Below are 72,089 nucleotides of genomic sequence, written 5' to 3' on the forward strand. Positions count from 1 at the left end.
GACTGACTAGATTTGGGTATATGAATGCTTCCATTGTTGAAAGCCATCGTGGAATTTTCCAATAAATTTTACATTTTATTGTTTCCCAAGTTAATAATGCATTTCTAATGTAGTGGTTTTGGAAGTATTTATGTAGTTTATTTTTTCCATACCATAGAAGAGCATGCCAACCAAGTTGCAGGTCATGTCCCTTCAGATACAGCAATCTTTTATTTTTAAGAGTTATCCATTCTTTTATCCATGTTAACACTGATGCTTGATAATATAAAACCCAATCTACCAAGCTAAAACCTCCATTTCTCTTGGCTTCTTGGAACATTTTCAATTTAATTCTAGCTTTCTTTCATTGCCCAAATAAACTTTTGAATTAGAGAGTTTAAATCTTCAAAGAATTTTTTTCTCCAGTTTTATAAATATCGTTTGAAATAAAAATAATATTTTTGGTAATATATTCATTTTCATCATAGCAATTCTTCCTAACATCAACAGTTGAAGATTCTTCCATTTTTACAAATCAAGCTTTATTTAACAATTTAATGTAATTATCTTCTTTTATTGTTGAACATCTTGCTGTCAAATATATTCCCAAATATTTGATCTTTTTTACTATTTGCAATTCTATTTTTTCTGATAATTCCATTTTTTTTGTTTAACTGTAAAAATTTTAACTATCACTTTAGTTTTTTCTCTATCTTTAATCCTGAAATCTCTTCAGATTGTTCTATCTTTTCCAACAGTTTAGAAATCGTCTCTAAAATTTCCTCTAGAATGAATACCAAATCATCTGCAAATGCTTGTAGTTTATAGGTTTCATCTTTTATTTTCAATCCTTTAATTTCTGGATCTTGCCTATTGTTTCTATTTAAAACTTCCAAAGCTAAGATAAATGGCAATGGGGATAATGGACATCCTTGTCTTGTGCCTTTTCATATATCAAAATTCTCTGTGTTTCTGATATATTGTCTGAATCATATTTATAAAGTTTTGACCAGAGTCCATCATTTTTACTTGCTGAATCATAAATTGCCAAGAAACATTATCAAATGCCTTTTGGGCATCTAAAAATACTAATGCCAGTTGTTTCCCTGTATGAAGTTTAAGGGACGTGGTGGCTCAGTGGGTTAGGACGCTGAGCTTGTCGATCAGAAGGTCGGCAGTTTGGCGGGTCGAATCCCGAGTGCCGCATAACAGAGTGAGCACCTGTTACTCGTCCCAGCTTCTGCCAACCTAGCAGTTCGAAAGGACGTAAAAATGCAAGTAGAAAAATAGGGACCACTATGGTGGGAAGGTAACAGCATTCCGTGCGCCTTTGGCGTCCAGTCATGCCGGCCACATGACCATGCAGATGTCCTCGGACAAGCGCTGGCTCTTCAGCTTTGAAACGGAGATGAGCACCGGCCCCTAGAGTCGGAAACGACTAGCACACATGTGCGGGGGAACCTTTACCTTTACCTTATGAAGTTCATAATATTCAAGTATTACTCTCAAATTATTTTTTATTTGTCTCTTTGGCAAAAATCCATTTTGATCTGGGTGTATAAATTCAGTCAAAAATCTTTTCGGCCTCTCAGCTATTATTAAAGTGAAGATTTTATAGTCCACATTCAGTAGTAATATCAGTCTATAGTTTTTGATCTGGGTCAGATCTGAGTCCTCTTTTAGTATCAAAGTAACTTTAGCTTCTGTCCATGTTCTTGGTAGTTTTGCCTCAAATAAAAGTTCATTACATACATTTTTCAATGGTGAGCTTAATATATCTTGTAAACATTTATAAAACTCTGCCGGAAGTCCATCTGGTCCTGGTGTTTTTGTTTTTTTTTTCAATTTTTTGTCTTTTATTGCCTCTGTCAATTCCATCATTTTTTTTTTCATTTAACATAGTCATAAACTTTTCTGGAATTTTTGGTAAATTATTTTTTTCCACATATTGAATCATTTTCTCCCATGGCGTTTCTTCCTTGTCATATAGTTTTTCATAGTATTCTTTAATTATCTCTTATATTTCTTCATTTTTAAATTATAAACAGCCTTTTCCATCTACTAAATTATTTCTCAATTTTTTCTCCTTCTCTTTTTTAACTTTATATAATTTTATCTTTTAACTTTATATAACTTTATCTTCCTGGTTTGTTTGCATTTTCAAAAAAGTTTTGCTTTACCCTTTTAATTTGTTGTGCAAATTTTTCTGATTCTATTAAATTTAATTTGTTTTATTATTTCCATTTGTCTTTTCAATATTTTCTTTTGTGGGTTTATTTGTAGTTCAAGTTCTATTTTTTTTAATTCTTCTCTTAACAACTGACATTGTCTCTTTTCTTTATTTTTTTCCGCCATGTATGTTATCGCTATGCCTCGAAAATATGCTTTGGCTGTATCCCATACATTTTGTAATGTTGTATCTTCTTTTTTATTTTCTTTGAAGAAAAAATCCATTTCTTTTGTTGCTAAGTCTATAAATTCTTTCTCTTTTAATATAGATTGATTCAAAGTCCATCTTAATTTTTTCTGCATTCCTTTTCACACCATTTTTAAGGGGCTATGATCTGCCCAAGAACCTAATTCTATTTCAATTTCCTGCATATTAACCCTTAATTCAGGCATCATTCCAAATCAAGTATCTGTTTTTGATTTAAAAATATTTCTACCATTAATATTCTTCCTTCTTCATCTGCATAAATCTCAAATAGAATACTGCCTTCTTCATTTCCAAAGCAGCAACCGCTCCTTCTAGGTTTTTGATTTGGTTGTTCTAATCTTTCATCCTCGGTCATTAGTGCTTCAATTTTTTCACCAGTATCTTCTGATTGATCTTCCACCTTCTGAATTCTTTGTTCATTTTTAAGGATCATTTGTTGGTGAACCTCAAATTGTGTCTTTATGTCAAGCATTTGTTCGTTTAGCTTATCAAGGTTGCTTTTTGTTTCTTGATGATTCTTCTGCATCATTTCTTAATTGTAAGGTCGCATGCATCTCTTTTTGAAGGTTGTTTGCCTTCTGTCATTGTAACATTGCTTCAATAGATCCCTGACTTGCTGGACTAGATGTTCCAGAAAAGGGTGCAGAAGCAGGGGTTTTTTTTGTTGTTGTTTTTTGTAATTTTAGTGAGGTTTGGTGCATTCATTTTTCAATCAGGCAAATTTTGTAAATCCACAGGGAGAAGAGAAAAAAAAAGCCAACTGCTTTAGGCTATAATCCAATTTTAAAAAGAGCCAGCTGCTATAGGCTAAATTACAACTTTAAAAAAGAGCCAACTATTTTAGGCTATAATGCAAGTTTAAAATGGAGCCAACTGCTTTACACTATAATCCAAATTTAAAAAGGAGCCAACTGCTTTAGGCTAATCCAAGTTCTTTTTGTTTTTTTTTAAAAAAGCCAACTACTTTAAGCTGTAATCCAGCAAAATAAAAAAAAACACCAACTGTATAAGTCTAATCCAAATATTTCTGTCAGTTCAAAAATATTAGAGAAAAAAACTGTCTCTAAATAGTTTCTATAATAGTTATGTCTGAAGTTGAAAATTGTAGTTAAAAAGTCTTTGTTTTTTCTTTTGTAGAAACACAGGATGTTCTTTGTTTAGCACAGGTGTTGTTTCAAGGTCATCACTCTTCTGACTTTTTCTGTATTATTGTAGTATCTTCCTTCACCACTGGATGTCCTCATTAGTTATAGTGTCTCTATCCAGTAGTAAAAACTTTATTTAAAATGCTCTTTCACAACAAAGTAAAAAAAATCTTCCCAAATCAAAAAAATTAGCCAACAACAGATTATCATTTTTTTCTTTTCAATAAGTCTGAAATCTTTTCTGCATATTTTTTATATTCCTTAATTTCATTTCCCCATTCCAGATTTCTCATCGCTTTTAACTCTTCTTCCCAAGCCTTCCTGCAGTTTTTTACTTTTAAAAGTTATCCAATCAGGGAACTATATTTTAAAAGTCCATAGGGAAGAGAAATAAAGAAGAATCTCACCCAGATCAAACACGTTGACAGTCAGCTGTTCAGCGGCACTTCCACAGCACTTCGCTTCTTCCCCGACTGTCTATGCCTTGGGCTGTCTGCGTACTTGCTGCCAGCCTTTCTCTTGCCTGTTTGAAGAGTTTATTCAGTCCATTTGGGCCAACCGCCATTGACTCCAAACTCCCAAGGTTTCACTTCCTCCTCATTGCCTCTCTGGGGTGACTTTCTGACCTCTTTGGGTCTCCATACGAAGCAAAATCAGACTAGGAAACCGGAGCTCTGGTTTCTTTCATCCGTGTCACCATGACTCCCGGGGTAAACTCTCACTTTGGGGTCATATTAAAAAGGACAGAATATTATACCGTATTTTCCGGCGTATAAGACGACTGGGCGTATAAGACGACCCCCTACATTTCCTGTTAAATTATAGGGTTTGGGCTATACTTACCGTATAAGACTACCCCTCTTCCAACGCACACCAAATAAAAATTAAAAAACATCAGATTTGATTTTAATATGGTAATTTTAATTCAAATGCTTATGACATGCAGGTGCTTAGTAGGAAAACTGTCACTTATAAACATAAGGCTGTTTGTCAGCAAACATGTAAACATAAAACAGTGCAAGTGGATTAAAGTATAATAATAATAATAATAATAATAATAATAATAATAATAATAATAATAATAATAATAATAATAATAATAAGAAGAAGAAGAAGAAGAAGAAGAAGAAGAAGAAGAAGAAGAAGAAGAAGAAGAAGAAGAAGAAGAAGAAGAAGAAGAAGTTGGAGGAGACCTTGGAGGTCATCTAGTCCAACCCCCTGCTAAGGCAGGAAACCCTATACCATTTCAGACAAATGGCTTTCCAGTCTCTTCTTAAAAACTTCCAGTGTTGGAGCATTCACCACTTCTGGAGGCAGGTTGTTCCACTGGTTAATTGTTCTAACTGTCAGGAAGTTTCTCCTTAGTTCTAGGTTGCTTCTCTCCTTGATTAGTTTCCATCCATTACTTCTTGTCCTACTTTCAGGTGCTTTGGAGAATAGCTTGACTCCCTCTTCTTTGTGGCAGCCCCTGATTCCAGCAACCATTCCCTATTTTCCTAATTCACTTTTTCACTTTTCCTAATTCACTCTAAAGCTTTCCCTGCGCAGAGCCTTAAGTAACACAAGCTGCCTGCAATTAGTGCAGGTTCGCATCCCACCAGGCTCAAGGTTGACTCAGCTTTCCATCCTTCCAAGGTAGGTAAAATGAGGACCCAGATTGTTGGGGGCAATAAGCTGACTTTGTAATAATGCTGCTGGGGGTGTGTGAAAGCCCTAATAAACAGGCATATACACAGAATGAAGGCTATTGCTAAGCACATTGATTTGTGCTTTAAATTGTAAGCCACCCTGAGTCTTCAGAGAAGGGCAGGATATAAATGGGATTTTTAAAAAAAAGACCAAATGGGAGATCCGCTCCAGGTTTTCCAGCCAGCCCGCCCAGTTCCTGAGTCAAATGTGTCCTTAGAGCTAAGCCGCTGCTCTGGCTGCTGCCTTCCCCACCTGCCTTTCAAGTTGGGATATACTACAGCTGCTCTTCAACTTTAGAAAGAAAGACGCCCAGACCCCAGCCTGTAAAAAATCACAGACTGCAGCTTCTTCTCCAATTGGTCCCGCTTTCCCTGCACAGACTAAATGGGAGATCCGCTCCAGGTTTTCTAGCCAGCCCTGTCCCTAAATTTTCAGCACCCGGTGTATAAGACGACCCCTGACTTTTGAGAAAATTTTCATGGGTTAAAAAGTAGTCTTATACACCGGAAACTACGGTATTTCCCCAAAGGAATAATGAAAAATCTTAGGCAAAGTCAGCCCCAAGATTCCCTCCCCCAAGCAGAAACCAAGCAGGCCAGCTTTTAGAAATGCAGATTTAATCATTCTTTCAGAAATAGTGGCCCCAGGAAGCTTAGAGCTGATGAGATTAGAAAGACTCAGATCTCTAGAACCAACAACCTGTCACCCAAAAAATCCAACACAGGACATACCCATCAGCCACAGCCCCAGGGAAGCAGGCTATGACCTTTAGAACATAATAGGATTAACCCACCACCATCAGAATACCAAAAAGGACACACTCAAAAGTTCAGATCAAAATTCATGCCACAGGATCAGGAAACAACTTCAAACACAAAAGCCCAAGAAAGTATAAAAACCCACCAATCCCAGCAACATGTAGTCAGCTTTCCCAGAGCCACATTTCTATCTAGCTCTGCTCTTCAATAAACTACAACCTTCTTTTTAAAGCAGTCTCCATTTTGTCTATTCCTAGCTTGGACAGTATGTAAAATGGATCAATCACATGATTGACACAATTTTATTATCTTTTATATAATAATAATAATAATAATAATAATAATAATAATAATAATAATAATAATAATAATAATAATAATAATAATAATAATAATAATAATAATAATAATAATAATAATAATAAGATGATGATGATGATGATGATGATGATGATGATGATGATGATGATGATGATTATGTTGGAAGGGACCTTGGAGGTCATCTAGTCCAACCCCCTGCTCAGGCAGGAAATCCTATATCATTTTGGACAAATGGCTGGCCAGTCTCTTCTTAAAAACTTCCAGTGTTGGAGCATTCACCACTTCTGGAGGCAGGTTGTTCCACTGCTTAATTGTTCTAACTGTGAGGAAGTTTCTCCTTAGTTCTAAGTTGTTTCTCTCTTTGGTTACTTTCCATCCATTGCTTCTTGTCCTGCCTTCAGGCACTTTGGAAAATAGCCTGACTCCCTCCTCTTTGTGGCAACCCCTGAGATATTGGAACACTGCTATCATGTCCACCCTCATCCTTCTCTTCATTAAACTAGACATACCCAATTCCAGCAACCCTTCCTTATATCATTTTAGCCTCCAGTCCCCCAATCATCTTTGTTGCTCTTCTCTGTACTCTTTCTAGAGTCACAACATATTTTTTTTACATCGTGGTGACACTGGATGCAGTATTCCAAGTGTGGCCTTACCAAGGCATTGTAAAGTGGTATTAATACTTCATGTGATCTTGATTCTATCCCTCTGTTAATGCAGCCCAGCACTGTGTTGGCTTTTTTGGCAGCTGCAGCACACTGCTGGCTCTTATTTAAGTGATTGTCCACTAGGACTCTGAGATCCCTCTCACAGTTACTACTATTGAGCAAGGCACCCCCTATACTATACCTGTAGGCATCATTATGTGAATGCAATGGCTGATAAGCATAAGCTTAATGAACCTATGGTTCATTATGAACATGATTTTGTCGAAAACCAGAAGTGTCAGTTCTCAGTAAAAAAATCTCAGCTTCCACAGAATTGGGAAGGATGTGCTCACAACATTGAATTCCGAATAAGACAGAATAACAGAGGTGAAAGAGACCTTGGAGGTCTTCTAGTCCAACCCCCTGCTCAGGCAGGAAACCTATATACCATTTCAGACAAATGGTTGTCCAGTCTTGTCTTAAAAATGTCCAGTGTTGGAGCATTCACAACTTCTGGAGGCAGGTTGTTTCACTGATTAATTATTCTAACTGTCAGGAAATTTCTCCTTAGTTCTAGGTTGCTTCTCTCCTTGATTAGTTTCCATCCATTGCTTCTTGTCCTGCCTTCAGGCGCTTTGAAAAACAGCTTGACACCCTCTTTTATGGCAACCCCTGAGATATTGGAATACTGCTACATGTCACCCCTTGTCTTTCTTTTCATTAAACTAAACACACCCAATTCCAGCAACCGTTCCTTTATGTTTTAGCCTCCAGTTCCCTAATCATCTTTGTTGCTCTTCTTTGCACTCTTTTTCTAGAGTCTCAACATCTTTTTTACATCATGGCGAATTCAGGTCTTAATCACTCTGCAAGTCTTACATAAATACATATGGCCTGAAATACGTTTGTATTGATATTTTAATCTATCAACCTTGTTATGCTACATGATATTTAGAAATGTAAAAGGGTATAAGGAGGGGGTTCCTTTGACCACTAGAAAGAAGGCTGTCAAGCTATAGTATAGAAACTGAAGTTAGGTGTTCCTAATCTGAACTCAGGCTAATTGAGTTTAGTCTATCAGACTAGCAATTTTCTCCCAAAATACAATCTCTCCTAAGTTGCTGGATGTAAGCAGAACAGATCATATCTATGGACAAAAATTGTTCTTTGGTCATCTCCATCAACCATTCTACTTACACTATTGGGGTGACCTGGCAGGTCTTGAATTTTTCATAGGACTGAACTTCAACTAAAGAACACCATTAACCTATTCAGTATTCCAATTGGGCTCCCTTCCTTTCACAGATTGCTTTTTCAAATTGACTCCCCCTCTCTACCTTGTTATAAAAAGTCACCTCTTATTTCAATGCTAATCTTCCTTCTCTTCAAAAATGAAAAATGATGGTCTGAATCCCACCCACCTCCATCAGACATGCTTGTGCCATTAGATACAGCACTGTACTACCTCTGTGTCCAGGCTATTTCAAACAAGCAATGTTCAATATTAAGAAATCTCACAAAGTATAAAAATGTGAGTACTCTCTAGACATAAAAGGCTGATTATTTCCCTCTTATATCCATACTTTTAAAAATTTTCAAATCAAATCAACATTTATTGTGAAAGTACAACATGTGTACAATGAGATTTGTTCTGAAGACTGACAAATGAAGATTGTTGGGGGCAATATGCTGACTCTGTTAACTGCTTAGAGCACTGTGAAGTGATATATAAGTCTAAGTGCTACTGGTATTTTCTCTTACAGGACCCTTGTTGCCCTGTTAACATCATCTCATACATAATAAAAGTGGGTATCATGATTAGTTGACATGCCAGTATTCATCTATCTACAGACTGACCAACAATACAATATTCATGTGCACTCCCCAACAGGACTCACAGCTTTCCAAAATTAAATAAAAATAATTATATTTTGTTAGTGGCAAACATCTTGTTAGCTTGCCAATTTTAATGAAGTTTTGAGATTTTCTGAGTTTTCATGAGATTTTGTGCAAGAACCCAAACACTGTCAAGGGGACATCTCATAAAATTTAAGCCTTCTTGCACGAGATCTTGGAAACTCACAAATACTTAACATAAAGTTATGGAGAATGGTGACATTATCAGATGTTGAAATCCGAAATCTAAAAATGTTTAGGATCTCTAGTTTACCCTGTAAGTCTGCCCACTTAGTAAAAATATAGGATACACTGGAAAGTAACAAAGACTGCAATCCCATGCATATTTGCATGTAAAATCCATTGAGGCTAAGAAAGCATCCTTCTCTATAGGCACAGAGAGAATTCCACTGTAAGTGAGATATTTAAAATGAGATAGCAGGTGTTCAGCACACTCCAGGATTTGTCATTTTGCTAATGATAAAATCTGAAGTTAGAGTTTTCATTTATCTTTAAAATCTTTTTTCCCCTTAGCAATTAGATGTACAAAGCAGTAATTTCAGCACACTTTTTGCTCCAAACATCTCCCCTGTCTCCAACAATAGATGCTACATTTCCTCATACCAAAAGCATAACCAGTGCAACATCAAAGAAAAATGCTGGAAACTGGAGCAGGCTAATATTAGATTCAGGCTTTCCAGTCTCCTGAAAGATACTGAGGACTGACTGATAAGTAGGGAGGAGAGAGCAGGACGTCCTTAATTCTCTTTCCCTCTTTCAGGGACAACATACAGTATTGTGCATATGTTATTTGCATGTCCACATATGAGCCTTTCCTCAATGGAAAACATTTGTTACCATAGCAACAGCCACGCACCTGCTGGCTGAGACTACTGCATCACCCCTAGGAGATGCACAAATGCAGCGTCATCCCAGTAAGTCATGGGAATGTCACTTTTCATTGGCCACATGAGAAGGGCAGAGTACCTTTTATTCCCACCAGCTGTCCCTCCTTTTTCTTCCTCCCTCCTGGTACACATTAAGACACAGTTTTTGTTGGAAGGATATTTTTCCTTCCCTTCTCCACCATGCAGAAATATGGGAAAGAAAATGCGTGCAACTTTAAATGTTCATTTTGATGCCTTGCCAATAAGATCGGCATCCTCTCTGCAGTCAGGTCCAGCAAATTATGTCAGAACATTTGGTGCTATGGTTTCTTCTCTCCAAGGACCTGATTAGTATGAAAATTATGGTAATTAGGGATGTGAAAGGCCCATTAGGATATTGGATTTGTGCTCTGCTAAAGTGGAAATGTTCTTTCTGATATAGATCAGTGGCACACTTCCAGGAAACCAGTAGTACATTTCATTCAAGGATGCAACAATAGGAAATAATTCCGGTTCTCAATATATTATGTACTAAAGTTTAGCATCTATGTTTCCTTTCATAAGCCCAGCTAGATGTCAGCAGGTAGATGACCTTGGCTCATTTAAAAAAGCTGAACACAGTGCAACCTGGCTGATATTCTGATGAAAGGCAATGAGGAAATTCCAGAGCTGTATGCTTTACTGGGAAACTAAGAAAAAAGAAACCACATCCTTTAAGAAAGGAATAGTGGACCATTAAGTACTGTGGCCAAGAAAACTGCGTAGATATGGCTCTGGAATCACCTGAACTTTGACTCAAACCTTTTTTAGTATTTTTTTCCCCATACACCGTCTGAAGTAGATTTAATTTTACTTTTCTGTCTCCATTTTTTTTGCATCACCTACTGATGCTAATAACCATTGTTTTTTTGTGTCTTTATCATTATCTCCCTTTATACGGCACCTTTCATCTGAAAGAAGTGAAAGATAGCCTACAACATGTAACAGCTGACAATGACAGCTAACAAATATGCTGGAAGGAGATTGCATAATTTTTTTTTATTTTAATTCCATTTATATCCCGCCCTTCTCCGAAAACTCAGGGCGGCTTACAAGCTTAGCAGTAGCCTTCATTCTATGTATATGCCTGCTTATTAGGGCTTTCACATACACCCCAAGCGGCATTATTACAAAGTCAGCTTAATTGCCCCCAACAATCTGGGTCCTCATTTTACCTACCTCGGAAGGATGGAAGGCTGAATCAACCTTGAGCCTGGTGGGATGCGAACCTGCACTAATTGCAGGCAGCTGGTGTTACTTAAGGAGGCATTAGCCCACTGCTCCACCAAGGCTCTTTTAATGCAAGGGAAGAGAGGTACCTGCAATACAGGTAGTCCTCGGCTTAGGAACATAACTGAGCCCAAAAGTTTTGTTGCTAAGCAAGACATTTAAGTGATCTTTGCCCAGTTGATCTTCCTTGCCACAGTTGTTAGGTAAATCACTGCAGTTAAGTTAGCAAAAATGGTTAAGAGCCATGGATGGTGCAGTGGTTAGAATGCAGTATTGCAGGTGCCAACTGCCAGCAGTTCAATTCTCACCTGCTCAGGATTGACTAAGCTTTCCATCCTTCCAAGTTTGGTAAAATGAGGACCCAGATTATTGGGGGCAATATGCTGACTCTGTAAACCGCTTAGAAAGGGCTATAAAGTACTGTGAAGTGTTGTATAAGTCTAAATGCTATTGCTAAGTGAATCTTACCGCATCTTACCAAATTACTACCACATTGACTTTGCTTGTCAGAGGGTCACAAAAGGTGATACAGTGACCCGAGAACACAGTAAAATGTCAATTGCCAAGTATCCAAATTTTGATCACATAACCAGTGCTTTTTCTGTAAAAGGAAAAGGTGCTGGAACTCACATATGTCATACAACCCACCTTGCCTACCCTACAAGGTTCCATCCAAAAAAGGTGCCAGAACTCCATTCTGAGCGTTATATGACAAAAAAAGCCCTGCACATAACCATGGGGATGCTGCAAGATTATAACTATTGAAAATGGTCATAAGTCACTTTTTTCAGTCCCAAACAGTCACTAAACTCCAAACAGTCACTAAACAAATGGTTGTTAAGTCTACCTGTATTGTGAAAATTCCTCAATGCCTACCAGCTGGTCCTTGGTTATTTGCACTTTGCAGTGGGAATCTCCTTCCTGTATGGCCTCCTGGTATAGTTCATAATTTTCCTGCAGTAAATTTCCCAAGTTATTCATAACATATCCTTTTCTATTCCAGGACCTTTACCAGTAGTATATTACAAACCACCTGTAAAAAGAGCAGCTGGCTGCTTTCCAGGAGAAAAAGGGAACAATCCTATATTTATGGAACAAAAAGGTTTACAATTGATCACAGAGATATAAAGACTGCCTTAGTCCTACCATAATGAATAGATAAAGCCCACTGCATAACTTTAGCTAGAATGCAGAAGCTGGATATGCAAAAGGAAAAGAATCTGCATCATTATCCAGGATGATATCTATATTTAATAATGATATATCTAATATACTAAATATATTAAATCAGCACAGTCTAATAGTTAGAATCATAAATTCAGTAAAAGAATCCAATCAATAGCCCCTTCCAAACTTATAGAAGAAACTATTTAGGCCATCAAGTCCGACTATCTCCTCATTATGGAAACAAGCCTTGGTGCCAGATGGGAGGGAGTAAGGAAGGAATTATCCTGACTGAAGTAAAAGAAAATATATGCTGAGTTCACATAATGATTTATTTGTTTTGGACAGTGAGTGTATGCATACAAGAGATGTAGTTAGTAAAAGAGTAAAGGAGCTGTGGTGGCACAGTGGTTAGAATGCAATGTTGCAGGCTAACTCTGCCCACAGCCAGGAGTTTGAGCCTGACCAGCTCAAGGTTGACTCAGCCTTCCATCCTTCCGAGTTTGGTAAAATGAAGACCCAGATTATTGGGGGCAATATGCTGAAATTTGTAAATTGCTCAGAAAAGGCTGTAAAGTGCTATGAAGTGGCATATGCATGATATTGCTATTGCAGCTAAACCATGTTTTATGATTCAGCATCAGTGGTGGGATTCAGCCAGTTTGCACCAGTTCGGCAGAATCGGTAGCTAATTTTTTGTTGCCCAGGCCCACAATGGACTTCTGGAAGCGGCATCCACACAGAGAACCAGTTGTTCACATATTTGAATCCCACCACTGTTCAGCTAATTTGGTTTATTTAGAAAATCACAGTTAAATAGACTTGGCTTACTGTGTCATATGAACCCAATTAATATTAAGTAAACTTTGGTTTCTGACTTAGGCACACTTTCCTGGGTGCAAAGCACAATGAACTTGCCAAAGCTGACTTCTGAGCAGATATCTATTCTTAATCAGAAATGCAGTGAGCCCTTGAGTTTGTCCTGTAGCTTATTTCATTAGTCTCTCAATAAAGAATTGAGACAACTTGTCACGACGTCCTCTGCCAGGAAACACAAGCACTCCAAAAGGAACGGGTGACCAGGTTTATTTCTTGCACAAATCAAACCGCGGTAAAGTCAGCGTTGAGGCACCTAGCCTCAACGCTCTTTTATCATGTTACCACACCCTAACCCCACCCCTTCAAAGTAAACCGGCATCCGCCCGCCTCCCCATAAATGCCCCACCCATCACCTTGCATAGCCACCACCCATCGTGTGCACTGCTGCGGCCCGCCAAGCCCCCTCTCAGGTAAGCCCCGGCCTTCCGCTCCCTCACGCGCCCCAGTCTGTGCCGGCATTGCGGCTGTCAGCTCCCCCCCAAGTCCATCCAAGCGCCCAGTGAGAGAGGGTGGCAAAACGGGCACAGCCACACACCCCCTACGGTTTGCTGGGGCGGGTCTGACTGTCCGTTCAGCCCCTCGTCGCCTCCGGTCCGTTCCAGCCCGGGCGCCGCCCGCAGCTCAGAGTCCTGCCGCCGAGGAGTTGAAAGGTCCTGGGCAGACGCCAGCGCCAGTCCGGTGGGCGCCCGGCGCCGTCCTTGCTGACGAGGTGAGCGCGCGTCCGCCGGCCGTGGGGAAGCGGGCGCGCCAATCAGCTGGGCACCGGCCAGCTGTGCGGTGGGGCTGCGGCGCGTTCCGCAGGGTCCGGGTGAAGCCACGCCCACCAACCGAGCGACCGGGGCCCGATGGAGACATTGTCTGGGAGCGGGCGCGCCAATCAGCTGGGCGCCGGCCAGCTGTACGGCGGGGCTGCGGCGCGCTCTGCGGAGTCCGGACAAAGCCACGCCTACCATCCGAGCGTCCGGGGCTCGACGGAGCGGCAGGCCGGCGGGGCTTGACACAACTTTTTTTGCAGCATTTTTATTTTGCTCTTCAACTTGGCACATATAAAATATGAGTTTCTGACATCAAAAGGAAATGAGCTCAATCCCCAGACATGGGAAGCGATAGACACCTCCTTTTTATGTTGGTTGAGCCCTGAAATGTTCCTGCTGATGCTATAAAAATGCCAACAGTCTCCATTATCTGATTTTTTTCTTTGTAAACAGATGTTCCAAATATCTTAGTAAAGAAAAGTATTTAGTAAAGAAACTTCCACGGATTTCTACAAGTTGTTACCAGCTCATTGCATTCAATCAGCATTGTTCATTTGTCTTTCTCCAACATTTTAATTCTGACAGGCCATTCCATCTGTCTAAATGTTTCCTCTAATTCAAAAGAGGTGATCTCTGCAGTTAGCAGATCAAAGAATGCAATCTGATGCCCTTGGGCCACCCATAGGCCCCACCCAGGCCCCTGCAAAATTGCTACCAGACTATCATTTAAATATGGCAACATGGATAACGAGTTTAATAAATAGAAAATAATTACATTAAAAATAGAATAGAATAGAATAGAATAGAATAGAATAGAATAGAATAGAATAGAATAGAATAGAATAATAGAATAGAATAGAATAGAATAGAATAGAATAGAATAGAATAGAATAGAATAGAATAGAATAGAATAGAATAGAATAGAATAGAATAGAATAGAATAGAATAGAATAGAATAGAATAGGTGATTGTCCAGTCTCTTCTTGAAAATCTCCAGCCCACGATTTATGGGGGTAATCTGTTCCACTGGTTGATTGTCCTCACCGTCAGGAAGTTTCTCCTTAATTCCAGGTTGCTACTCTCTTTGATCAGTTTCCAACCATTATTTCTCATCCTTCCCCTTGATGCTCTGGTGAACAACCTGACCCCCTCTTCCTTGTGGCAGCCCCTCAGATACTGGAATACTGGTATCATGTCTCCCCTATTTCTTCTTTTCTTTAGACTAGCCAAACCCAAGTTCCGCAGCTGTTCTTCATGTTTTGTAAATTTAAATATAACTAAAAAGAAATCAAATTTAGTTTAGTTTTTTTTTCCACCTGGCCACTCTCACTACTTTTTAGAATGCAGACCTCAGCATACCATTCAAAGTGCCAAGAATGGACCCTGGCTTAGATAAGGTGTTTGTAAAGCACGGAATTGAGGGAGAGTGGGGTGATGAGTACTTCTGTTTGGTTACACTTTGTAGTAAAGACCAGGAAAATATCTTTTCATAGTTAATCCATAGATCAGATCCTGGAGGTTCAGAAAAGAATCCAGCTACAAATACCTCTTATTTTTCCAGGAGATGACTTCATAGGGTTAACTTCGGAATGGGACAATTTGGTGTGGCCAACTCAGCCTGGTCAGCTCATGGCGGGACAACTTGCCATGACCAACTCACTGCGGGACAACTCACTGCAGGATAATTCAACAATTCAGTTTAAGTAACAAAGATGATTAGGGGACTGGAGGCTAAAACATATAAGGAACAGTTGCTGGAATTGGGTATGTGTAGTTTAATGAAGAGAAGGATGAGGGGTGACATGATAGCAGCGTTCCAATATCTCAGGGGTTGCCACAAAGAAGAGAGAGTCGAGCTATTCTCCAAAGCACCTGAAGGCAAGACAAGAAGCAATGGATGGAAACTAACCAAAAAGAGAAGCAACCTAGAACTAAGGAGAAATTTCCTGACAATCAGAACAATTAATCAGTGGAACAACCTGCCTGCTGAAGCTGTGAATGCTCCAACACTGGAAGTTTTTAAGAAGAGACTGGACAGCCATTTGTTTGAAATGGTATAAGGTTTCCTGCCTGAGCAGGAAACTAGTTGACCTCCAAGGTCCCTTCCAATATCATCATCATCATCATCATCATCATCATTTAAAATAATTAAAAAATAATTTTTGTCATTCACATTTTGTTTTGTCCCTCCTTTTTCAGCCTTTCTTTAATGATTCTTTAATGATTTTATATTAGTGTAACTTTTGTCTTGCAGCGAGTTGTCCTGTGACCCTGGCCATGGCGAGTTGGCCATAACAAGTTGGCTGTGGTGAGTTGGCTCTGCCAAGTTGTCTTAGATCTGGTTAACTTAGTGGCTAAAAACCTAACATTTATATGGCAGATCTCATTATAATCTCAAGATAGAAGGTCACTGTTAGTGTCATAACCCAAATGGATCAGCAGCCTGGCAGATGTTATTGGTCCCTGTGAAAATTCCACAGGAGATTTTTGCTGATTCAGTAGTTCATAGCCAGCCAATGATGTTTACTAGATTAGCTGTGTGTCTAAGTTAAGACCGGGCCCATATATGAACTATGAGGGTCGGTATTTCTGGAACTTCTGTGTTCAGTGGAAGTTTATCTTACACAGGAGATATCCGAGTGGGTTGCCATCTTTGCATCCCACTTTATCTTTCTCACAGCTGTTGCACAGATTGTCGCTTAAAAGAGACGGCTGCTAAAACAACGTTTACAAGCAGCAATTTGTGTTCTTAACAGATTTAAATGTGGAATGATGTGATTGCTTGTTTCCTCATAATGTCACAAGAAGCATCTTATTTCTAATCAGCAGACAAGTTTTTGTACTTAAGAAAATCTTTTATTTAGATTGCAGCCAAAAAGTGACAAATGAGTGGCTGAATCCATGGCTTTTACTTGCCTAAATACAGATTTGAAAGCTTTTGGAAGGGAACAAAAAGAGGAAGAATGCAGGATCCAACATGGATCGGTCAGTGGGACCAGAGGTTTAGTCTTCTCAGCTTTTGGACTTGTACTGGACCCCATCTTCAGGGAAATTCTCTCTAGCAGAATGTGTGCTAAATAGTGAAGGCTGCTTGAACAAGTATTTCACTTATGGCTAACTGTCTCTGAATTTCCATTCTGAGTTGGAGAATGAAACAGTGTTACTCAGTGAATGAGTAATCCCATTTAACAGACTCTGTGAGACCTATGATCCAACATAAGTCAACCCTCCTCCCTATTCTCTTTTTAATATGTTTGCCAATAACTATACAACTTCTAACCTAAATATTCTAGCCCTTCAGTGATGGTTAAACCTCCAATTTCTGTTGACTGCAATAAACTAAAAGAAAAGGAAAGAAAACATATCAGAAGGATATAATTTCTAGTCTCAGGGCTACTGCCAGTCAGACATCACCAAACTTCTTATCCAACTATTATTCTGACAGTTGTGACAAAAGAGAAAGTATTGTAAATCTAACTTGAAAGAATGCTATTATAGTTAATTTTATTTGAATGTATATATAGATGAAATCAAATCCATTTTAAGACTGCAATCCACAGCATGTGATTTGATGGCCATAAATCTCACAACAGGAGATGTTGTACACTTTTGACATGGATCTGGAGTATGAGATGAGAACTCTGGGACTTATAGCCCACAAAAATATGAACACTGCTCTTAGATGGCTCTGAAGGGGTAAAATCTCTATATTCTCTCTCTCTTTTTTTTTTCCAGATCGAAACATGTGCAAATGCCAACAAAGCATGGATCTGAGCTAAGGGCAGGAGACTTGTAAACTAAACTCCATGTTTTTTTTTAAAGTCCAGATTAAATACTCTCAGGCTGGTCATGCAGAAAAGATTGAAAATATACAAAACTGAGACTTATTTGGCAATGAAAGTTGCAGCTGCTTGGCAACTTGCAACTGATAGTCTTTTGTGGTGATTTCTTGACAATGTTCTACACGCTTGGCTTTATTTGTGCAATTCCTCTTGATCCCAGAGATGCACACATTCCCAGAGGCATGCTTATGATTTAACTATAAATCCATAACTGGTCCTAACACAGCCTTGGGTATTCATGATCGTTTCACCAGTATTATATATGTCTAAATGGAAATGTAACTATATAACTAAGAAGCAATCAAAACCTACACAAGTTTGTTCTCCTCTGCTTTCTATTTCAAGGAAGAGGAAATATTACTTTCTAAATATGTTTGTGCTATGAGTGTGTCTGGGGTGTTGTTGTTGTTTTACTGATTTAAATGACAACTACATTATGTACAGTAAGATATTTTCCTTCAGTAGTATTTGAACATAAAAATAGTTACCTTACTATTATCCCAGACTCACTTACTCTGTAGTCCTCAAGCACCCTGTTGTTGAAGCTGGCTACATATAAGAAAACATAAGGTGGTTTTTTTAACCAGCAAAAACAACAGCAAAAACAAAACCTTTCATAATCAGACATGGATGCTTTTAGAATTTCCTCCCCAACTCATTCTGAATTTTTAATGATTTGGATAGTGTGAGTAGTGGAAACAGATGCTATCAGCTCTGCATTTTGGCGAAAGATGAAGCAACATATTCACACTGTTTGCAAACTGAAAACACAATTGTTCACCATTCCAGAACACACTTATGGAGGAGATATGTTATCTGGTATTTAATATTACTCAGGGCTATCATTAATATCTAAATATAACCTTGATTTCTGGGGCTGGAATCCAATAAACCTTTGTGGAATGAAAATGCATTGGAAATTGAAAGAGAATAGCATTTCCTGCTCTATAATCCAGGAGACAACAGTCATCAGAGAGATGCAGAGAAACAACCATATTTTAAATTATCATTGAAAAGGTTTAAATTTGAACAGCCTGGATGTGGGTTAGACAGACCCCGATGGATTTGAGCAGTGTCCCTCCGGAATAACATGGCCCTTCTGGAACTGAGTGTCACAGAAGCTATAGCAAATAAAAATAAATGAGATAATAAATGAAGAAGGAAATAAGTGAAACATTGCATATTGGAAAGTATGTCTTGGGTAAAACAAATTATAGTTATTAATTTAATTTTCATTTACATAAGGGCTTTTTGTGATGCTCGCAAAGATACAGTTTTGTCTTCTAAGTTATGGTAGGTCTCAGAGGCACCAGGTATGAGCCTCAAGTCACCTAAACTAGATACGTTAAAGTGCCAGTTTCAGCTCATTTGTTCTGGTGGTTTCAGTGGGACTTCATCACCACTTGCTTTAATGGGACCATTAGTTTTAATAGCCACTTGAATTTCTTCCCAAGATGGGGCATGCAATATTTCTTCTTTTACCACATTTTCTTCTTAAATGCCCCATTCCCATCGCATTCAACTCACTTTCTTTTGACATATCAAGCTATCGTTTCTATGTAACAAATTAGGTAGAAGCAAGAACTGATACACAGCCATTTTCTTTTCTTTTGGAGTCTTGCAATAGACTACAACATTTTACTTGCATTGGAACAGCTTAACATTTTTTTTCCTTTACAGTTAGTCCCGACTTACAACAGTTCATTTAGTAACCATTCAAAGTCCAAATGGGAAAAAAAGTGACTTATAACCATTTTTCACACTTACGGCCTTTCTAGCATCCCCATGATCAAAATTCAGATACTTGGCAAATGGCTCATACTTAGGACTGTTGCTGTGTCCAAAGGTCAGGTGAACACCTTTTACACAAGCAAAGTCAGTGGGGAAGCCAGATTCACTGAAGAACCCGTGTTACTAACTTATCAGCTTCAGTGATTCACTTAACAATGGGGGCAAGAAAGGTTGTAAAATGGGGCAGAGCTCATTTAACAAATGCCTCACTTAACAACAGAAATTTTTGGCTCAATTGTGGTCGTACGTTGAGGACTACTGTGCCTGTACTTTCCCATCTTTAATAAACTTTCTTCCACTAAGTATAACTTGCAGTTGTTCCCCTCATTTTCCATACTGAACAACTATCTTCTTCTTTGATACATTTTCCAATCTGTAATCCTTGCTGTATCCAATGTATTCAAATTCTTAGCCGACAATACCACATCATCTGCATACGAAAGTAGGAGTACATTCATTTTCCAACCGACACAGCTCTAACATTGTCATAAACATTCCTTATGCTTTTCTCCATAAATACTGTAAACAAACCAAGAGGACAATGCACTACTTTGTCTTACTCTCTATTCAGTGTTGAACTCCTTGTGAAGTCTTCCATTTATTCTCATGTATCTTTTATTTCTATCCCATATCACCCTTATTGCATTAAGCAATCAACCATCAACTCCATATTCATGCAAAACATTCCATCCTTCCCTGTAATTCATTGCATTATCTGATGTCTCTAAATCAATACAATAAACATTCTTTCTCACATTCATGCCATTCTCAGTCAGTTGCTGAAAAAGAAAAGGATAGTCTAACTTCCCATGGCCCAACATAAAGCTGTGTTGCACTTTCTAAAGTTTGCTCATGGTCCCCACTGTAACCCTTCAATCAGATTTTCGCTGAACAGCTTTCCAGGGATACTTAGCAAATCACTTGCCCTGTAGTTTTTAGTTTACTCCATCAACCTTTTCCTTTGCATGGGGAAACTGTATTCTTCCAGTCACCAGGCACAAATGCACCCCTAACACACATCAAATGACTTGCTCAGACCTGTAAGAAAACAATATTTATATTTAATATTTTTATATACCTGCATATTTCTATATTATATATCTGCATATTATATACCTGCATATTTTTTCTCCTACATGTATATTACCTGCATATTCTCACAGTGCGTGTGTATGCATATGTACATGTATATGTATATGAGTATGTGTATGTGTCTATGTATATGTATATATATATTATATTTATAACCTGTTGTTGGACGCTTACATATATAGAATTAGTATTGGTTCCACTTTTCAATGTGCCACTGTCATTCAGTTATTTCTAACTCATTGTGATCCATGAATATTATTGCACTAGGGCTGTTTGTCAGTGACTGTTTCTTTGCATTCTTGAAAACTTATTTTATTTTTATTTATTTTATTTTAATTCCATTTATATCCCGCCCTTCTCTGAAGACTCAGGGCGGCTTACAAGCTTAGCAATAGCCTTCATTCTATGTATATGCCTGCTTATTAGGGCTTTCACACATACCCCAAGCGGCATTATTACAAAGTCAGCTTAATTGTCCCCAACAATCTGGGTCCTCATTTTACCTACCTCAGAAGGATGGAAGGCTGAGTCAACCTTGAGCCTGGTGGGATGCGAACCTGCACTAATTGCAGGCAGCTGGTGTTACTTAAGGAGGCATTAGCCCACTGCTCCACCAAGGCTCTTTTCTTTCACCGCCAGTGATAATATCTTGTCTACTAGGCCTTTCTGTTTATTTTTTTCCAAGCATCAAGGTCTTCTCCAATGATTCTTGTATTTGCAATTACAGTGCTCAAAAGATTTAAGCTTGAGACTCATTATTAATGCTTTCAGTAAGCCCTTTTATTTTATTTTACCTAGTTCTGAATTATTTGTTTTTCTTGCAATCCAAGGTTTTCACAACAATTCCAGCTCTGCCACTCAAAAGACATCCATTTTTCTTTATTAGATCTTTCTGTTGATCCAGCTTTCGCAACTATAACTTAATACCGGATATACTATAGCCTTGACATTATGCATCTTTGTTGTCAGTGCGATGTCTCTCTGCTTCAAAAGTCAGTCCTAGTTTTTTTCTTAAGTAGAAAATATGTGTTTATTTCAGGGCTATAGTCACTATCCTTGTGCATTTTGAGTCTAAGAAGATAACATCTGCTACTACTTCAGCACAGTCAAAAGCTTTTGGATAATAAAGAATATAGCAAAAAACATATCCTTTTCTTTTTCCATTGCCCATGTGATGTCATTTGTCCTTGTTCCTTTAAATCTAACTTGTACAGTTGGCAATTCTTGTTCTTTATAGTTCAAGTTCAGACTACAAAATCTTTAGCAATACCTTACCAATATGTAAGATAAGAACAACTGTATGATACTTTAAGCATTCTTTAGCATGAACCATTTTTTTTTGGTAGTGAAAAATAAATTGGTTTTCCATATCTCCTTCTAGCACTTTAACTACATCACCTTATAACAGTTTAAACAGTTTGGCTGCTGTTTGATTAACTCCTGCAGAGTTATTGTTAGCAATATTATCTAGGGTCCATTTAATTTCACTTTCCAGAATGTCTGTCACTAATTCAGTGAACAAGTCTTCAACTTGTTCATCGATTGTTTTTGTACAGGGCTTCCATATATGTGCATCATCACTTCCTTGTATCCGTTTTCTCTCATAGATCTTTTTCATTTGTAGCCTTTTATCCAACCCATTTGTTGAATTACATTTCTATAATTTTCTCAGATCAAACAGTTGTTCCTATTTGACTATTGCCTTCAATTTCCTTGCATTCCTTATTTAAGGAATGTACTCTCCTCTGAAACCCATTGTGACTTAAGCGTATTTTCTGTTGGGTCTGACATGTTTCGCTTTCTACCTTTCTTGAGCTATTTTTAACGTATCAGCAAATTACCATTTCAGTTTCCCTTGTTTATTGACTTCCAGATTGTTTTTGTTTGTTTCATTTTTAATGATGTCACAAACTTCAGTCCAGAGTTCTTCAGCCCCTGAATTAATCAAACGGAATCCATTAATTTTATTACTTACCTTCACAGAATAATCATATAGAATATTGCTGAGCTTGTATCTTGTTGGTCTGATGATTTTTATTTTATTTTATTTGGTTTATGTTTATGTTGACATTTTGCAAGGCAGAGTTTAGGATCTGAGCCATAGTTAGTATCAGGTCTTGTTTTTCGATATCTGAATAAAGCTTCTCCAGCTTTGCTTGCAGAGTATATGGTAAATTTTATTTTGATATTTTCCATCTGTGATGTTCAGGCATTGTTTTTAACTTTATTAGAGGTGAGCATTTGCAATATACAATATACATTTAATGGCAATAATGCCATTAAAATTTCATGGCGCACCTCTATTGCCTTCCGTCCTATTATGTTTCATACAACAAAACTACTTTTTGCCAGTTCTTCCTGATGCAAATTTCTTTCCAACTTTGGCATTCCAGTTTTCCTTAATTAGTAAGATGTCTTTTGTTGTTGTTGTTGTATTGACAATAGTTTCATCATGAAACTATTTAACTTTTACTTCTTTCCTATCTGTAGCTTTGTCACTTCAATTACAGATGGCTTGACTCTGACCCCAATCATTTGAATAGAATAGAGCTAAAGAGATCTTGGAGGCCTTCTAGTCCAGCCCCCTGCTCAAGCAGGAGAACCTATACCATCTCAGACAAGTGACTGTCTAGCCTCTTTTTAAAAATCTCCAGTGATGGAGCACCCACGATTTCTGGGGCAAGCTATTCCACTGGTTAATTGTCCTCACTGTCAGGAAGTTTCTCCTTAATTCCAGGTTGCTTCTCTCTTTAATCAGTTTCCAACTATTGTATCTTCTCCTGCCCTCTGGTGTTTTGGTGAATAACGTGATCCCCTCTTCTTAGTGGCAGCCCCTCAAATACTGGAATACTGCTATCACGATATTACTTCTTTTCTGTAGACTAGCCAAACCCAAGTCTTGCAGCTGTTCTTCATATGTTTTAGTCTCCAGGCCTTTGATCATCTTAGTTGCTCTTCTCTAATTTTTTTCCAAACTCTCAACGTCTTTTTTGTGATATGGTGACCAAAATTGGCTGCAGTATTCCAGGTGTAGTCTTACTAGGGTTTTATAAAGCAGTACTAATCCCTCATGTGATCTTGATTCTATGCCTCTGTTTATGCAACCTAGGATTGTATTAGCTTTTTTGGTTGTTGTTGCACACCTGTTTAAATGATTGTCCACTAGGACTCCAAGGTCCCTCTCACAGTTACTGTTTTTAAGCCAGGTCTTGCCCAATCTGTACTTGTACCTTTGATTTTTCTTGCCTAAATGTAAAACATTGCTTTTCTCCACATTGGAACTCATTTTGTTGGCTAGGGCCCATTGTTCAAGTTTGTCAAGATCTTTTTGGATCCTGAGTTTCTCTTCTGGGGTGTGGGCTACTCCTGCCAGTTTGGTGTCATCTGCAAATTTGATGAGTTCCCCTTCAATTCCCTCATTGATGAAGATATTGAAGAGTACAGGGCCTAAGACAGAAACTTGTAACCCACTGCTTACTTCTCTCCATGTGGATGTAGTGCCATTGAGGACTACTCATTGAGTATGGTTTGCCAGCCAGCTACAGATCCATCTGGTGGTGATGTTGTCTATTCCACCTTTTTCTAGCTTACCAAGTACTAGGTTGTAGTCTACTTTATCAAATACCTTACTGAAGTCTAAGTATACTACGTCCACAGTATTTCTCTGGCCTATTAGTTTAGACACTTTGTCAAAGAATGAAATAAGATTGGTTTGACACGATCTGTGCTGGCCACTAGTTATAACTTTGTTTGCTTCTAGTTGTTCTCAGATCTGTTTTTTTGATTATCTTTTCTAGGATCTTGCCAGCTATTGATGTTAAACTGATTGGTCTGTAGTTTCCTGGGTCCATTTTTGTCCTTTCTTGAAGATGGGAACCACAATTCCAATTCTCAGGTACTTCCCCGGCGCTCCAGATTTTTGAAAGATGTGGTGCAATGGTTCTGAGATAACATCTGCCAGCTCCTTCAGAACTCTGGGATGTAATCTGTCAGGCCCTGGTGATTTATATTCGTCAAGGATGGATAAGTGTTCTCTTACTATTTTCTTGCTTATTTTTATTTTTGTTGCTAATTTGTCTTTTGCAGTGGTTTTTTGGGTATATTGGGCTACAGTCTCTTTGTGTGAAGACTGATGCAAAGTATGAGTTAAGCAGCTCTGCTTTCTCCCTGTTGCTTGTTATTTCCTTGCCATCTTCTCTCTTTAGGGGAGATTGCATCAAAGCACTGATTCTGACACACTTTTTTCTTAATAATAATCAATATTCCACCTCTTCAAAAATTTTTTATTATTTATGTAATTGTCTATTATATCCATTTATATAGCCACCTATCACATATTTCTTATCTGCAGTAGAAAACTTGATGCTCTTCTGATATGAGGTAACTCATCGCAGTCGATTTCAGTTTGCTGATTTCCAAAATAACACTATTGAATCTTTACATTTCCATTTTGACAACATCAGGCTTGCCCGACTTTATGGTTCTGACACTCCATGTGCCAATTGTATATCTCTCTTTGCAGCATTAAACTTTCCTTTTGTCTTGAGCATAGCTGGACATCCTTTTGGCCTTAATCCATTCACATTATAAACACAATTGTCAACCTGGGCTTTTCACCTTCCAGTATTATATTGATACTGTGGTGGTTGTGAATGTCCATTTAATTTTCCAGGAAATAGTAGAGTAGCCCTCGTTCCTCCAGTGAATTCTGCTTAACCTGCCCTTTTGCCCATGAGCTGCTTATCCCAAGGGAAGATTCTTTGAATGCACTTTCCTAGCATCATCGGAATATGCAACCCGCTTCAACACTCCAAAATAATATTCCATGAAAGGAACCATTCACATACAGAACATTAAAGATATTTTTTCCAGTATTCTCTCACTTCCAAATTTCATTCTAAGCCATTTCATTGTTTTTATTTCAAATTCATTTCACTCTGCTGGAGGTTGTTTAGCTCTTTCCATCCACTTCCAAAACATTTTCTTTCCCATCAAATTGCTTTGCATATCCTCTGCCCCTTTTATTCTTGACAACTCCTTTCTCTTTTATATTGCAACGGTCCTTTTCTCTGTAAACCTAACGTACAATACTTTTTCCAGTTTTCATTTTTCCCCATAACAACCAATCTCCTATATATAGAGTGTATTGTTTCTCCATTATTCCTTCTGTAATGTGTAATTTCATCAAAGATTCTTTTTAATATTTCTCATTGTTACTGTGACTTGCAGGGAGTGTAGATACAATCATATTATCTATGTGTGCTTGTGTGGGTACGAGTGCATATTATAACATATGTGATATCTCATATATGAAAAAGGCATCTATGTGGATAAATGTGACATAATAAAAGGGGGAATGTATTCAATCAACCAGTTTCATTTTGATAACCTTTTTGCCAATACCCCTGTTACATGAAGAATAGGGCTAATTGAAAAGTTACCTTGGATATTCAGTTAGGTCAATGAAAGTATTTTCTGCATTATAATGGCTCCAATTAGGCAATGGCATATGAACTTGACCAATTTCCCCCCCTCCCCCCACTGAATCAATTTGCTGACTCAGGTTTGACGATTCATTCAGATATTTGAATCAAGCTGAATTGCAGATCTGAGTAAAATTGACTGTTTGAATTGAATGTAAATTCAATACTTATCTGAATCAAATTGTAGGTGATATTTATACCAATAACAACAATAACGATTAGTCCAAATCCATCTACTGCCGGATGACAGGTGTTTTTTTAAGTTTATAGGCTTATTGATATATTGATAAAATGTAGATTGGGAGATAGATGATTTTCAATTTCCCATACTATGGCTGAGAAAAAGTGATGGGCCCAAAGTCAGTCAGTTGGCTTCCATGCCTATGAGAAGACTAAAGCCTGGAACTTATTGATCTTAGTCCAGCAAGTTAACCACTACGCTATACTATCCTTCCATAAACACATATGATTTATTGTGTGCTATCAAGTCATTGTCAATTTTTAGCTGTATAGATTGATTTTCTCCATGATGATTTGTCCCTAACCTGGTTTTCAGGATTTCCAACAGTATATTCACTGCCATTGGAATTTTGTCCATCCACTTTATTGTTGGTCATTCACTTCTTCAATTTCCTTACATTTTTTTCCCAGCATTAGAAACTTCTCCATACAGCTAGTTCCTCACATAATGTGTCCAGAGTTGAATATTTTGAGCCTGACTATTGTGTTTCGAGTGAGAACTCTGGGTTCAATAATACACTGGTTTGTTTGTTTGGTTTGTTTGTTTGTTTGTTTTTTGGTATACTTAAGAATTTTCTTCAACACCAGATAGGCACAGAATATCCTTTGTGACATGTAGTCTTGGTCGCTAGATACAAAAAGAGTAGATGCTGTTGAGTGCATTACTAAAGCTTCTGTAGTCAGCAGTCTTTTTTATACACTGAGCCTTCCCCTGAATACACCCACACATTTATTTCAAAGAGAGATGTTTCCCCACGCTAGGGGTAGGCAACCTTGGCTCTTTTATGACTCATGGACTTCAACTCCTAGAATTCCTGAGCCAGACATGCTGAGGGGAAAGGGAGAGTTTTCCATGCTGGCTCAGGAATTCTGGGAGCTGAAGTCCATGAGTCATAAAAGAGCCAAGGTTGCCTACCCCTGGGGCCCAGGCCTTAGATTTGTTTACAGGTCTTTTAGTTATTTACAAATTTGCTCCTCCTCCTCCTCTATGCCTGTGCAAAGTTTAAAATACTTTGTGATCTTCAGTTTTATTCTTTATTATAGTCACTGAACAATACATGCCTTGGGATGGAAGAAAAGTGGTTTTAAATTGGAAGCTTGTTACAATTACTAATTAAGTATAGTGAACACAGTGGCTAATATAATTTTATAAAATAAAAAGAGAAAGAAGGAGGAAAGTGTTAAACTACTCATAGAATAGAACAATAATCTTGCTAAATTGTTTAAAGACTAAGTACTGCATTTTCTGTACTAAAAAGAACTATGTTAGATGTCCATGAGGACTAGAAGGTTACATCTTTCTGCTATGTCCTTGGATTCCAGGTACTTTTGTATTTGATTAACTTTTCAGATATTTCAATTTCCAAGACTTTCAGCACGATATTTTTACTTTGTTTCCAAACCATGAATTTTATCCCTAGATCAATTTGACATTACTGATTGCATCCCAAACAAAATGTCAACAATGATAAGCAAGATAAGGCATAATCGGTCTTTGTGCTGGGTGGGTTGGGGAAATCAATACATATCCATTGGGGCAATGAGGAAAACATGGGAAAGTAAATTGATGATATTTTAGAACTGTTTCAAAAGCATAATCAATATTAGGACCAAGAGAAGAAAAAAGAGCCACACTTAGGGAGTGACTCCCAATTGATAGGATAGATATGTTTTAGATGACATCATGAGTGGGAGGACATTTTTGTATTTTTAATGGAAATGCATTTATTTATTAAGGAACTGCTTTCAACTGTAATATTTCAAAAGAATTCAAAGACAAGATACAAGGTGAGTAAAAGAATGGGTTAATATTTTAAATTAAGAAAAGATGAATCTGGAGGTGGCACTGGTTTAAATAAAAGAGATCATAGTTAGGAACTAACCATGATATCCATATAAATAGGGATTAAGGATTAAGAAAGATTTGGCCAAATTAAATTAAAGGGTATATGGGATATATAAAATTAGATTTCCATAAAACATCAATCAAACCTGAAAGGACAGCCTACCAATAGACTGAATGAGATTATCATTTCAAAGGATGATGTAATCATATGTGGGAATGACCTTGGGAGACGGAGAGAAGGGAAAGGGATGCTGCTAGGGCATAATTAGATAAGAGAAGGCGTAGCCCACAGCTGCATAACTAGGAAAGAAAGAAACTCAGAAAAGAATCTCCCTAACCTATCAGGCTGTAAAAGAGAAAGCAGGAGATCTGTATTATCAGACTTGCAAGATTCTACTGATGTTGTCTTACAAAGAAGTAGAATTAGCTTTCTGAGTTTCTTTTTTTTTTTGTCCATTATGAAGCTGCGGGCTACATCCTCTCTTATCCTCATGTTGTCTTTGTTCTTTGCTTTTTGATGCAAGGCTTATTCTTCTTTTCTTGGGAAGAAGGACTAATTTTAATCCAATTTTACTTTCCTGATCTCTGTAGGAATTATATTATCCTTGATGTATATTGGCATTTGTCATAATATGTGCACATTTTATACACATGTTTTTAAATTACTTTTGTTGTGCTTGAACTTTAATCCACGTTCCCTTCCCCCACTTTTTAACTTGAATATATTGCTTCTTTAAGATAGAGGTATAGTATTTTTTCCTAATTTGCATAGCAACTATTATCTATCTATCTATCTACCTATCTATCTATCTATCTATCTATCTATCTATCTATCTATCTATCTATCCCAAGGGTGTCAAACTGCTGGCCCACGGGCCAGATGCATCATCAGGAAGCCATGCCCACCCCATTGCCAACAATGGTGAAAAACCTCTGATATGTTGCACAACATCACGTGACGTCGTGTGTTTGACATGTCTGATCTATCCTGTCTGTCTGTCTGTCTGTCTGTCTGTCTCTATCTATCTATCTATCTATCTATCTATCTATCTATCTATCTATCTATTAATTGATCTATCTCTATCATCTATTTTGCCTCTGCTTTCTTGTAGTTACCCTTTGACAGAATGATTGGCTCAATGTTTTCAAATTAAAGATGGACCATTTAAAGTAGATAAATATCAATCATTCTTGAACTTTTGAGGGGGTTTTGTGTATTATATATGTCATGTCAAGAGGTTTAAGTTTCTGTCTGAGTCTGGTTGTCTAAGGAGCCCTGTATATCTTGGCTAATGGATCCCAATGTATTTTATTTCTTTCACTATATTATTTAGGAAGTTTTCTACATATACAGGTTTACTGTTTGATGGCAAAGTTGTTGATGATGATGACGATTCCATTAACTATTTCTCAAGTCTATAAATTCTTTCACCAAGATTATATCCAATAACAGACATATTTGTGTTTACACGGTGGCCTTATTTCCACAGCATGTTTAGATCCCCATGGAGCTCAGAAATGTACAACACTTGTGCCGATATCCAGGATACTTGGATAGCTGCGAGGAAAATTCTGTGACAGAGAGTTGGAGAATCTGCAAAAAATATTCTAGTACACTTAGATCCTATGTCTGAAATCTCAGGTATCTACTTATTTCAATTCTAGTTTTTACCACAAACTAGGCTGGATGTTATTCTGGACTATTGATCACTATAAAGGAATTCCTTTTTAATAATACGTTTGGTAAAGAATCCCAGCATCCTCCACTATGCTGTTTTATCTTTCCAGTAGGATCAATGAACTGAAGTCTCAAAGCAGTAGCCACTCTCCTGCCCGCTGCTTCCCATCCTTTGAAGAAGACAGAAGAAAGGAGCTCAGGGGAAAAAGGAACCTCAGCCAAAGTAGTTGGGACATTGTCCTCAATATCATTCCTACATATCATTCCTTCACCCTGAGGGAGATTAACAAGACCCTCATTACTCTCTATGTCCTGTTGAAAAATTCAAGATCCTTCCCTGTCAAATATGTTCCAAGTATCCCAAGGAATCCACCACAGAGAATGTAACTTATGACCATGAAAACATGTAATCACAGATATGTCATAGGGCTGTAGGCAAGTGCTAAAATATATGATTCCCCCTGAACCTGCATTCTACAATGGAGTAATGTGGAAACAGTTTACCATATTTGGGGGACAATCTTGCAGCAGACTGCCCAAATTATTCCATTAATCCTATGCTACCATGTAAATAATTTTCATCCTCAGAAGAATATATTCTCTCCTCCTGCATTCCTCTGAAAAATTAAAAGAAAATTGACCAAACAGCAAAGGATAAGACTTGATTCTAAAAACTGCTATGTTACTGCTAATTTGTGGCAATGGATGTACAAAAGAGTTACCATGGCAATTAGCTGACTGAAATTTGCTCTGCTTTGCTTTTCAAACAAATCTGTTTTTGCAGAAAAGACTGAGTAGACAGGCAAGGCCTAAAGAAGGAAAGAAATAAGATTTTTCTCTCCACCCCATCTCCATCCTGCTGTAGTACGTACTGTAGTTAATTCCTCTTCTGTCTATATGCCTGAGGCTGTAAATCCCACCAGTTAAACCTTTCACCTTTTTTTATTCAAAGATGGACAAAGCTTATGGCAATAAATGCCATTTTTGTTAAATCATGATCCTTAGTATTTTCCTGAAATAAATAAGTAGTAATCAAAATGTAAAAGAATTGGGGTAAGGGAAAGAGAAGGGGAAGGGGAAGGGGAAGGGGAAGACAAGGGAAGGGAAGGGAAGGGAAGGGAAGGGAAGGGAAGGGAAGGGAAGGGAAGGAAAGGAAAGGAAAGGAAAGGAAAGGAAAGGAAAGGAAAGGAAAGGAAAGGAAAGGAAAGGAAAGGAAAGGAAAGGAAAGGAAAGGAAAGGAAAGGAAAGGAAAGGAAAGGAAAGGAAAGGAAAGGAAAGGAAAAGCTTTCTAAACTATTTAAGATTCTTCTGCCAAAGCAAATCTGGCAGATAGTCTTTCTGGGTATTTAAACATTTCTCTTAATATTGTGTACATCTGAGAGGCTTTGCAGGGGTGGAAATATGACTGGCTCAGTCTCTCATATATAATATTCTCAGGGCTCCATCAGCTTCTTCACCTCCTCTGCCCTTTGCCATGTCCTTACAGCTTCCTTGTCATATTAACAATATTTCTTATTTCAGTAGTTTGTTTTGGCCTGCCAAGAAGAGAAATTTGCTCTTTTTCAAAACAGAAGCCATCTGTTTTTCTACCTCATATTGGGCATAACACATCAACAGATTTTTTTTCCTCCTCTCTTATTTATTCAGAGAAATCGTGGAAAAAGTAATTTAAGGAAACTTGCTGAGAAAGCCAGTGATAGACTTTTGGTAAAATCTGCATTGTTTCAATCTGTGGGTTGAAGTTTGTAATCTGTTGCATCCCTAAAGTTAGGAAAGGAACTTTTTTCCCCTTTCTGAACTGAAGTGAAGCTGCACGATGAAATATCTATTCGGTTGATTTAAATTTTCACTCTTTCTATTCATGTCCTGATCCTTCAATGATCATCATAGCCATCCTCAGCCTCAGACAATCTTCCAATCTTTAGAGATTTTTCCAGAGGAAGGAAAAATTCTCCAACAATGTCTCAGAGCAGGATTTTCAAAGGCAAAGTATTACATGGCCAATATATGAAAAATAGTAGGCCAATTAAACAACAAGATATGGCAATGGCTAAGAGCAAGAAAATTGAAAAAAAAAAGAGACAGGGGCTAATTGTGGGTGCACAAGACCAGACCTTAAGAACAATTTCATAGAAAGCCAGAATTGAGAAGACAGCAATAGACAGACAATGCCATTTCTGCAAAGAAGTTGAAGAAACAGTCAACCGCTTAGGTAGTTGCTGCGAGAATATGAAGACCAATACTAGCTAAAGAACAGGCAGCTGAGATTTTGCATTGTTGTCTATATAATAATGACAATAATAGGCCCTTGGGGTGCCATCCCAAAACATCTGGAGCATGGCATTGACAAAATCATCATCAGTCAATTGCAAAAAGGCAGCTTTACCTGGACCAGCTTACATCCTGTGACGATACTTTTAAGATCATCAAACAATCATATCTGCCTGTCCCAAATACTTGGGAAGGACTCATTAGGTAGATAAAAGTGCCAAATCCAGTCTACATCTGGCTGACTAGGCAACCAACCATAACAATAATTTATTATAGCCACCCACTTTAAAAGTCCTAGCCACATTAAATACAGTAAAAAAAAACACAACTAAAGGAATTTCTCATGTAGCTCAGGATAAGGTAGGAAACAGAAATCTTTCTTAAGCTGCCCAAAAAAATCAAGGAACTGAAAAGCATTCTTTAGCACAGTATTAGGTTTATTTTTAAGGACTATTAGAATGAGCTGCTTCTAGAATCCAGCATTTCAGGAAGAGCACAAGAAGAGCCCTGATGGCACAGCGGTTAAAGTGCAGCATTGCAGGCAAACTGTGCCCACAGCCTGGAGTTCAATCCTGACAGGGCTCAGCCTTCCATCCTTACCAGGTTGGTAAAATGAGGACACTAATTTTGGGGGACAGTATGGCGATATTGTAAACAACCCAGGGAGTCTTGTAAAGCACTATAGGGGGGGGGGTTTATAAGTCTAAGTGCTATTGCTATCTCTGAGGAAGAATTCTGTATAGTAATGTGGATGATCATTCTCCTGTTATCAGAACATGCTCACAATAACTCAAAAATCTTGAAATACAATATACTGTACTGCTATCATTAACAATATTTAAACAAGAAATATATATATTAAAAATTGCTTGTCAGAAAGCACCTATGCTGGAGCAGCTTTAGTGAAATCACTTCCATTATTCAAAGTTTGTGCTGACTTTGGAGCCAATCTGGAGGTACATGAGTCTTTGCTTTACACACACACACAAAAAAAAAACACTGCCTTTTCTTTTCTTTTCTTTTCTTTTCTTTTCTTTTCTTTTCTTTTCTTTTCTTTTCTTTTCTTTCTTTTCTTTTCTTTTCTGCCAGGGTGAATCCTATACGTTAAATGTTAAATTTAATTGACCACTTTTTCTTCTTTTTTGTACTTTTGTATTTTGTTGTTGTTGTTGTTGTTAGGATTGAATGTACACTTTCATTTTATTTCATTTTGTTTGTTGTTTTACTCCTTGTATTTTATTCTCTATGATAAAATAACAACAGCAATAATGACGATACAGACAGTATTCTCCTAACCAAGGAATGAAGCAATTCAAACAAACAGACAGATAGATTCCAGTTCCGATGTATTCTGACAGATTAAGATCACTTAAGCTGCAAAGGGGTAAGAGAGACAAGTTCAAAACCATCCACCCTAAAACTTTCCATATGATATAGTTTATAAACAAGCACTACATTCTGGGAATGAGAATAATCAAAACAGACCCACATCATCAGAGCATTGTCTCAAATTCTTTACGGCTAATTATATAGAAGAAGAAGATCAGGTTTACAGTTAGGTTAAAGAAGAAGAAACTATATTAAAAAGAATGCAAACTTAACGTTATTGGATAATGAGAGCAGGCTTATGTTCTCTGCCAGTCATATGTAATTACTAACAATACTGCTTCTGGAGGAAAATATCCTAAACCTTTCAACATAAGTTCCTCTATCAAAACAAATAAACAAAAATGCTGATTATAAAAGATAATGTTCTGATGAAGTCCAAATACCTGATGGTCTTTCAGAGATCAGAACAAATATGAGAAGTTCCAAAACATTTATTTGAATATATTTTAACAAGCTTCTGGAAATTTTTAGAAATGAAACTGCAAAATATGCTGAATACTGGCAAGTGCCAGGCATATCCTAAAGCAGATATATTTCTTGCATTGTTTCTAATTCAGTATATTTCTAAATTAGTAACACTAGGTAATTTGCATTTAATAAATGCAGTAATAAACAGAGATGGATAAAAGTGCTATTCTTTACTTGTCAAGAACATGTCTTTGATTAGTCTAGATTTCAGCTGTTGCATTGCCTTAAGGCACTCCGTCCATGTAATAGCTAGGTCTATCCTTTATTTGTTTATTTGAGATAAATTAGTTAGGTGATACCCTCTGCTTTGGTATATTAGTCATAAACTAATGGGATATATTTGTTCTATGACTTAAGTTCATTGCATAGCCACTCCTCCGACTCCAACATGCCTCCTCTGGGATGATAAGTAGGGTAGGACTATAATTCAGAAAACAGCAGAAAACAGATTGCATATCTGTATAACTGCTTTATAACAGTTACATACAACGTTACAACCATTACCTCTGTAGAGATTTTTTCCAAGAAGGCCAACATTTACAGGAAGAAGGCCTCTGTATAAGTAAAGCATTTTTCATCTGTCTTCTTCTCTGAATAGGTCTGCTAATACAACCAAAGAAAGAAGCAGATTTCTGAGGTGGTAAAACAAATAGTACCTCTTTATATAACATCAGAAACAACAAAGAGCCAACAAGGATGGCACAAAGTTTCTAACACTATTTCTGCCTTGATTTTGCTATGCTACTGGTCTCCTGAGAAGCACTGAGAAATTCTTCCAAAGTAGGACCATTCAGCTAAGACAAGCACTGTCTGTATAAACTGGTAGTTGGGTCCCCTGAGTAAACAAAGTTTAAGAATAGAGTTATTGGGGATGAGGAGACATGATGAAATATGCACTGTGGCATTTACAAGACCAATTCTGCCCATCATGTACTTAGGCGCAGTGTTGTAATGCAAGTATGAAAGGGCAAAGCATGTTTCTTGACTTCCCATGTTTCAGTATTTTGGCATCATCATGGCTAGGAATGAATGCCTGTGTGGGAGATGTTCCTACCTCAGTGGAAGTTTATTTGAGCAACTAAGTCTGTAAGACACAAAGTCCATTTTATAATTCCTATGCAGTAGCCTTGATTCTTTTGTTATTCATTATGCTTGATTCCTATATTTTTCATTGTGATTAATCTGTGATTATTAGCATTCTCTTACTGCCTTGTTTCAAATATTCACAGCTGAAAGTTAAGAAGTCTCTGTTGGAGATGATGTCATTATATCAATGCATCATCATTTTGATGCAGACTGATTTCTTCAGTGGCTTGTGCATTGAGATCTAGCATTATCCTTATCCTAATTTCATAGCGTTAGTCTGAATTTAGGATTTAAGAGACCCTAATTCAATTTACTGTTTACCCGTGAAGTTATCTAAGTCACCTAATCCACAACCTATCATTCAGGTAAAATGGATGAATCACCTTAGGTTCTTCAGAAAGTAGAGTGGGACATATGTAAACAAATAGACATTGTTCCAATTATTACAAAAGCAATTCATATGCTTATTTATTTGTCTGTTTATTATGAAAAGTATCAGTTCAGTGAAAATTATAAAAGCAACTTGTAGCAGATGAATAAATTTTGGAATCGTTACCCACTGGGTTTATATTCCTACCACTGGTCATTAGGTCATCTCACTTGATGAGATGCTGATGCTTTTGGGAAAAGCAAAACCCATGGATGGATGGATGATGGGTGGATTTATTTATTTATTTCAGGGGTCTTCAAACTTGGCCCTTTTATGACTTGTGGACGTCAACTCCCAGAATTCCCCAGCCAGCATGCCTGGCTGAGGAATTCTGGGAGTTGAAGTCCACAAATTGTAAAAGGGCCAAGTTTAAAGACCATTTATTTATTTATTGATTGATTGATTGATTGATTGTATTTGGATGGCCATATATTTCATATAATGATTCTAGGTGGTTCACAACCATCCATAAAAACAAAACTAAAAAGAGAAATACCTTTGCTCCCAGTTTCTACACCAAATAGCCTTCCAATTTAGCTCCCATTTTAACATAATGCCTGGGTTACGGTACTTATGCTTCCCTAGAAGGCTAAAAGTGTAGGGATCCCTCAGATCTCACATGGGAAGTTACTCCATTTGAGGGAGTGGACCTGGAGTATGTCCACTGTATCTAACCTAGTAGTATGGGCAATTATCCTCAGGGAAAGATGGTTTCATAGTTTAATATATACAGATAGGGCAATTCATAGGTGTCACATATGCCCGATAATGACTGAGGATAATGTTACTCAGTTCTCTATTTAATGCAACAAATCTATATCTGAACTTTAAGAACCTAATCTTTTCAAGTGAGAAAAAATGTTCAAAATGAGTGACCGATGGGATTCTGAATGGCTAGCATACATCTATCTCTTAGGCCATTAAGCTTGAAGATCCCCGACAGTTCAAAAATGAAGCTGAAATATCTTTCTGGCTGATAACTCCATTTGGGATGATGTTACCGTGTTTATCTAGTGAGTCTCAGCATTCTTCCTGAGCCATTATTAGATTGATAGTCCCCTCAGGTACCCGGCAGGTGGCTCATAAATGCTTAAACATATTCAGATTACTTGGCAGATGATAGCCATCCCTTGTGAAGTTTTGGTCATCTTAATGTTATTTTCTATTTCAAACAAAACTAAATAGATGTGTAAGGTGGGGAAAAGTTATTAATGGATGATAACACAAACAGTTTGTAACCCACTGCTAAGGTTAGAGGTGTCATGGTTTGCTGCCATTATCATGGAACTTATATATATATAAATAAATAAACAAATCTCAAATGCATTACGATATCCACAGGTAGTCAGATAAGTTACTATTACCACATATGTTGATAGGCAGATAGGATTCAGCTCATTGGGATGGGACAAGACGTGTGTGAACTGGGAGGGGGAAGTAGCAGTGGGATGTTGTTATCTTCTTTTTGCTCCCTTGTGCATATTAAACCAGTTTTCTGACATTTCCTTATAGCACGATGAATATACACAGTGACGGCAAAATGAATTAACTCATTAATTAATATCAAAATATTTCTATAAATCACTAAATGTACTAATAAATATAATGTAGTTCAGATGCACATAAAGCAATGGAGTTGTTTTATTTATTTATTTATTTGTTTGTTTGTTTTTATAAACCGCCCTTCTCCCGAGGGACTCGGGGCGGTGTACAGAGTAAGGTAGGCAAACATAATGAAACAGTACTGAAAAAAACATGTATCATGTATCACAAAATCTCTCTAAGGAGGAAAAATATCTCATTAGAACTTACTCAGGAATTAGAAAATGCATATTCGGTTTGTTTATTTTTTTAAAAAAGAAACAGAGACAGTACCCTCTTTGAAATCTTAAAAATCCAGTTTCAGTAAGATTCTATAATAAAACTGGAAAACCCTTGCCCAATTCAATCATCATTTCAGAGATATTTCTTTACCTAAACAGAGAAACAGTATGTCCATAGGTGGGCAAAAACAAAAGACAAAAATAAAAACAGAGGGAGTAGGAGCCACATCTGATTTTCTGCAAGCTTCTTTATTTAGGTTCTTTGTGGGCATCTGGTAAAGAACATCCAATATTGCTTTGCTTTGCTTTGCTTTGCTTTGCTTTGCTTTGCTTTGCTTTGCTTTGCTTTGCTTTGCTTTGCTTTGCTCCCTTCGCCTCCCCCTCCCCTTCCCTTCCTAGTAGGCTGGTAAGTGGCTACTGCTGAAGGATGGAACAAGGGATTGTGAGACTGCCTGGGAAACTGTCAGAATGTTGACAATGGAAATTACATGACAGTTATAGCAGTAACTATTGTTAGCACAAATTTCATTCCCTTTTGAGTCATGAGGTATATTGGTCCAAAAAATGTTGCACTATAATGCATCATTTTGCCCAATTAAAGGTCATGACAATGAGAATTTTAGTAATCTATAAATAGATGGATTTGTAATTTTATTTTTAAAAAAGTCAGTGTCAAAAATATTTGCTTTAATTACGCTTCAAGTATGATTAGAAGAGACTGTATAATTTCAAATCATCCCACCCCCATAGACCATTGAAATGTGTCTCAGAAACATTTTTTTTATTGAAAAGTTTTAAAATACATTTTATCTTTAACAATCCCTCCCTCCCCCTCCCCTACCTATCCCTCCCTACTTAAAAATGTCAGAAACATTTTTAAGTACAGCAGCTTAGTCATCATTTGTTACAGATCAAAGCAACCTAATCTGATATATCCCATCTAATATTGGAAACCAGTTCTTTGTTTTAGGAAAAATGCCACAACTGAAAACTTTCTGAGGCATTTTATAGCTTTATATTCATTTTAGGTCAGATTGTCTTTCTTTCCATCTTTCCTAAGAAATAACAGCCACTTGTATGACCTATATTTCCATGCCGATGAACTGGTGAAATTTGGAATTATGCTAAGGCATTTGTTTCATTCACAATCACTAGCTCCAAATATGAAATTTGATCTTACTCCATTCAAGTTGCCCAGCAAAGCACTAATTGGAAATTCCAGATATCTGGATTCCTGCTGGTCATAGGCGTTTGATACCCACCAGCTAGCTTATTTCAAATGAAACAATAATATTGAGTTGGTAAGTGTGTCTCAGTATCTTATATGAAGGCAGTGATTCCCAGTCCTTGAACCACAAGAGGCTAGTGCTGGAGGCTATCCTTTGGGATTAAACTAAAGCATTGGTAACATAGGAGATGGCAGTCCATTAGAGAAGAAATTGTAGCACAAAAGACCAGCCTGGGCAGGCACTGTATCAATAAAATAAATGCCAGGATGGCCCCAGCAAAGGATTTCAGAGATATTTTTCTTCCCAAGGGGAAAAAAAACCCAAGCACAATGTCTTTTCCATTAAATTGAGGAGAACAAGAGAGAGAAAAATGGAGAAAACTTTCAGCACAGCATTAATTTAGGCCACTTCAATATAAGGAGGGAATACTATAAATAGGCAAATGCTTCCAGTATTCCTTCAGAGCCACCTCCATAGAAAATGATCTTTTATTTTGACATGATTTCATAAAAGTTGAAAGGCAGCTACTTCAAATGTGGTTAAAAACATTTTAATGACTTATTATGCCTTGTTTTTTTTTCCTGTTTTCTTAATCATAACATCATTTAAAACCATGTTGATGTCCATGACATAAAGAGCACAAATGTAGTTGGTGGGTCAGAAGAGTTAAAGTTAAATGTTACTAACTTGACCTCTACTTCTGATCCACAGTGCATATATAAAACAAGGGAGCATTCAGGATATTATGAGATATAAATACAAATGTATTAGTATAACATCCAAATGAAAATAAAGACAATGGGAAAGGGGGAAAGGGAAAGGAAATAGAGGAAAATAGAAAAGACAAAAAAGCAGTGACTTCCAAGCTGTTTCAGTGCAGTAAATTACACAACAAGAATATAATTTCAACTTTTTACTCGTAAAAAAGAATAGTACTAGCCATTTCTATAACAACAACCTACTTAATCATCAAAAGCCAAAATCAAAATTTCATTTTTATCTCTTTTGAAAATCCAGAAGTGGTTTCCAAGTTTGAAAACAAAGCTACTTAAATTCTTTTCCCTGATTAGCATAGTTATTTTGCCATTTCTGCCAATTCTTTTGATTTTGTTCAGAATGTTATGCTAAGGAATGCAAAGCTGATTTTTTTAAGGGAAAATTGTGTTTTTAGTGTAACAATAACAGCAGCAATATATACCTTATATACCTTGCAGCCCTCTCTAAGAGGTTTACATAGTCAGTATATGACCCCCAACAATCTGGGTCCTCATTTTACCCACCTTGGAAGGATGGAAGGCTGAGTCAACCAGTCAAGATCGAACTGCTGGCAGTCGGCCGAATTAGCCTTCAATACTGTGTTCTAACCACTGTACCAATAACCTGCTAAGCACTTATATTTATTTATATTTTATATTTCTGAACCATCCCCTCTCTCAAAGAGGGGCTCTGGACGGTGTACAATAAAATATCAAAATATAAAAGCAGTATATGAAAATTAAAATGTTAAAGTTAAAAATTTTAAATTAAGAATTTTTAAAAAAACAAAAAAGGAAGCAAGAATAATTAGAAATAATTAAAAATTATTCTGTTAAAAATTAGTTGATGAAGGGGAAGAAAGGGCTATCATGATACAACTGTGCTTCTTCGGGCTCCCCACAAAAGGCTGCAGAGCCAGGTTTTAATCCCTTTTCAGAAGGCCAGGATATTGGAGCTAATCTCACTCTGGGGGGTGGGGAGATGACAGAGAAGAGTTCTCTAACTAATGGGATATGCATCATACCTTCCCTGCTAGACAGGGTGGGAGATGCCAATATAATGGGATAAGATCAGTTCTGTACCTATTGATGCTTCCTTTCTATACATGCAGGCATCCTAGCTTAAGCCTGACAATATGGCAATCCATTCAACAATGGTCTCTATACCAGGTTGTGACCTTTAAAACATTTTCTATTTACACATTTGGCTTTATGGTTGGGGAAATGATTCTCTTTCCTCTTGATGCATATCACAGTCCCTAAAATGGAAACTGCTTATTTTTATGTTAGTTGAAATGCTAGTATGAAATGCAGATCTTCCAAAATAAAACCAAAACCAGGAGAGGAGATGGGGAGGAACCATCACAAAAGAAAATGCTGTCCTTTCTGAGCACGTAGTCCAGATTCAAGCAACAGGCTCTGCTAAAGCCATTTGCTTCTGAGTAAAAGTCTGTTTAGTGTAGAACTCAAAGGCCTTGTAGAGAGAGACTTAAAATATACAACTATGGTGTGTGTGTGTTTTTTTTCCTTTTAGAAACAACTCAGGAACACTCGCAACAGATTTTAGGATGGTGGTAGAAAAACATTGAGTCCATAGAACCATGCATTTTCTACATATGGGTAGGAAGGCAGAGGAGAAGCAGAATAATTAAATTGGAAATATCAGAATGAATTTATTAATTTGGGCAGGTACTTTGGACCAGTACTTCACATCAAGTCACTTTACCAGCTCTAAGGCATTTTTTTCTGCTCTAGACCATACTTCATATACTTTTACAAAGACCTTCCCTGTCCTTTTACTTTCCAAGTAAAAGCAGAGATCGCATCTAATTCAATATCCCTAAAGGCTGGGAGGAACTTCAACTGTTTTCAGCAACAATAACAATGGATCCAAAAGCATTGTGCCTGAGGCATCAACATCAAAAAGCAAAGGGAGAAGCTAAAAATAAATTTTCAAAAATATTTTTTAGAAATGTTCTTTTTTCCACAAAGAGTGATAATTTATAAAAAGATTCCCTGTTATCTGGCAACAGTTCAAACCTGTTGGACATGAGACACTGGACAAGGTCCTTAAGACCACCTGCTCTTTAGGCTCAAGTTATCTTGGCTTGTTAAAGCAGCCTGAAGGTGTTGTGGGAGTGGATCCTAGCCATGGGACCAAATTATCTAAGGGACTTCCTAGTTAGATCTGGCAGAGAAGGCATGCTAGGGATTTAAATTTTCTGGGTCCCAAGAGTTGGTCTCCTTTGCAATGGTGCCTGTCTTGTGGAACATCCTTCCCCTCAAAATCACGTTAAGGACAATATTACCTTTTAGAAACATTTACCATTCCACAGTTTGGTTTTCTTTATTCCCAAAATACCTTGCAACCTTTCTTCTGAGCCATTTTTAGCCTCTGCTCCATTTTCACCAACAAGGACATATGTCTCAATCCAGATCAGTTGTTCCATGCGCCATTAAAAAGGTGTAATACACAGTAGAGGTCTCCAACTGAAACAAATAGTTTTATAAATTACTTGTCATAGGAGGCTTGTTCTTTTAATCTTTCTCTTACCATCAGAAAAATAGAAGGGAAATGGGGAAAGAAGAACAGCCCAAAAAAAAAAAAGGATGATTTTCCAGGCTTCAAACAAGAATCTGATGAAAAGCAGATCACAAGAAAGATGTTCCATAAACTTTGGAAGTCCATGGACAGAAATATTTTGTTTATAAAATAAATTAAATGCCAGCCTATGAATCTCTACAACTTTTATGGTATAGAAATAGATTTTGTAATGATGGGAAGGAAGGATAATAAGGAAGTGTTGAATATATGGCTGTGATGGATGGTAGTTTTGGGGCCAAGAAGTGCTTAAAGCTGTTCCTCCCCCATCCTAATTTTTCCAAAACAGAGTAATGGTGTAGAAATAAATAAATGCTTAGTGCAACCTAATGATTCAGGCCAAGCTGACAGGGTGACTGGAAACAGCATCTCAGAGGCGTAAAACAGCTTAATGATTGAGATATAAAAGAGTCACTTTTAAGTGTTTCATTAAAATCCTGGCAAATACTATGAATAACAATTTGTGGTATACTATCAAAGAAGACCCTGAAAGCTGTTTGTGTAATAAATGAGGTTCATCTGTAGGAAATGGCTTGGTGCTACACAAGTGGCCCTAATCAAATTTGGAGATAGATGAATTCTGTAGATTTGGTTTATTTTGTTAATTCACTACTACTTAGTACTCAGAATAGAACGTCAATGGATATTATTTGTGAGAATGCTAAATAAAAGCTTCCAAGGGTAGCAGACGGGGAATAAGGAATAATGATGTATTGCCGAGATAAATCACAATTTGGAAGGTAGGCAGAGGAAAACCTTTGTGAACATCATTTTGCATACTCCATTTGATTCTCATTTGTCAGCTTTAGTGACAAAGTCTTAAAAGACAATACAAAGGTAAAAGTCTTAAAAGACAATACAAAGGTAAAAGTCTGCATGTGCCATTGTTTTTGGACACAGAAATGCATGCCTCTCCATGATCTGCAATACCTGAAAATACTTCCAATCTCCAAAGATTTTCATCAAAACTTTAACAATGTATATTCAGCAGATCTGAATATACATTTAAATAAAAATAAATTAATAGAGGCAGGTGTAAAAAAATGTCACAGATATCAGTATTTATACACTCCTACCAGGATCTGGCATGGCATTTATTTTTTCAAAGAATAAATATGAGTGCATTGATATTGCTATCAATAGCACTGGCATTAGCTTATTGCTTTATAAAATGGCAAGACTTTTTCGGATGCTATTTCTGTTTTTGTGATCCTTCACAATATTTTGTGAAGCTTAAACTCTTCTTTGTTGAAATCCCCACCAACTTTATTGAAATGATAAAGATGTCCCAACTTCATTTCTAACTACATTTGTTGACTAGAAAATACTAATTTCTTATGAGAATTATTTTGGAAACTGGTCCTTGAGATGAAGGAGCAAGAAGTGTAGATTTTAGTAGCAACCAGAAAATGCAGGGACAGCTATTTTTTGCATGATGTCTCTAAGGTATCATCTTAGACCAAAATTTGCTTTTTACTTTCAAAGTGCTATTGTCCATTCACAATGGAGTCTGATTGGTGCTTTGAGGCCGTTGTTTTAAAAGGCAGAGTAGAGGGCAGTGGTTAAGTGTTAAACCAATGCTTTTGAAATGCTGGCTAAGGAATTCTAGAAGTTGAAATCCAGACATCATAAACTCCTGAGCTTGAGAAATATTTCCCTAGATATCTCCTGCAGTGGACATCCAAAATTTATTCCAAATATTCTGGGGAAAAAACTTTATTACATGTTCGTGTGTGTGTGTGTGTGTGTGTGTGTGTGTGTGCACGCGCACACGTGTTTATGTGCATGCATGTGCACATACATAATGGCCCTTTCATCACAAAGCAGAAGGTTTTGGCAACTATCCTTTAGACAGAGATGGATAAGTTAACTAGAAACCATGAATAAAAGGAATGATTTATTTTTAAAGATGTTAGATATTAACAACATAATAAAAGCAATCAACTTACAGGATGAAGTTAAAGTGCTTCTTTTATTTTCCCAAGCACACTATCTTTTAAATACAATTCATCTGCAGCTTGAAATGTGGTGGGTTGTTTATTTTGTTTGTTTGTTTTTTGTCACTGAATATACCTATATGCTTCTATGGCTTAAAGGTAAAGGTAAAGGGCCGGTACTCATCTCCGTTTCAAAGCCGAAGAGGTTTAGTAGGCACCAAATATTCTGATTTAAATATTCACTTTGTAGAGTCCTAATTTGCTCAGGAAATCAGATTAATTATGTTTTATATGACCTAATATCCTATTTTGTTTCAATACAATTTTACGCTGTTTTGACCCTTTCGCTGTTAAGATTTCAATGTAGTCTTTACCATCATAAGACTTTAGTTGCAGATTGACTGCAACAGTCCACGTCATATTGCAGTCTCATGATATAACTGGGAATCATGTAACATGCTTGAATAATGGAGATAAAAGATAGCGTAGGAAAATAGCAAGATACAGGCAAAGTTAGGGAGGGATAGTTTTTAGGCATGTCAAATCTATTTTCGATACCATTCTTAGTTCCATATGAAATGGGATAATTTGCAAAAGTTATGTATCAAAATCATTTAGAATTAATTGTGTCAAAAGTATTAGGAAATGTCAGTACAAAACTGGTTTCCTGAAAATTACATCAGTATGCAGACAAAATCTCAATGTTAGGGGGTCATTAAATATAAAAAAAAACAAAGGGGGAATTCTTCCTTTAAAAAATTATTTGTAAAAAAAAATCCTTGTGGAATGGAATAATAAAGAATTTGCATATGACACTAATGCAAAACAGAGTCACATATGAACTTTTACTGAAATCTTTCCCTTTTTTCCTGTGGAAGTTCTATTTCTAATTCTCTGCATAGATGATTTTGCAGATAGAATTGCCTATATAATTTGGTTAGATATTCCGATTTATTTCCATGTTCTTGCCTTGCTTTGATGGGTAAATATAGGAAAGTTTATGAAGGCAGAAGAAATATGAGAACTGAAACTTACCAAGGAAAGCTAGACCCAGAATAACACATATCATACAGCACAGTTGGCCATCCTAAATTTAATTTTGTTACCTCTGAAATTCCCCTAGACTGCTCTGCCAAATTTTGGTCAGAAAAATTGCAGCATTCCTTAGTCTCATTTTTGTCTGCACATCCTTTTTTAAGTGTTAAAATAACAGGCAGAACCCTCCCAAACTGCAAAAAAAAAAAGCCTGAAAAATTGCAATTGTTAAAACCACGAAAGGGAAAAATAGAAACACAGAGGCTAACGGTAGGTATGTGAAGTCAGACTCTTCTTTTGTCAGCCTCTCCTTCTAACACGCTCAAGCATTTGCACTTTCTCCTCAGTGTGACAGAAGATCACATCAGATCAAACATGAATATAATTATTCACATTGACAGAACAATAATGTCCTCAGCAGAAAATAAACCTGGCAGAGACTGTAACATTCAGTAAAGGAAAATGATGCAAATAACTGCAGGATCAAAACAATGCAATTATATTCGTGAGTACCGAAGGAAAAATCATGCTCCCAAGAATCAGAGGTGTTTTCTGACACCTATCTACAAAAGAAGAAGAAGAAGAAGAAGAAGAAGAAGAAGAAGAAGAAGAAGAAGAAGAAGAAGAAGAAGAAGAAGAAGAAGAAGAAGAAGAAGAAGAAGAAGAAGAAGAAGAAGAAGAAGAAGAAGAAGAAGAAGAAGAAGAAGAAGAAGAAGAAGAAGAAGAAGAAGAAGAAGAAGAAGAAAACCTAAGTGGATTTTTCCCCCTGCTTTTATCCCTTCATTTTTCTAAATGGTATGGAATGTCTGAATGTCTGAAAAAAAGGACAAATAAAAGGGCTATATTAGAACTGAGCCTTTTGCTTCAGTATATTCCAAATGCGCAGAAACTCTAGTTGCATCATTCTGCGCGTGCAATAACAATTCTGTGCATAGATGCCATTTTTTAAAATAATATTTCCAACCTAGAAAGCTCCTTTGTTTTCTTTCTTTTTCAATGCCAGGATGAAATGGACTGAGTTCAATCATCAGTAGTTCTTATTAAAATTCATTATTATAAACATTCTGCAGTGATTCAAGTATTAGTCCTTCGCTTCCAGGAAGCCTGGAGGTTAAATAATCCAAGGCTACCATTCAATTGCTTTATTATTATTTTTAATTTTTTTGTATTCACGTTCAAACAGTTGTTAGCATAATTTTATGCCAGTTCTCTGGCCTGTATTTTTTGCAAAACTACAACAAAACAATATAACAAAGCTTAATACAATTCCGGAACTCAGTAAAAAAAATAATCACTGAATGAAAAAAAAATCATTTGTTCAGAAACGGTAATTTCTAGAAGCTAGGCTCTCTTCTCCTCTCTTCTCTCATTTTTATACTGTATTTTTTTTATTGTGGTCGAATTTTATTTGTTATTTTGACTATTGCTTCTTATTTATATATAAGCAGCAATATGCATCAGAGTGGAAAGTTTTGAAATTAGCCACAATTGAAGAATAGATGGTGAAATTGATAGAGCTGGCTGAGATAGCAAAACTGACAACTTTAATTAGAGACAAGACATTGATTAATTTTAATGCTGATTGGAAGCCCCTTCTGAACCTTCTGCATGAGAAGGGGGGAAAATGAAATTATAACATATGGATTTTGCAATTAGAAAAAATAGTAGATAATAGAAAAAAAGAAAGTCAGGTTATAAACTTAGAGCTCAATATAAATGTACACTTATATCTGTATAAAATAAAATTTGAATAATTTCTTTGTATTTCTTTTTTATTTCTGCACTTTTGGCTTTGTTCTTTTATTCTTTGCTTTAACTTCCCTCCGTCGAGTGCGCTCCCACAGAGAGGGCCTCCTCAGGGTGCCTCCGATCAAAGAATGCCGATCGGTGGCCCCCAGGGGGAGGGCGTTCTCTGTGGGCGCGCCAGACCTGTGGAACCGCTTGCCGGTTGAGCTCCGGATGGCCCCCGACCTTTGCTCCTTCCGGCGCGATCTAAAAACGTATTTGTTTGAGCAATCTGACCTGGTCTGATGGGTTAGGGTTGGGGTTTTAATATGTTTTAATTATTGTTTTAAATTTTAAATTTGGGCATTATATTTAATGGTTTTTTAACTTTTGTATTCTGTTTTTTATATTTATTGCCCTGTACACCGCCCTGAGTCCTTCGGGAGAACGGCGGTATAAAAATATAATAAATAAATAAATAAATAAATAAATAAATAAATAAATAAATAAGTATGATTTTTTACTAACAACAATTATTATTTGTTGTTAGTTTTTATTGCTTTTTTAAAAAAAAAATTAATAACGTTATTCAAAAAATACTCCCTATTAACACCAGTTCTAGACTTCTTGAACTATACGAAAGTAGAATTTGTGCATTTCAGAGTGTATTAGCAAGCTGTAAATCATATTTCTGGAAAATACATTTTTGTGCTTAAAAACAAAAACAACCTTGCTCTTTCAGAGAGCCTTCAGGAAAAAAGCCAGTTGATGGATTTATTATTGTCATGCAGCTATTTGTATTTGTTTGTTGCTGCTTTTATGATTTGAAGGTTAAAATTTGTACAGTTCTTCACACAATTGGTAACCATCTGAGACAATGAACATTTCCATGAATTATCTTCATGATTTCAATAAACAAGAACCATAATAGATTTAAAGAAATCTAATTCAAATTCCATACTAAAGAATAAAAAAAAATTCCATACTAAAGAATAAAAAAAAAATTACATTGAGGTTAACATTTTGACTGATAACTGTCTTGGAAGGTGGATTTTATTGTCAGCCTGACCCTGCACCACATACAATGTGAATGGTTTGGTCATAATAGCAACCTCTGCACCTGTAAATGTTATAATCCCAACCTACCAATCTAACAAAGGTCCCAAGAGAAATAGTTGATATATTTGCAGAATTATTCTTTCATAAATTATTTTAGCAACGTAGAGAAATGACTTCAAAAAATACACCTGCGTGCCTAAAAACCAGTCTCATGCTGAAAGAACACAGGCAAATCCTACATTCACTCTAATAAAGAGCTTCTTAAGCAAAATAAAGCACTTTAACATCATTGGGAGAATTCACTAAATCATAGGACCAAATGATTTTGATTACTTCATTTTCAGAGGCAGGAATTTGCTACATTTATAATCTCAGTTATCTCAGATTAAGAATATTTCTTCTTTCTACAAACGTTTCTGTGCTCTCCTCTGTTCGTCTCTTCTCTCTCCCCCCTTCTTTATCTGTGGTTTTATAGGTCTACAAAGCAATTATAAAACTCGATAAAATTGTTTCCCCCTGGCTTATATACGTAGAAGTCCAAAAAAGCTTTCATTTAGGACATAAGGATTTGTATAACAGAAAATATTGGACAGCATATGTGTGAAATACAGGGATAAAAGAACAGGTATTATTAACCTACAGATCTTTTCACCAGTGCCATGTCAGCTTAGGACATCATGATCTAAAGCATGGGTGTCAAACTTGCAATGTCACGTGATGTGTCGTGACTTATCGCAACTTTTTTCCCATTGCTGGAGTGGAGTGGGTGCGGTTTTGGTGTGACGCATCCTGCCCGCAGCCGAGCAGTTTGACACACCTGATCTAAAGGATCACAGGTTCCATCTAAGAACCATTAATTTGAGATAAATTGTTTAAAATCTGGATTTATAATCCAACCTTCATTATCTTGGCCCAGGAGCCCATAGAACTGCCCCCACTCCCAAACCAATAAAACATTAATAGGAGTAGATGAGAATTATGCATATCACTATAAAATACTGGGCTATGACCTGCAGATGGAAGATGTCATAAAACATGTTTCAGGTTACACCAGAGTTCTTTACACTTGGCTACATTAAGGTATGTGGACTTCAAGAATTCTCCTGCCAGGCTGGAACTTAGCCTGCCAAATTTATGGACACAAAAGCAAACAGAGCAAAAACAAGACATGAACCATGAAACAGGAGCTATTCAAACGGTTGCCTTCAGCAAACCAGCCCTCCCACACATTCCCCTTTTAAACAGTTCAGGGCGTGGCTTCTCTCTGCCTCCTTCCGAGGTGCCCCATTGCCTTCCTCTGTTTACTCCTGATTGACTGCCTCCTGCGTCGGGCGTACTTGAACAGGGCCAGCTGTGGGTCATCTTCATCCACGCTGTCAGGCTCACACAGCTGGGTCTGCGTCGTAACCAGGTAGGAGGGGCCTGGCTGAGGGCTCTCATCAGCAAGCTCTCCAACACCCTCAGCAACCTCTCCAACACCCCCCCTCATCCTCCTCTGAATCGTCCGACCCAACTGCCGAACCCACAGGCTGACCCTGAATCACAACACCAGCATGGGATCTGAAGTCCCCACATCTTAAAGTTGCAACGTTTGAAAAACATTAATTTAGATAAACAGGAAAATGAATGTTCCACTTTGCATTGTTTACTTTTAACTCTAGAAGGAAAAAAAGGATAAGAGTTTCAAAGTCATGGAAATGATCCCTACTTATCTCTTTCACATCTTTATAACCAAAGGTGGCATAATGGGTAGAACAGTTGTTAAAACTGGTTAATCTAACTTCAACCATAATGGCCTCAGCCAAACAAGTATTTCTTGACTAGGCTGCCCTGCTCAATTCTGTAATTTGGGTACAGTAATCATATGGAGAGAAATTTAGAGTTTGATGGCAGTGGCGTAGCGTGGGGGGTGCAGGGGGGGCCGGCCGCACCGGGCGCAACATCTGGGGGGGCGCCCATTAAGCTCGCCGGAGGGGGACGATTCCGCTTCGCCGAGGGTCGAAGGAGCGAGTGAGTGAGCGAGCGAGCGAGCGGGCGGAGCGTAGAAATCAACCGCATTCGCTGCGCCCAGCCAGAGCGGGATCCCGTCCTCTCGCAGCTGCGGATCGCCTCCTTTCTCGGGTGGGGGTGGGGAGGCTTGGCGGTGTCTTGCCTCCCTCTCTTTCTCCCGCCGCGGCTCTCCTCCGCTTGGCTCTCAACCTGCAAGCCCGGCCCCCCCGACCCAGCTCCCGCCCCCGTCTCCTCCTTTCCCGGAGGTAAAGGTAACAACTGCAGCTGCCGCACCTGCGGCTGCTTGCTGCTGCTGCTCCTCCTCCTCCTCCTCCTGCCGTATTGACTCTCTGTGGCCACTCGGTTCCCCCTGCAGGAGGCGATCGGGACCGCCCCCCCGACACACGTCGCCAGCAGCGAGAGTTTCCAGCCAGGTCGGCGAATCTTTGGGGCAAGGTGCCAAAGAGAAGGAGGCGGCTTGGCTTGGATAAGCAGCGTCTGGGCAGAAAATAGGTCGGGCGCCGCAGCAAGTATGAATTCCTGGGGTACAGCCTAAGCAGGCAAAGCTGCAGGGTGGGTTGGTTGGCTTTTCCGGCTTTGGAATAACCTTGGGAAGCTGAGGCATTGTAAGTTGGAAGTCATTGTTTGTCACCTAACATGTTGGGTCAACCCCACGCCACATGCTAAGCCATAAACCGTGGTTGGTATCCAGGGTTTAGGACAAGATGGAGAAAACTAGCCAATTGTGGGATCATAAATCTTGATGAAGCCCATCATCGCTCCATGTGATGTATGCACTCAATCTACAAACGTACGGTAGTCCAAGCCTATTCACATCTGTTGTAAGGTCATTCTCTTGTGGGGTTTATCCTGACGTCCACTAAGAGTGGAACAAACATGCCCCATTAACCATTTTCAACGCCATGTCCTCTCTTTGTCTCATCCTAAATCACAGCTGAGGCACCTTAAAGTTGCCTTGTTTCAGTTTTAAACTAGCATTTTCCCTCTTCTCCAGAGACCCTTTTTTGCCTTGAACCTAACTCAGGGGTAGGCAACCTTGGCTCTTTTATGACTCATGGACTTCAACTCCCAGAATTCCTGAGCTAGTGGAAGAGACTCGAATGCTAAAATCCACAGGTTAGGGGGCGCAAATTACTTGCCTTGCCCCGGGTGCTGACAACCCACGCTACGCCACTGTTTGATGGGAAGGTTTGGCATGATAATACATGTGAAGTAGATTTTTAAAATAATTTTCTTTCTCTCCCCCAAGCCTTCTTTTCTCATGCACACAGGCACATATATTTATATAATTAAACAAGGGATAATGCTAACATCAGCAATCCTTCTTATATTCCTGTTTGATTCACATGATCTCGCAACAAACTCAAACTTCCAGATTTCTGTACAAAATTAAACCAGATATTCCAGCATACAATATCATTTGAAGAACCTCTATTACATATTGGAGTACCATACCCCTTCATGGATTACTGCCTTGTCGTGGTGAAGGGGCTTGTGTAATTCAATGAAGCTACGAGCAATGCTGTGCAAGGCCACCCAAGATGGACAGGTCATAGAAGAGAGTTCTGATAAAACGTGATCTACTGGAGAAGGAAATGGCAACCCACTCCAGTATCTTTGCCATGAAAACCCCAAGGACAGTACCAAAAGGCAAAAAAGATATGACGCTGGAAGATGAGCCCCTCAGGTTGGAAGGTGTCCAATATACTACTGGGGAAGAGCAGGGGGCTAGTACTAGTAGCACCAGAAAGAATGAAGCGACTGGGTCAAAGCTGAAAGGATGCTCAGCTGTGGATGTATCTGGTGGTGAAAGGAAAGTCCGATGCTGTAAAAAAAATTTCTCTGTAGGAACCTGGAATGTAAGATCCATTAAGCAAGGAAAGCTGGATATGGTCAAACAAGAGAGGACAAGACTAAACATCGACATCTTAGGAATCAGCGAACTAAAATGGACAGGAATGGGTGAATTTAATTCAGATGACCATCAGGTATACTACTGTGGGCAAGAATCCCTCAGAAGAAATGGAGTAGCCTTCATAGTCAATAAAAGAGTAGGAAAAGCAATACTGGGATACAATCCTCAAAATGACAGAATGATCTCAGTTAGAATCCAAGGCAAACCATTCAATATCACAGTAGTCCGTGTCTATGCCCCAACCACCAGTGCTGAAGAGGATGAAATTGACCGGTTCTATGAAGCCCTACAGCACCTTATAGAACTAACACCAAAAAATGATGTCCTTATCATCATGGGGGGTTGGAATGCTAAAGTAGGAAGCCAAAAGATAACTGGAATAACAGGCAAGTTTGGCCTTGGAGTACAAAATGAAGCAGGGCACAGGCTGATAGAATTTTGTCAAGAGAATACGATGGTCATAGCAAACACTCTTTTCCAACAACCCAAGAGACGGCTCTACACATGGACATCATCAGACGGTCAACACAGAAATCAGATTGACTATGTGCTCTGCAGCCAAAGATAGAGAAGCTCTATGCAGTCAGTAAAAACAAGACCAGGAGCTGACTGTGGCTCAGACCATGAGCTTCTTGTTGCAAAATTATGCTTAAACTGAAGAAAGTAGGGAAAGGCACTAGGCCTCTCAGATATGAACTAAATCATATCCCTGTTGAATATAAAGTAGAGGTGACAAATAGATTTAAGGAATTAGATCTGATAGACAAAGTGCCTGAAGAACCATGGACGGAGGTTCACAACATTGTACAACAGGTAGCAAATAAAACCATCCTCCCAAAAAATAAATGCAAGAAAGCAAAATGGCTGTCTGAGGTAGCTTTGCAAATAGGGAAGTGAAAGGCAAGGGAGAAAAAGAAAGATACACCCAATTGAATGCAGAATTCCAGAGAATAGCTAGAAGAGATAAGAATACCATCTTAAATGAACAGTGCAAAGAAATAGAAGAAAACAATAGAGTAGGGAGGACCAGAGATCTCTTCAAGAAAATTGGAGAGATGAAGAGAACATTTCATGCAAAAATGGGCATGATAAAGGACCAAAATGGCAGGGACCTAACAGAGGCAGAAGAGATTAAGAAGAGGTGGAAAAATTACACAGAAGAACTATACAAGAACAAGCTTGACGTCCCTAATAACTGCAATGAGGTGGTCACTGACCTCGAGCCAGACATCATAGAATGTGAAGTGAAGTGGGCCTTAGAAAAGCTGAGCAACAACAAAGCTAGTGGAGGTGACAGTATTCCAGCTGAGCTTCAAAATCTTAAAAGACGATGCAGTAAAAGTGCTACACTCAATTTGCCAGCAAATTTGGAAAACTGAACAGTGGCCACAGGATTGGAAAATATCAGTTTACATTCCAATTCCAAAGAAAGACAGTGCCAAAGAATGTTCAAACTATCGCACCATTGCACTCATTTCACATGCTAGTAAAGTTATTCTTAAAATCCTACAAGCTAGACTGCAGCAGTATGTGGATCGAGAACTACCACAAGTAGAGGCAGGATTTTGAAGAGGCAGAGGAACTAGAGATCAAAATGCCAACATACACTGGATCATGGAGAAAGCTAGGGAGATCCAGAAAAACATCTACTTCAGCTTCATTGACTATGCTAAAGCATTTGATTGTGTGGATCATAACAAACTGTGGCAAGTTCTTAAAGAGATGGCCGTACCAGACCACCTTATTTGTCTCTTGAGAAACCTATATGTGAGCCAAGAAGCAACAATGAGAACTGGACACGGAACCACTAATGGTTCAAAATTGGGAAAGGAGTCCGGCAAGGCTGTATACTGTCACCCTGCCTATTTAACTTATATGCAGAGCACATCATGAGAAAGGCAGGGCTAGATGAATCAAAAGTTGGAATTAACATTGCCGGAAGAAATATCAACAATCTAAGATATACAGATGGTACCACTCTAATGGCAGAAAGTGAAGAAGAACTAAAGAGCCTTTTGTTGTGGGTGAAGAAGGAGAGTGCAAAGGTTGGCTTGAAACTTAACATTAAGAAAACCAAGATCATGGCATCCGGCCCTCTCAATTCCTGGCAAATAGATGGGGAAGAAATGGAGGTAGTGTCAGATTTTATTTTCCTGGGCTCCAAGATCACCGCAGATGGGGACTGCAGCCAAGAAATTAAAAGACGCTTGCTTCTGAGGAGGAAAGCCATGGCAAACCTAGACAGCACACTAAAAAGCAGAGACATCACCCTGCCAACAAAAGTTTGTATAGTCAAGGTTACGGTCTTCCAAGTTGCAATGTATGGCTATGAAAGTTGTACCATAAGAAAGACTGAGTGCCAAAGAATTGAGGCCTTTGAACTATGGTGCTGGAGAAGACTCCTGCGAGTCCCTTGGACTGCAAGGTGATCAAACCGATCAGTCCTAGAGGAGATCAACCCTGACTGCTCTTTAGGAGGCCAGATCCTGAAGCTGAAACTCAAATACTTTGGCCATGTAATGAGAAGGAAGGACTCACTGGAGAAGAGCCTAATGCTGGGAAAGGTTGAGGTCAAGAGAAGAAGGGGATGACAGAGACCCAGACATGACTTCGCAACTAACAACAACAAGCTACCATATGTACGTAGATGACTTGGCACATCATAGATTGTTCATATCCAGCCTAGTAGATTTTTAAATGTTAAAACTATAGCTTAATCAGACTGAGATTTACAAACATGCAAAAGTCATGGAAATGAAAAAAGAATTGTTTTGGTTGCTGCATCAAAGCAAATTGAAAAATATAAATAGGGGAAAACAGCAGATGTACCTTCCTTTTACAGAACAAAAAGCATAACCTCCTGCCCCTATGTTAAAAGAAACCAAATGAAAATGAACATTTATTTCTCTTTATTCTATACAAGAAAGTCAGTTCAGGATTTCAAACAGGTCTTTCCCATGAGGCAGTTTATATACAGAATTAATAATTGATATCTAATATCTTTATTTATTTATTTTTTATTTTTATTCCATTTATATCCCGCCCTTCTCCGAAGACTCAGGGCGGCTTACAAGCTTAGCAGTAGCCTTCATTCTATGTATATGCCTGCTTATTAGGGCTTTCATACACCCCCCCAAGCGGCATTATTACAAAGTCAGCTTAATTGCCCCCAACAATCTGGGTCCTCATCTTATTCATAGGGACGTGGTGGTTCAGTGGGTTAGGATGCTGAGCTTGTCGATTAGAAGGTCGGCAGTTTGGCAGGTCGAATCCCGAGTGCTGCGTAACAGAGTGAGCGCTTGTTACTCGTCCCAGCTTCTGCCAACCTAGCAGTTCGAAAGCACGTAAAAATGCAAGTAGAAAAATAGGGACCACTACGGTAGGATGGTAACAGCGTTCCGTGTGCCTTTGGTGTCTAGTCATGCCAGCCACATGACCACAGAGACATCCTTAGATAAGCGCTGGCTCTTTGGCTTTGAAACGGAGATGAGCACCGGCCCCTAGAGTCAGAAATGACTAGCACGCATGTGCTGGGGAACCTTTACCTTTACCTAATATCTTATTCACTCACATTTATTTTCTGTTCTTCATAAACTTTTACTTATAGTTTAATTTCTCCAAATCTCTATTCCATGTGCACACTGCAATATGTTCTCATACCATTCATTCTCACATTGTGCTGAAACCAGCATTCAAACCTGGCAATCTACAATAGACCTCAAAGGTTGCACTTTCCATAAATTTTCATAGCTTGATAAAATAATTCCTCAACATTTGCATTAGCAGCTTAACACATGATGACTTTGATATACCATGTTACATGTGAATATGCACTAACATATTTCAGTTATAAGCAGGAAAAAAATCCAGGAAAAATCAGAACATTGACAAGGCATTATTAGCCCTGTTGAAATACTATTCGCCTGTTGATTCAATATGGGAAGATCAGTGAATGACCTCTTGGTTCTCCAAATCATGCTGGAAATAACAAGGAAGAGTTGGTCTCCACGGATACAGGTAATTGTCTATAATAGGCAGTTTTCCTTAGTATATAACACTTATTTTGAAAGATTATCAGGTTTACAGCTAATGATATAAGAGACAAGCTGTTCATAGATTCCTGTATGTTAAATTCAACACAAGAATGTATTGCATGAATGTATTGTCTGGAAAGATGGTTTGCTCAAAGGTTAAAAAAAGAAGAATATATAAAGAGATAAGACATGCACGTGGTTTTCTGTTTGCTATTATTACTTAAAAAAATGATGTGCAAAAGCATACTTACATCTTTCTCTCAACTTCACTAAGCTCTAGAGTGCCTGGAGGACATGAAAATGCCACAACCATCCTAAGGTTCTCATTCGTCTGGAAAACCATTGAGATCATAAACAAAGAGAAAGAACTGACTGATAAGGTAAAAGGTTGCATGCAGAATCATGCAGTGTACAATTCCATGAACTGAATGAAGCTACAGGAAGAAAGCTCAGGCTAAATTATCCTTTCCCTTCAGGTCCCTATGTGTGCTGAAAACAGTACATAAAGTGACTCTAAAAATTTTAGAAGAAAGATGGAATTGGTAAAGATTCAACCCAGTGATTAGATCATGAATTTGCCAGTGGAAGAAATTTTTCCATTTCTGGAAGTGTGAGCTGGAAATTAATATAATGGACCTAGGTCCTAGGCAAGTGTTTCAAGTAACTCTTCTGTTTGTCTGTAGGTTACACCGATAACTACAGGGAGTGCAGTGTGTCATGAGGCTAGGATGCTGGGCTGACAATCATTAAGCTTGTGTTCAAGGTCTGGTTGCTGCAGATGGTGAGGAGCACCTGTCATACATTCCAGCTCCTGCCAACCTAGCAGTTCAAAAGTGGGCGATTCTGACTAGATACTTACTTCAGTGGGCAACTTAACAGAGACATGGAAGGAACTTCAAACTGGGTGTCCCCCAGGTGATGTCACCATTCAATCTGTTCAACCTGAAAGCTCTTTAGCACTCCCGACATGACTGTAGTAAAATAGTAGCAATAGCTACAGGATGTGGTCAGAGGAACCACATCTTCTCCCAGGGATCATTCAGAGCAATCTTCACTTGAAATTATCTATAGGTGATTCACACATCATTATTTCTAAGATCTGAATTAAAAACTAATGATACTAGCAAAGAAAAGAAACTAAGGAAATATGGATGGTATGCTTAAGGGAGAAGATAAAAGCTGTAAATATTTTGAAAATGACAGAAATTGAGAAGTGGATGACAAGATATAGTGAGTGGGTGCGAGAGGTGTAATATACCTAGATGACTGGGATGGACAGAAGATATATTTTAAAACGGTCAAAAAAGGTTGGAATTCCCCCCTTCCCCAATATTTTCTCCATACCTCGAGCAAAATATGTCTGGACTAACTCACACATACACTCCAAGAGAAATTGCAATAGGGATCTACACCATTATAGGAATGGTGCTGCTAAGCTTGTAAGCCGCCCTGAGTCTTCGGAGAAGGGCGGGATATAAATGGAATTAAAATAAAAAAAATAAATCTGTTATTATTTTCATTTTGACCAAACTCATAACTGAGGTCACAGATAAATTAGAACGTATGAATAGACCACATTTAACTTCCCTGAATTTGTGTTATAGTTTTATGATGAAAAAATGCATTTAAAATATGTATAAAGAAGACTAATGCCTATCTACAAAAATCTGTACTGGGGAAAATGTCTACAAACTTGTTACGAATTTTCATATAGACTTGATGGGAAAATGGAAATGAAATGAACTTGCTTTTGAAAATGAATTTATACTACAGAAAGATAGGTATATCCATCTCTTATCTGATCTCCTTATAAGCATGTTATAAAATAATAGTCAAACCTATTATTTTACGGGAGGGGGAGGGGGGATTGTTAAAGATAAAATGTATGTTAAAACTTTTCAATAAAAAAAAATAAAAAAAAAATAATAGTCAAACCTGAGTTGTTGCTTTTCAGCTATGAAAGAATACAATGAAAAATCAAGATAATAATAAAGTTGGGGATGAAACCCTGAAAGAGGAGAAGTCCTAGAAGATAAAATATGGGGTTTTGTTGTTGTTTGCTTTATTTATTTATTAAAACAGATTGGGTAGGGAGAAAAAATAACAAAAAAGAGAGAGAGGAGCAATAAAAGATAAATTGTATATATGATGGCTTTTCATGCATATAGATGCATCTACCTCAAATGTTTTGTATAACAATATCAGTAAAAGATATCCATATTTCATCGCTATTGTCCATGTATATTCTATGTCTATAGGCAACTTGTTTGTAGGATGCAAGCTACCTCAGACCTTCAATTCACCCAGTAATGGGGTTTTATATCTGTCTTTCCACTATTGAAGAACTAACTGGCAATAATAAGACTTCAGAGAATACATTTCCCATATCCAGCTGTCAATTCCTATATACTAGATTTGTGTAGTTCAAAAGACTGTGCATCTGAAAACACCAAACTTTGTTTCAAAATCAAATTAAAATAGGCATCTTTTTCCCAGAACATAACATTAGTGCATTTCTAAAACAAATCAAATCTTTCTTATGATGATAGATTAGCATAGGAGAGATGTGCAGTCAATTAAAAAGCATAGAAGAACATTGATTTAAGAATATGTTGGTGAAGATTCTCAGTCATCCAGGTAGCATTGTCTGGAAGCTGAGTCATGGCAGCTAGACTTATTTGTTTGCTTTGAGATGTTTCACTGCCCTTCCAAGCAGCTTCTTCAGTCTGAACAAATTGGTTAGGGGAATCTGAGTTGCCACATACTTTGGGGAAGAAACCTTGAGGTTGGTTCTGAAATACCCCTAAGAATTTTAGGAGTTGGCACATTCCATTGACTTATTACCTACTCTGTTTCCATTAACCAACTTGTTCGGACTGAAGAAGGTGCTTGAGTGGGCAGCAAAATATCTCAAACCAACAAGAAAATAAGTCCAGTTGTCATGATTCAGCACTGCAGATATTGATTTGAGAACTTTTCCAAAACAGATATTTTAAAGAAGTGTCATTTCGATTGTATCTCCAACAACATGATGATTTTTCATTCCTTTCTATACAAAATAGAATAGTGCCCAATAAATCGAAAACAGTGCCTTTTTGTTGTATTGCCCTATTTCAAGGTATGACTAGGTTTTTAATATCGATTTTTTCCCCATTCTTTAGTAAAAAAAACTATTCAATCAATTTAAACATTGCTTATCAGAATGATTTATTGATAACAGATATTTATAGATTGGTTGTGAATTTTGGGATTTAATATAATCTCTAATTATGAGCCTGAAAATGGCTGCTGGTTCAAGTTCAGGTCACAATAAATGTTGTAATCATAAACAATGCCAGTGGGTGGTAACTGATAAATGGTACTTATCTTTTAAAAATAAAAAATGATAAAAGCATTATTGCCCACTGTAAATAGTTATGGTCTTACGACTGTTGTTTGATGACTATTCAGAGTTACAAAAACTTCAGATAGGGTGTGTAATGATTTTTAAAGCACCTTTAGTTATAAAATATCACACTGCCCTCCATGATTACATGACAGCAATTTGTGATTTATTTATTTATTTTATTTTTTTGCCTGTTTCTGGTGTCATTTGCTGTTGTCTGACATTTTTGCCAGGTAATAGATTTACATTTATGACTATGTGATTTGCTTAATGGCTGCTATAAAAATGGTGTTAAATTAGGTCCTGTACCTTGACTTATCTTTATAATGACTTATTACAGACATTCCTATCATAATTGTGGTTGTAAATCCAAGACTACTTGTAGATCAGACATGTCAAACACAAGGCCCGGGGGCCAGATCCGGCCCGTGAAGTGGTTTCATGTGGCCCGCGAAGCCATCCTGGAAACAGTGAGGGAATGGCCCCCACTGCCTTGGCCCTGGCCCAGAGACCCTCCTTCTGCCAGAGACCCTCAGATCTGTCCCACTCCTGCCCAGGCCCCCATAGGCACCCTTCATGCGAATGATGTAGAGCTGGCCACGCCCACCCAGTAGGCCATAGGCACTTTAGTCACGCCCACCCAGTAGGCCACGCCCACCCAGACCACACCCACCCGGCCCCCTGAGGGCAACTGCAATGCTGATGCGGCCCTCAATGAAATTGAGTTTGACACCCCTGTTGTAGATGATCTAATGTAAGGATCCCAGCAGTTTTTTCAACACTTTGATAAAACCAGTTGATTATCAGTTTTGAAATTTAGATTTATACATAGTAGCAGCAATTTAGCCTAAAAAAAGGGGAAATCTTTTTTTTAACCAGAAATATATGCCAGACATTTAAATGGATATGACGCTGACAGGAGACATAGCAAATCTATTATCTTTTTAACGTCAAACAGATGTTATGAAGAAAACAATATATACAAAATATTCAAAAGCGCTCAGTATGTAGAACTTGTACTAACCGGAGATATACAATATCTGATTCCAATCAAAGGATACCTTTAGGAGTGTAATTCAATACCTCCATCTTTAACTGACAATTCTTAGTTATTTCTAAAAGATATGAGAAATAGTTTTCTGTGATCAGTAAACTCTTTTTACCACATTAACCACTGCAGGTATCTTATGCCTTCTGTATATTGAAAAAGAAAATAAACTTTCTTTTTTGTACTTTGTACTTAATTGTGTAGCACTGACAATAGATAATTTCTTTGTACTGCTTTGACAATAGGTAATTTCCCTCCAACATTTTTTGTCTGAGGGGAAAAAAGAGCAACCTGCTTTATTCTTAGTAGGCATTACTTCAAGTAACAAGGGAAAAACTGGTCCTAACATGTGTTCTATTCCAATCTCTGAAGGAACAAAGGACATAAAACACTTTGTGTATGCTTAAAGAAAAAAGCCAGGTGGAAAGAAGGCCATAATTTAGAAAACAGAAGGTTGCATGACATTTCTTTTAAAAAAATGAAGCTCTGGAGCTTGAAAATTAGCCATTTTGGGAGGCTGGAGGAGAAAAATGGAACTATAACAAAGACAGCACAAAAGATAAAAACAGGTCCAAGTTAGTGCCCTTTAGATGTCTTGGGACTGTCAGACTTTTTCATCTATAACTCATTTTTCAAAGTTCTCTACAGAATCTCATTTTGTTTCCCCTCACAATCTTAAGTTTCAATTACTCCAGAGCTGAGACTGGTCTCCTTATTGTTGGTCACTCAGAATCCATTTTTGCCTTGAAAACTAATCCAAGTTTTCAAACTTCCAATCTGCCTCTCTGACACTTTATTCACCAATTTTTACTTCCTTTGAAGAAAGTGCCATTGCCAATTTTACATAAAGCAAACCCCAGGCGAATTATGAATGTGATAAAGCCAACCTCCTGCAGGGTACAAATATGAAGAGTGCTACTCAGGTGAACTTTAAGGGAAGTTCAGAACCACTTCAAACTGCCACCAAATTCAAAATTGGAAATGAATGAGACTAAAATGAAGTAATTTTCTTAAGGTTTAAGAAATAGCTCAGAGCTTTCTTATATCTCTGTTGATTTTCTTGCCTATAACTACCAATGAATCCATATCTAAGTCAATAACCGAAGTCTATATGCATTTCGGGGGGCACATTCTGGCTTTAAACAAGCATTATTTTAAAAAAAATACAGAGACAAAGAGAGAGAGAGACTTCAAATGAAGAGCTGTAAACAAAAGGCCAAAGCAACATTTCTTTTGTGTTTTCTTCATCCCAAGGAGAATATTTGCTTAAATAATAGCCACATTTCTAAAGAAGGTAAAGTGTAATTCTAAAAGCTATTACAATGGTTACACACTCTTAAAAATCAAGGGCATACAAATATCTCCATGCGATAAAAGGAAGAGGAGGACAGCAACCAAGAAATTAACAGATATTCACAAGTTCATTTAACTTTGAAGAGACCCTTGGGGACTGAAAAGTGGTGAATGTAACAAAGTTATTTAAAAAGTGCCTGGAGACATAACAGGAAACCAGAGACCCGTTAGCAGGAGAGACGGTGTGGAGAAAGACCTAGAATATCAAGTGAAGAAACAGTCGGAGAAGCACAGCTTGATTAAACATTGGCAGTATATGGGTGTCAGGGAGTGTGGTGAAAATCATGGCTCACTAACTTGCTGGAATCCAATGCAGAGGCATTGTTCTCAGAGCGCTTTGTTGCCTTGGAAAAAAGAAATATGTGGCTTTTAGTAAAGAGTTAAGCCTTCTATTGGTTTCTCTGCTGAGACATAGTAGCTGTAGCTGCTTAGAACTACCAAAATCCCATAGGTGTCTGTAAGTATGCCTGAAAGAGAAAAGGTCAGGGTTAAATTAAAAGCAGTCTTAAAAAAAGAAACCTCTGTCTTATGCAGGAGCTTCAGTCTGAACCACGCTCAGGCCAAAAACTCTTGGTGGCTTTAAAATTACGATTCTACATTCTAAACATGGTGGGATTATTAATTTGCTCTATAAACTGTTAGGGGGAGCAATAGCAATAGCACTTAGACTTATATACCACTTCACAGTGTTTTACAGCCCTCTCAGCATATTGCCCCCAACAATCTGGGTCCTCATTTTACCGACCATGGAAGGATGGAAAGCTGCGTCAACTTTGAGCCAGTGAGACTCGAACTGCTAAACTATTGGCAGCCAGGAGTCAGCAGAAGTAGCTATATCCAGCTCCTATTAATACCTATGTGACAAATTATTTATAAGTGAAATCAATCCTATGGATTTCAGTGGTAGTAAAAAGTAACTTAATCTGCAGCCAAAGCTATAATGTTTTACAGCAATCTGATGCACATTTTATTCCAAAGTTAAATGCCACCCAACTCAAGAAGGTGACTTTCTTGTATGTTTAAGTAAAACTAAGCTATATAATGTTGTGTTCTATGGGAGAAATGATAATGTATATAACGATAGCATTAGCACTTAGAGTTATATACCACTTCACAGTGCTTTACATCCCTCTCTAAGTGATTTAAAGAGTCAGCACATTGCCCCCAACAATCTGTGTCCTCACTTTATCGACCTCGGAAGGATGAATCAACCTTGAGCTGGTGAGAATCAAAGTGAACTGGAGTGAGAAATCAGTTAGCTTTCAGTACTGCATTCTAACCAGTGCAACACCACAACTCATATAAAAGCTAGAAAAAAAACAGCATTTCCCAAGTATTGATATCAAACTAAGTGGATTAAAAAAGGTCCCTTTTTAATGTCTGTTCATTTGAGATTTCTATTCTACTCTGATTTATAACCTGCCTTTCTGTCTCAGAGCACTTTAAGAAGCTATAGGATTCCTGATAAACATCTACTAATTTAGAATTGAGTCTATATGTGCTTCACTTTCTTTCTAAACAGTCTGCATTTTCTTGGCATATTTTCCCCTAGAATAGGATGGTATTGGACAGGTAGAAAATTGAGCTCCAGAATGGGCAATGTTTGCTTATATGTGTTGTGATTCAGGGTCAGCCTGTGGGTTCGGCAGTTGGGTCGGACGACTCAGAGGAGGAGGAGGAGGGGGGTGATGAAGAGCTTGCTGAGGGGGTTGAAGAGCTTGATGAGAGCCCTCAGCCAGGCCCCTCTCACCTGGTCACGACGCAGACCCAGCTGTGTGAGCCTGACAGTGTGGATGAAGATGACCCACAGCTGGCCCTGTTCAAGGACGCCCGACGCAGGAGGCAGTCAATCAGGAGTAAACAGAGGAAGGCAATGGGGCTTCTCGGAAGGAGGCAGAGAGAAGCCACGCCCTGAACTGTATTTAAGGGGGAATGCGTGGGAGGGCTGGTTTGCTGAAGGCAACCGCTTGAAAAGCTCCTGTTTCTTGGTTCGTGTTTTGTTCTATTTGTTTTTGTAGCAATAAATTTGGCAGGCGTAATTCCAGCCTCTTGCCTTCTTGTAAAAGGAGTTGTCCCTGCCTTTTCTGCAGGGCCGGTAGCAGGCTGGTACAGAACAATATGTCCCATCAGTGAGAAAGTGTAAAATGAGACACAAAATTTTGAAGATCTACCTACTGCCTAGTCTGTGTTTTGGTGCACCTGCCTTTCCTCATTATGTTAGCTGCTGGAAAATGAATAAAACCAACCAAACCCTCTGATTTCTATTTCAAATTCAAGTGTCAGCATCTTCTCCACATAATCAGTAGTAGTTCTGCTTGCCCACTGTTGAACAATGAGTTTCTAATTCCTTTACTTTAAGCTACCAACTATTTTCGGCTTCTTCCTCCACATTTTCTCCAAACTCTCTGAAGTGTGGACATATTCTGTTCAGTGCCAAATATTTATAATGGGTTTTTTAGAGAGACTGACAAAATGTGGTTCCTTTTTCCATCAAGGTTTTAATAGGCATAAGTAACCAACTCATTTGGCAAATGCATTGACATGAAAGCATTTGAACAGTCAGTTGAAAACAACAACAATAAATTATTATTTAGAAAATCAAGACTTTCTTTTCTCGTAAATTACACTGGCATCTAATTGAGCCATTCTGCTATATTCTGCAGTTCTTTATAAGCAAAATATGGTAGTAAACATACAAGCACAACTAGTTGGGTGAGTTAAATCTACTTACTGATCAATGTCTGATTGATTATTACTTTTCAAAAGTAATGACCAAATAGAAAGGATAAATTCAAGGCAGAGACAGAGATGGTAAGCCATCTACCCACGGACAATAGTAGACTCTTAGTGATCTTTTTTTTTTGCCAGTCTTTTCTCTCCGCAGTAAATTTGGTTCTGTTCTGTTTAGATTTCAAAGATATAAAAGATGGGTAGAGTTCCAAGCCTCTTTCAATTATTTCTTTCGAACATTCCATTAGCTTGGCAAGAATACAAGGACAATTTTATATAAATAGTAACAATCAATGAGAAGATGATGCACTGAAAAGCAAGCTATTAGCCACCAGCATCATCTTTACTTCCAAGACAGTCTCTGAATTCTTTGGCACTATGATAAAATATAAAACAGTTGGTAGCCAGCAGCATAGACAGCAAACTCTTCGATCTGTTTGGTCCAGACTGTGGGGTTGTTAATTTAACTGGGTTTTAGATTTACTCTTGGGGCTTGAATTTAATTTAATTGTTTTAATTGTTTTTAATTTTTTGTATTCATGGTTTTAACTGCCCTGTAAACCGCCCTGAGTCCTACGGGAATAGGGAGGTATACAAATCCAATAAAATAAAATAAATAAATAAATAAACTGTAATGACACCAAAATTATGGCACATGAGCACTGATGTCATCATACAAGTGCTTCCATTATGTGTGACCGATGTGTTCTGACACTGGACACATGTATATAAGTCATGACAATTGTCTGATGAGGCCATCACATACTGTACATTTTTATCCCTGCGATTTGGAATTTAGCAGGAGCAGCAAAGCATTAAGGTAGAAGAATAATTGGAACATGGAGTAGAAAATTTAAAAGGGACTTTAGGCATAAACTACATCAAACTTCTGCCTGGCTCAGGAATCTATTACTAACAGACTATCCCCTCTCTCTTTAATCAATGGCACCAACAAGAATCCACCACTACTTGAAGCAATCTATTCTGCTGTTGAATAGTATTTAATGTTATGTTACAGAAATTCTGACATAAGGTCCAATTAAAGTACTTCTTTGTAATTTTCAACCCATTGTTTCCTGCTTTCAAGTCCAACATAGGAGTCTTTTGGATATTTAATGATGAGAGCTCTGGAAACGAAGCTATGCAAGGAACACTTAAAGGATATGTGTACGTTGTGCCTATAGACCTCTGAGGAAAGACATGATACCAGTCTTCAAACATCTGAAGAGTTGGCACATAGAAAAGGAAGGAGATTTAGCCTCTGTTGCTTCAGAGAGCAAAATGAGAACCAATGGGTTCAAACAGAAAAAAGGAACGAAGTTCCAGCTAGATGTCAGAAGGAACTTCTTTACTGTATTATTAGCTGTGGGCCAATTATGCCAGTGCCTAACATAGGACTTTTTGTGACTCTCTATGTCCTGCTAAAAACAAATAATTAGGCAAGATGCTAGTTTGTCAATTCTCAGGATTCTAAATGTATCCTTAAGCCCCCAAAAGTGATAGAAACCTGATCTGTGCTTCTCAGCAATGTCAACTTCACAATCACAAAACAACTGTGAGTGTAATATTTATACCTGCCAATGTTTGTAAAAATATGGCACAAAGGAGTGACTTTAGCTGTGTGTGTGTGGGACAGGATTACTCACTTGTATGAAATTCTGAATACAGTTGAGACCCCCACAACTTATTCATAAGGAGAGGTGGAAGCTATATGCTCTACAATTGACATAACATATGTTTGATCCTTAGAGTTCAGTTTTCTGCTATCATAGCCCAGAACTAGTTCATGCTATGCCCCCATTAATGGTTATTTCTGCTCTTACTGATGTTATATTTCCAGGATGAACCTAATGTTCTTAACACCATGCTATTAAATTATGGTCATTGGTCAAACTGAGAATTTCTAGAGAGCCAGTGTTGTACTGCAATAATTTCATTCTTTTAGTTTCCACCAAGCTGCATTCCCTCATTCAGTGAAGATTTTTAGTACCCTGTAGGACACCCCTGAACTAAATATCATGTCTATTGGTCTACCTTTCTACACATTCCACACTCCAATTTTTTAGTTCTTTTTCCTAAAGGTTTGACATGTGATACATCAACCAGAATAGTGCCTTGAGCCTGTTTTTTTCATATGGCTCAATTCCCAGATGAATTTTGTGTATGACCTCTACAATTTCTTGTGTTAGGCATTTTTTTGATACTGCACTTTTAAAAAAATAATAATCATATGATCATTTACATTTAATTGAATAACCTCATGTCTTTGACTGAGGAGATATGATAACAAATGTCTGAAGAACTACAAACTAGGAAAAGGAGTGGACTTATTTTCGATGATCCCATAGGACAGGGGTAGAACTGGTGGGTTAAAATGACAAAGAAGCAGTCCATGAGAGATACGAGGAGGAACCTTCTGACTACATGACCCATCAGCCAATGGAATAGGTTGCAATGTATATGTGCTTCCAGGAGAATTCTTCAAATAAAGGCTGGAAGAAAATCTTTCAGAACTGTTTTAGTAGCTCCATACCAAGCATGATCTGGATTACATTTGTCTATGGAGATTCTCAGTCATCCAGGCCAATTTTGTCTCAAAGATGCTTTTTCAAAAGGCAACTGGACTTTCTTTGTTGTTTTTTTTTCCCTTGAAGCCATTTCACTTCTTATCCAAAAAGTTCTTCATTAGTTCTGGCAGGATGGTGGGAGCATGGAAGGATTCGTTCTGACTGGAATTGGGGAGGCGGGGAATGCAAGGATCATATTTCTTTGCAGTCATCTGGTCATTAGCACTCTCTCTGAGGGATTAGATCCTTTCAACTCTTATGATTGTTGAAATACTTCCAAGTATTAGTTTCAAGATCTTCTGGATGAGAACTAGTACATTATATAAGAACATATCCTCAAAATTTATTTTTTATTCGCAATTCCCAGTGCCAGTTTTCAAACTCTGACATCTGGTTGCTCTTTATGGATCCACCATTCCCCCCACCCCAACCCTCTATCCCCAACACATACTGTACATATTCATGTCATCCTCAACTTACAATCATTTGCTTAGTGACCATTCAAACAGCACAAAAAAATGTGACTTAGAACAAATCCTCACACCTATGACTGTTGCGGCATGCTCACTGTCACATGATGAAAATTTGGGCACCTGACAATCGGCATGCATTTACAATAGTTGCCATGACCCATGGCCATGTAATCACCACTTGCAAGCAACCTCCCCAGTCAGCTTCCAATGAACAAAGTCAATGTGTGCGGGGGGGGGGAGCTGGATTTGCTTAATGACCACAAGGTTCACTTAACAACTGCTGGGATTCGCTTAAAAACTGTGACCAAAAGAAGCTAATAAAATCAGACATGATTCACTTAACAATTTACCTTGCTTAGCAATAGAAATACTGCCCCCCAACTGTAGTCATAAGTTGAGGACTACCTGTAATCCTATAACATGTGTAATTGAAGGATCTGTTTGGAATCATAACTGATTTCATTTTTTTTAAAAAAATGCCTACAAACAATCTGATATTTATTTATTTTTTAAAGTTTTTATATGGCACCCATCTCATGAGACATAAAACTCTGAGCAACTAACAGTAATAAAGCCAACAAGAAAATGACGCAACAAACAAACAAGAAAAACCTAACACCCAATCAATAATTATATGCAGTTGTAGCATAGCCACCCCTTTACCCTGCCACCATCTGCTCCTGAATATACAAATTTGTAAGGCCAGTTTGGGGGGAATGAGAGCAGAGAGTTTAATCAGCAGTCAAGATGTGATTCTCATACACTTTTGCCCCGCAGGCATGTATAGGGGGTCAGCCAGACTCACTAATGAATCATGGCATCATTGCAAGGAAGCATCTTATACATGGACTCACCAAAATGGCTGGCACATTGCCTTCCTGCACCAATCTCACAGTGGAATAGGAGAGTTTATTCACCTCATCATAGCACTGAGCACATTGCCAATTGAAATGTCACATTCTTCATGCTGATGATACTATTTAATGTTGCCTGTATCAAAGCTACCTCCACTGCTAGATCTCTAGATCGTGCTTGCTTTTGTGTTCGTTTGGACACCCAAATCAGCCTTTGCTAGTGAAAGTGGAAGACTTCCTTCTTCTCTCCTCTCTTTTTTTCTTCTTTTTTCCCCCTATTGATTTCAGAAAGGCCGCTGCTTTCCCTATCTGTAATTGAATGAGATTTTGCTATTTGCCAGCTTCTGTACTCTCTAGATAATATTTTGCAGATTCCTAGTACAGATCCTACTTGTGGTGCGGAATTCTAAACAAAATCTTTGTGTCTGTTTTAGAAAATGTTATTTTGTCAGAGGATAAACTGATATGTACATACATGCACAGACACAAACACAGATTCTTAATCGTGTGATCAGGTGAGGCATCTTTGACGCGATAGAGTAGCCTGCTTTGTGTGGGGCACAGAGTAATGCATGTGGTAGAGAAATTATGACTGTGAAAAGACAAACTGGGTCACTTCTTCAAATGAAGAGATGCAGAGGATATTATCTTTGTTCACCATAATTACAGCTAAAAGAAACAAAATGAAAAGGAAACTGAGGCTTGTCGGGGGTGTAATTGTGGCGTCCTCTGTCTTGCTCTTTCAAGTGTTTTGGAGCTTATAGCTCTCACTTTCCATGCTACATTAAGAATAATCAACCTTAGCACACCAGCCATATTGGGCAAAACATAATGGGTTCCATTTGCAAGGAACCTATTGAAATCATTGCCTTCTCTTTATTTCTTTTATTTATTTATTTATTTAAAAAAAGTCCAGTTCTTCCTCCAAATGTTGTTTAAATTCCAAGCTTGAACAAAGCCAAGAACGCTCCATGAAACTCAGCTGTAAAGATGATATTTGGCCTGGTTTCAAACGGCAACCATGTAAAACTAGGCACAGATGACTTTCACTGCAGCTGTGGCTCTACTTGTAGGAGCTGGAGAAGCTGGACAAATAGGACCCCAAGCACACATTAAACTCATTTATTAAATCTGTTTGATTTCCTCCTCCTTTAAGATTTTATTAGATACCTATGATTTTCTTCCATTTAGCTTTTTCCTGGTTAATTTGGACAGGATTAGTTCTTCTATTTCATTTTTTTTCTGCTTGCCACAAAGCAACCTCTCTTCTCTTTTGAATTTACAAATAGGAAACATCTTGGTAGTCCTAAAGTTTCCTGCTGTAGGATATCTTGGTTAAGTAAAAAGTCTTTGAAAATTAAATAAGAATTTGGGGAGATAAATGCAGAAAAATAATATTGTAGAATATATGTAACGTGGGAAGAATGTACTACTGCTACAATTTATGAAAGGATGTTAGTTTATGTTTCTTGTTTTTTTTAAAAAAACAAATTAATGCAGAAATCAAAGGAAGCAAATGCAAATTTAGGAGAAAATGCAAAGAGAAGTGAAAGCAACATGGTTAAAACTGGTTCATTTGAAACAGATAAACACTGGGACTTCTGCAAACTTCAAGGGAGAAATTTGGTGTGGAAGAATACTTTATTTAATGTTTAAATATCCATCATGCTTTTCCCCAGTTCTAAAATACTGAAATCCAGAATATTGTAATCCACCTTTTAATTAACATTCAGTTTCCCTCACTATAAGCAAATTAGTCCTGATCAGAGGCACTAAATAGAGTTTCTGTTAAATTTTACCCAAACATTTGTTGATGCTATAGTAGCTTTAATAAAATCATATTTTCCCTCTTTTTTTGTCATGTTCCTCGGTTCCAAATAAAATTGCATTATTTCAGGTCATTAATATAATAAAGGAAGACAATTAAATTTTCTTTAAAATTCAACATTTGTAATTTTTTTAACCATCTCTGATAAACAATAAAGCAACAGTATGTCCTTTAAAATGCTGTAAAATGCAAGATAAATGTTTTATAAGCCAAGCAACAGCCAATGGTTTTGCTGCAGGTCGTTCCAGTTCATATAATTTTTAGTGAAGTTTGCATTTCATCAAGACATTTAGAAATTATAATTCTTCAAATGGGAAACAGTTACTAAAGTATCTACTTGCAACACATATATAAGCTTGCAGGGGATCTCTCAGTTACCTCACACATCCCACAAAAGCAAAGGAATCAGTTAAGGTAGGCAGGTCAAACTTGAGACATCACGTGATGTCGTGTGACATATCACGACTTTTTCCCCATTGCTGGCAATGGACTGGGCACGATTTCAGTGTGACGCATCCTGCCCACAGGCTGGCAGTTTGACATGCCTGAGTTAAGAGAAAAGAAAATTCAAGGAGATTCTTGTAGAATCATCCACAAGATACAGAGAATGAACTGCAACAGCTACTATGTAGCAGCAGAAGACTAGCAGAGAACATCCATGAACATCAACTAACAGTCAGAAGACACAATGAAAACTCCTTGCTCTCACAACACATGGAAAGACTCAACCATAGTTTCAACAGGGAAACTATTAATATAGTAAACCCAGTCAAATCTAAATATGCTTGGGAGTTGCTGGAAGACAAATCAGTCATCAACAGACACATAGAAATAAACCACATTTATATACCATTCAAATGAGACAATAAAAGGTTAAGAAGGAAACAAAAAAAAATAAGAACACATCCTTTACAGCAGCCAGTACCTATATAAGCAGGATTAAAAGAAGATAGTCAAGAGAAAACAATATCCTAACCAAGAAATTACCAAGGAGAAAACCACAGTTTTACTGACACTGACAGGACAAGCTATAAGCAGCGAGCAAACCACACACTCACTAGCACTGATAGTATCACTTAGTTGGGTAATGAAACATCTGCCAACAAACAAACAACCTCAGAGATCACCATGGATTCCACAATATAGTTCTTACTTTGTCTTTTTCAAACTGAATGACTAAATGTGCCATCCAGTTGGTGTAAACTTTTAATAACAACATAGATAGCCCTTCTTGAGATAAATACTGTTACTTACTCTAATTCTATGGACTGTAAAGCATAATGATAAAACAATCCTTTCATGACCCCTAATTTGCTAGCATTGCATATGTGATTAACAGAGGATTTTTTTAAAAAAGGTTATTATAACCAAAAAGCTACAAATAGAAGCAAACTAGAAAAACAGAGATAACAGTTAGGACTGAAGGTGGAAAATTTGCTCTTCAGACCTCTTCTTACCCATGACTTAATGTTTAATTTGGATAATATTGATGCTACCTTCAAACCCAAATACAACTTTTCAACACTTTGATTTTATAGATGATTTACTGAAAGCGTTCTGCTGAAAAGAAATATTTGTATCACTGGTTGATACCCCAAACCCTGAATTAGGACTGACTCCACTCGAGAATCTGTCAGGAGAGTTATTGTTTTGTCCAGACACCCACTGTAGATGAAGCTGATGATCAAAGCTAAAAAAAACCATTTTCCAAAATCACTTGGAAGTGGAGGAAGAAAGATATGCAGGAGACTCCTTATTGGTTTCTTAGCTAAATCCAGCCAGAGTTTTAAAATGAAATTTTCTCCATTCAGTTTTAGTTAACAGGTCTGGGTGGGCAAGAGGAGACAGCATATTTCAAGCAGCCAATTAATTACCAAATATTCCTGTTTTCCCAGGCCACCCATTATTATGGAAATGCAAAACACTGAAGGAAGATTGGAACTTGCATTTCAGCAAACAAAGTTATCTGTGAAAAGGGAATGAACTCATTAAACAAGGGAGATGAAACTTCCCCTTTCAACCAGAACAAAAGGCCATTTCTTATGCATCTTATGTGCTATAATATACAGCCCTAATGTATTCTATGCCATTTAACTACAAGCTGTCAAATACTCTGTTAAACATTATTTTAATATCAAAAATATGTTTTCCACTGTTTTTCTCCTTTGCACACCACTGTGTAGATTTACTCAGACCATATATACACATACATATATAATTAGTCTTTTCTAGTTACAGGTCTACATATTGCCTGTAAATTTCTGTTCAACTACCCTCTGCTAAAA

Source organism: Vipera berus (genome assembly GCF_964194415.1).
Source record: "Vipera berus genome assembly, chromosome: 3".
Lineage (NCBI taxonomy): Eukaryota > Metazoa > Chordata > Lepidosauria > Squamata > Viperidae > Vipera > Vipera berus.